General features: G+C 46.3%; 4 protein-coding genes across 6 annotated transcripts in view; 2 read left to right on the forward strand and 2 right to left on the reverse strand.

Annotated features, from left to right (window-relative positions):
• LOC131565408 (uncharacterized) overlaps positions 1 to 2,579 on the forward strand; it is an 18,594-nt gene extending 16,015 nt beyond the window's left edge. The window contains exons 14-15 of the mRNA XM_058816276.1: positions 1,588 to 1,764; positions 2,347 to 2,579. Coding sequence (XP_058672259.1) covers positions 1,588 to 1,764; positions 2,347 to 2,399 — 230 coding nt within the window. The 3' untranslated portion in view covers positions 2,400 to 2,579. The remainder of the gene's footprint in view (positions 1 to 1,587; positions 1,765 to 2,346) is intronic.
• A 12,187-nt stretch (positions 2,580 to 14,766) lies between these two features.
• On the reverse strand, positions 14,767 to 27,755 carry ROGDI (rogdi atypical leucine zipper). Its single transcript, XM_058816017.1, has 11 exons — positions 27,635 to 27,755; positions 25,120 to 25,191; positions 23,729 to 23,811; positions 22,396 to 22,450; positions 21,841 to 21,921; positions 19,432 to 19,527; positions 18,133 to 18,231; positions 17,545 to 17,658; positions 16,768 to 16,817; positions 16,136 to 16,262; positions 14,767 to 15,643 (listed from the first exon to the last, which is right to left on the reverse strand). The coding sequence occupies exons 1-11, from the start codon at positions 27,674 to 27,676 to the stop codon at positions 15,602 to 15,604; spliced, it is 861 nt and encodes a 286-aa protein (XP_058672000.1). The 5' UTR covers positions 27,677 to 27,755; the 3' UTR covers positions 14,767 to 15,601.
• Positions 27,756 to 28,774: 1,019 nt separating this feature from the next.
• GLYR1 (glyoxylate reductase 1 homolog) lies at positions 28,775 to 54,632 on the reverse strand. 3 transcript variants are annotated; one of them, XM_058816394.1, is made up of 16 exons: positions 54,577 to 54,632; positions 52,503 to 52,539; positions 51,472 to 51,551; positions 44,535 to 44,673; positions 43,720 to 43,962; positions 40,625 to 40,711; positions 39,684 to 39,740; positions 38,575 to 38,625; positions 38,354 to 38,427; positions 36,523 to 36,622; positions 35,182 to 35,292; positions 34,780 to 34,881; positions 33,636 to 33,798; positions 33,043 to 33,222; positions 32,366 to 32,490; positions 28,775 to 32,040 (listed from the first exon to the last, which is right to left on the reverse strand). In XM_058816394.1, exons 1-16 carry the CDS (start codon positions 54,612 to 54,614, stop codon positions 31,966 to 31,968), a joined length of 1,662 nt encoding a protein of 553 aa, XP_058672377.1. In that variant the 5' UTR covers positions 54,615 to 54,632; the 3' UTR covers positions 28,775 to 31,965. The 3 variants fall into 3 exon arrangements, with proteins under 3 accessions (XP_058672377.1, XP_058672378.1, XP_058672379.1); XM_058816395.1 differs by having other exon boundaries at positions 34,780 to 34,876; positions 35,180 to 35,292; XM_058816396.1 differs by lacking the exon at positions 43,720 to 43,962.
• A 1,823-nt stretch (positions 54,633 to 56,455) lies between these two features.
• MRPS34 (mitochondrial ribosomal protein S34) lies at positions 56,456 to 58,511 on the forward strand. The gene is made up of 3 exons (XM_058816397.1): positions 56,456 to 56,843; positions 56,945 to 56,987; positions 57,826 to 58,511. Exons 1-3 carry the CDS (start codon positions 56,526 to 56,528, stop codon positions 58,101 to 58,103), a joined length of 639 nt encoding a protein of 212 aa, XP_058672380.1. The 5' UTR covers positions 56,456 to 56,525; the 3' UTR covers positions 58,104 to 58,511.
• The last annotated feature ends 2,348 nt before the right edge of the window (positions 58,512 to 60,859 follow it).

The following is a 60,859-nucleotide window of genomic DNA, read 5'->3' on the forward strand; positions in this document are numbered from 1 at the left end:
ATTTCAGTTCTCAAGCAAATCTTTTAGCGCTTGTTCAGGGACTGGCCAACTATAGGGCACTAAACTGTCCCTCTAACCTTCAATTTTTACAAATTTGGATATCTTAGAATTCTTTGGAACACAATGGACACCACGCTTTTGCTGAAAGAGCTCTATGATACAAACCATTTTCCCAGTCCAAAAATCAACATCAAACTCCAGAATTGTAGCTTTCACAGGTTGAACGGGGAATGCCTGGCATGCACCGTAGCTTCTCCGTGCGGCTCACGTCTGCGTGCTCATTTCCCTGCTGGTGGAATTGTCGGTGTGCTCTTGTGTATGAGACAGTTTCACATCCTTCACCAGGACCCACTTAGGTCCAGCATCTGTGCAAATACAAGCATACCCTTTGCCCCAAGTGATTAGTGAAAATGGTCCTTCAGTTTGTCCTAACTCAAGGTTTCTGATCAAAACTGAAGGATTTTCCTTCAATTTTTCTGTGTGCTGTTTGAAAAGTGCCTAAAAATTGGAGGATTAGTTCCTGCAAATGAGCTATCAAAAACATAAAGACATATAAAGCTTTGCTCAACCTCATCTAGGGTGTTGCTTGGGCCACTCCCCGTTTTCTTGATGTAGAATGGTTTTAGAGTGTGTTGCGTCCTTTCAACAATTGCCTGACCTGTGTAGGAATAGGGAATTCCAAAATGTGGCGAACACCCCAGTCCATCCAAAATGTGGCCAATTTTTGAGCTGTGTATATGGGACCATTTGTCAGTTTTCATCTTGTGGGGGATCAGTTTGGCGAGCTCTGGGCCCAGTGACACTGACAAGGACAAAAGCAAAAGATGAGAGGCGCTCTCTCTTCCCGGGACCAAAGTCCCACAGCTTTAATGGAGAACAGCTCCAGGAGAGAAAGGGAGTGTCCAGGAAAGGAAAGAGGATGTCCAGGGGAGGAAACAGAGTGTCCTTCTCGTGGCAGGAGACTGTAAATGCTTGGAGAGGGGGGCAGTAGAAAGGAACTGCCATAGTTCAGCATAATAAATCACCACACTGTAGTTTTCTGCATAAATTGCTGCACTTGTTGAAAACAAAATCCCGAAATCTCCCCAAACACAACTGTGCAGTCCCAAATGACCACAATGTGGGAGAAAAACCACTCAACCCCCCTGTATACCCAAGCACCAGGTGTCACAGGGAGCACCAACCCCTGCAACTAGAAAGTCCACACACACAGGCTCACCGGGAAGGGAATATCTCTTTATGAGGGGACAGAGAGCTCACTCTTCTCAACACAACGCACACCATACACCACATCAGCATCCACCCACATCATCTTCCTCAAACATTGACACACTGAAAATACAACCACAATTACAACACATAGGAAAAACAGCAGCAATAAAACAGGATTTGCTCAATTCACCCCCAGAATTGCTAGCAGGTCCTTATTGACACAGCAAATCCTTTCTGCCATCAGCCAGACCCAAGCCCAAACTGCACAGGCGTATGTTGTGCACAGGACATCTCTGTGTGACTTGTGAACAGCCCTTCCCCTGCATACGCCTTACGGGTTACTTTATACAGAGTTAAACGTTCCTTTCTCCACAGTGCCAGCAGTCTTGTCTGTCCCCCACGAGGAGCAGCCGAGAGCGGAGGTGCCTCCAGGAAAGGAATGTCCTGGCAGCGCCCAGAGACGTCCAGAGCCCGGATGTTCTTGCTGGAGCAGGGAAGCGTTCCTGCCGCGGTCACCAAATGAGGTGTGGAATAGAACTCCCACAGTTAAAGGTAGGAGGTGGTGTGTTTATTACAGCCAGGCACACAAGGAGTTGTCTCCTAAAGACTTGTGTGAAGAATCACTGGCTCTCTCTCTCATCTCTACTCATCTAAAATATCTTACACATTCATATAATTCACAAAAAACGTAACACATATTCATTAGATAACACTGCCTACCCTCCTTTGAATTAAAATGTATTATAATTGAGTCCAAAGTTCCTGCACATTTTTGCAGTCTTTCGCTTCAAATGGGTTGGTGGGTTTTAAAGTGGGGAAGGGTCTCCTTCTAATGAAGGCCAAGACGTCTTCCTCAATTTGACCTCTTTGCCTATGACCTGTTGGCAGGCTTTCACACCCCTTGGCTATAGTTGTAGTTTCGGGGCCCAGGTGCAGGCTACAGTCCTCTTCTTTGTCACAAAGAAATCTGCATCCCATCCTGCTTCTTTAAACATAGTAAAGACAGGCAAGTGATATATTACCCTAGCCTTAACTACCTTACCTGCAAAAAATTAACTATTCCTTATTATTTCTACTCTTCTTGCTATACTCTTTCCCCCTAACTATATCTTGCTAAAATTTTAACTCTTCCAGTTCTTTTAAATCCTGGATTCATTGGCCTCATCTCACACGCCAGCCATGTGTGAGCCGATGCTATAACTGGGAAATTCCACTCCTGAGCAGGAGATCCCAGGCCTGGTTCTGAGCTGGAAGGGTGAGAAGGATGAGATGCACGTGGTTTTGCTCCAGGGGATGTCCTGAAAGTGCACTGCCTACCTGCCCCTGCTGCCGAGCACCACGCTCCACCTCCTTCTCCTGCTCAGTGGATTTTTAGGAATCCAGGGGTTGGTATGTATTGTTTGCTACTGCAACAAATAGAATAAATTTCCTTTGCAAACCCAATTTTGTCCTGGGTTATTTTGTGCATGGGTCTCCTCCTGAACCTGTGTCAAAGACCAGCAGGGACCTACAGGACACTCCTATACTCATGTCAGTAAATTCAGAGAAGTGCTTCAAGTATCAATAAGTCAAAAGGTATCAATGAGTAAATCAAATCAATTGGGGAAATATTTAGCCTGTGAGTTTCAGCAAAGTATTGAATATGTCTTAGATCCGGGCACAGGAGCAGAACAGCCTCCTGTAATCCAGGAGGAAGCAGCTGGTGACCTGCTGAGCCTCTCAGATGCAAACAGGTGTATGAGATTGGACGGAATCAATCCTAGGGGGATGAGGGAGCTGGTGGATGAGCTCCCCAAGCTGCTCTCCATCATTTACCATCAGTGCTGGCTCAGCAGGGAGATCCCAGAGCACTGGAGGTGCCAGTGTGAGCCCATCCCCAAGAAGGGCTGGAAGGAGGATCTGGGAAACTCCAGGCCTGTCTGCCTGACCTGGGTGCCCGGCAAGGTTATGGAACAGATCACCCTGAGTGCCATCACAGGGCACCCACAGGATGGCCGAGGGGTCAGAGCCAGCCAGCGTGGATTTAGGGTTGGCAGGTCCTGCCTGACCAACCTGATCTCCTTTTATGACCAGGTGACCCACCTGTGGATGCAGGAAAGGCTGTGGATGTTGTGTGCCTGGACTTCAGCAAAGCCTTTGACAGTGTCTCTGACAGCATTCCCTGGAAAAGCTGCAGCCCGTGGCTTGGACAGGTTCCTTCCTCACTGGGAGATTTAAGAGCTGGCTGGAGGCTGGGCCCAGAGAGTGGAGGGGATGGTGCTGCACCCAGCTGGTTCCAGGCACTGGTGGTGTCCCCCAGGGATCTGTGCTGGGCCCAGTCCTGTTTAATATCTTCACTGATGATCTGGCTGAGGGGATCGAGTCCCCCATTCACAAATTGCAGATGGCACCAAGCTGGGTGTGAGTGTGGATCTGCTGGAGGGCAGGACAAGAAGACACAGCCTTAAGCTACACCAGGGGAGGTTTAGGCTGGACAATAGGAAGTTCTTCAGAGAAAGTGTGAGTGGGCATTGGAATGGGCTGGCCAGGGGGGAGGTGGCAGAATCACTGTCCCTCTCCAGTGGCACTTAGTGGCATGGTCTGTGTGACAAAGTGATAGTGGAACCCTGGAAAAAGTTAAAGATAGAATCTAAAATGTTAGGCTTTGTGCTTTCCCAGATCAACTGCACCTGCGTAAGCAGTATGATAAATTATATAATTGTTAGATGTGATGATAGTTTAGTAAATAAATGTAATTATTATATAACCATAAGAAGAATAGTGAGAAACTATGTTGGAAATTCAGAGAGGGGCTAAATTTATGTATACAATAGAACAATATAAGTTTAATAATTAACATGAAAGTTATGTAATGATAGAGTATAAAACATGATCATTTCGGATGTATGGTCAGAGTCAGATTTGGGTTGAATATACCCCGATTCCCAGAGCTCTTAATAAAAAGCACCGCATATAATCGCTCCGTGATTATGTGTTTTTGAACGCCAACAAAGGCAGTATTAGGGCATTGGCTGGGCTTGATAATCCCAAAGGGTCTTTTCCAGCCTATTTGAATCTGTCATTCTGTGATTGGGACACTCTGGGGCCATTGTGACACTGCAGGGCCTTGTGGAACTGAGAGGACCATGGTGACACTGCGCAGCCCCACAGAACCAGGGGTCCACTGTGGTCCTGTAGGGCCAAATGGAGGCAGGGAGTGCACTGTGACACTCTGGGTCCTCATGGAACCACAGAGGCCATTGTGACACTGTAGGGCCTTGTGTAACCAAGGGGTTTCACCATTTTGACACTGCAAAACCAAGGAGACCATTGGGACACTGCAGGGCCCAGTGGAACCAAGGGGCCGGTTCTGACACTGCGGGACGTCATGGAACCAAGGGGACATTGTGACACCTCAGGATCCTGTGTAACCAAGGGGCCACAGTGACACGAGGGGGCCTCAAGGAATCTGGAAGAACGTTGTGACACTGTATGGCCTCATGGAAACAAGGAGTCCATTGTGTCACTGAGGAGACTTGTGGAACCACAGAGACCATGGTGACAGTGTGGGACCTCATGTCACCATGGGGCCATTGTGACACCATGGGGCCCCATGGAACCAAGGGACCACTGTGAAACTGCAGCACCAATGACAAGATTGTGACACTGTGAAGCCTCATGGAACCAAGGAAACCATTGTCACATTTTGGGGCCCCATGGAACCAAGGAGACCAGTATGACAGTGCAGGGCCTGGTGTGACCAAGAGGCCATTGTGACACTGAGGGGTCCCATGGAACCAAGGACATATTTGCAGATGACACCAAGCTGGATGTGAGTGTTGATCTGTGGGAGCATAGGAGGGCTCTGCACAGGGCCCTGGACAGGCTAGATCCAGGACCAAAATCCAACAAGATGAGGTTTAACAAATCCAAGTGCCAGGTCCTGCACTTTGGCCACAGTGCTACAGGCTGGGGATAGAGTGGCTGGACAGCAGCCAGGCAGAAAGGGACCTGCAGGGACTGATGGACAGCAGGCTGGACATGAGCCAGCAGGGTGCCCAGGTGGGCAAGCAGGCCAATGGCTCCTGGCCTGGATCAGGAATGGTGTGGCCAGCAGGAGCAGAGCTGCTGTACTCAACTCTGATCTGCCCCCAGCTCTGCACAGACATTGCTGCTACAGCTCCACAGAAGGCAACAAAAGGGCATCTCTGCAGAAAACTTTGCTGGGACATCCTTTAGTTCTATTAAAGCCACCAACAGTGCAGCTCCTTATTTACACGTAAGTGGCTCCAGGGAAGGCGGAGAAAAACAAAATGAGAAATGGCAAAACAATGGTTTTACTTTATGGACAATATTGAAAAACTATAACACAGGGGAAAAAAGAACAAAGCCAAAAGAACAATCAAAGATTATTTATATTACAAATTATTTATATTACAAATTAATTATATTACTTTGCCTGTTGTTGCCACAGCCCTGGCACTGCCACCCCCAGGACTGTGCCTGGCCCCGAGAGCACTCAGGCCCTGCAGCAACACCAGGGCCACCAGGGCAGTGGGGCAGGGCCATGGCAGCAGCACTGGCAACACCAAGTGCTGCTGCTGCTGGGCACAGCTCCTGTGCCAGCACTGATCTGCCCCCAGCTCTGCACACAGACATTGCTGCTGCAGCTCCAGAGGAGGAAACAAAAGGGCATCTCTGCAGAAAACTTTGCTTGGATGTCCCTTAGTTCCATTAAAGCCACCAAGAGGACAGCCCCTCATTGACATAGTCTGTGGGCACAGGGAAGGTGGAGAGAAACAATATGGGAAATAGCAAAATGACATTTATTTGTGGAAAACATGAAAAAAGTAAAATAAAAAAAGAAGAACCTCCAAAATGAAACCAACAACAAGTATAAAAGGTCACTTTTATTACAAGTGATTTACCGGAATTTTCCAGGACTTTCATGTTCCTCAAACCATCCAGTCACCAATTTCCATGCTGCAGCCTTGAGCTCCTGGTTCCTCAGGCTGTAGATGAGGGGGTTCAGGGTGGGAGGCAGCAGCGAGTACAGAATTGTCAGGGCCAGATAGAGGGGGGCTTCAGGTGGGCAAAGATAATAGTGCTGAGGAAAAGGGAAAGCACAGCCAGGTGAGGGAGGCAGGTAGAAAAGACTTTGTGCTGTCGCTGCTCAGAGGGGATCTTCAGCACAGCCCTGAAGATCTGCACGTAGGAGAAAACAATGAACACAAAACAACCAAAGCCTAAACAGGAACTCCCAAGAATGAGCCCCAGTTCCCTGAGTTCAAAGTGTGAGCAAGAGAGCTTGAGGATCTGTGGGATTTCACAGAAGAACTGGCCCATGACATTGCCATGGCACAGGGGCAGGGAAAATGTGTTGGCCAGGAGTAGCAAAGCATTGAGAAAGCCACTGGCCCAGGCAGCTGCTGCCATGTTGGCACAAGCTCTGCTGCCCAGGAGGGTCCCGTAGTGCAGGGGTTTGCAGATGGACACGTAGCGGTCATAGCACATGACAGTCAGGAGGAAAATACTCTGTTCCAGAGAAGAAGATAATCAGAAATAACTGTGCAGCACATCCAGTGTAGGAGATGGTCCTGGTGTCCCAGAGGGAATTGTGCATGGCTTTGGGGACAGTGGTGCAGATGGAGCCCAGGTCGCTGAGGGCCAGGTTGAGCAGGAAGAAGAACATGGGCGTGTGCAGGTGGTGGCCGCAGGCTACGGCGCTGATGATGAGGCCGTTGCCCAGGAGGGCAGCCAGGGAGATGCCCAGCAAGAGGCAGAAGTGCAGGAGCTGCAGCTGCCGCGTGTCTGCCAATGCCAGCAGGAGGAAGTGCCTGATGGAGCTGCTGTTGGACATTTGTTCTGTCTTGGCATGAGGATCTGTAAGAAAAGTAATCATGGAATAGGTGGGTTTGGAGAAGACTTTAAATATGCCAGCACAGCCTGGGGAAACTTTTCACCCACTGCCTGCCCAGGTCTCTGCTGCCTGGAGCTGTCCCTGCCAGCAGCTGCTTCCCTGTGCCCAGGGCTGGGCCCTGCCAGTGCTGCCAGAGCCCAGCCCAGCCCTGAAAGCTCACCTCTGCCCTGCAGACCCATCCCAGCTCAGACACTGCCCAGGGGCAGCTCCAGCTCTACAGGCTCTGATGGCAACATCAGAGCAACCCTGAGCAGTCTGGAAAAGCAACACTTATGGTGCCTGTGAGGGATCCTGTGCTGATTTCTGTCACTGAATGATTTATTCAGATCTGAGATAATTTATTCAGATCTGAGAGAATTTTTTTTAAATTTTCTATGCCTGAATTGAGACATGAATATCTATGCAGAATTTCCCATCAGGCCACCCAGAGCAGCAGATTAAAAAAGCAGGATTTCCTCTTTTCTGGAGCCCCTGCCTTGCTGTGTTCAATGTATAATCTACTTGGAAATGTTCTGCAGACACATGTCTTGCTGGGAGCAGTGCTGAAGAATGCAGCATCCTCGCCACACCATGATAACACTTCCAATCCTTACCAGCTGGCTCCTCCCACCCAGATCTTGTTCCCCAGGGCTGGGAGCAGCTGTCAGGGCTGGCTGATGAGCTGTCCCTGGAAGGCAGCAGAGTCCCTGCCCAAGCACAGCACCCTGGGCTGCAGGACCCTGCTCTGCAGGAGAGCCCTGGACACCCCTGGCTGCTCTGCACAAGAGACAGTAAGAGAATGTACTCACTGGCGGAAGTGGCGGAAGGAAAAAAGGACGTGGCGGAAGGACGTGGCGGAAGGACGGACGTGGCGGAAGGAAGGAAGGAAGGACGTGGCGGAAGGAAGGAAGGACGTGGCGGAAGTGGCGGAAGGAAGGAAGGGGCGGAAGGAAGTGGCAGAAGGAAGTGGCGGAAGGAAGTGGCGGGAGGGAGGGAGGGAGGGAGGGAGGGAGGGAGGGAGGGAGGGAGGGAGGGAGGAAGGAAGGAAGGAAGGAAGGAAGGAAGGAAGGAAGGAAGGAAGGAAGGAAGGAAGGAAGGAAGGAAGGAAGGAAGGAAGGAAGGAAGGAAGGAAGGAAGGAAGGAAGGAAGGAAGGAAGGAAGGAAGGAAGGAAGGAAGGAAGGAAGGAAGGAAGGAAGGAAGGAAGGGAGGAAGGAAGGAAGGAAGGAAGGAAGTGGTGAAAGGAAGGAAGTGGCGGAAGGAAGGGGCGGAAGTGGCGGAAGGAAGTGGCGGAAGGAAGTGGCGGAAGGAAGGAAGTGGCGGAAGTGGCGGAAGGAAGGATGGAAGTGGCAGAAGGAAGTGGCGGAAGGAAGGAAGGAAGTGGCGGAAGTGGCGGAAGTGGCGGAAGTGGCGGAAGGAAGGAAGGAAGGAAGGAAGGAAGGAAGGAAGGAAGGAAGGAAGGAAGTGGCGGAAGGAAGTGGCGGAAGGAAGTGGCGGAAGGAAGGAAGGAAGTGGCGGAAGGAAGTGGCAGAAGTGGCGGAAGGAAGTGGCGGAAGTGGCGGAAGTGGCGGAAGTGGCGGAAGGAAGGAAGGAAGGAAGGAAGTGGCGGAAGGAAGTGGCGGAAGGAAGTGGCGGAAGGAAGGAAGTGGCGGAAGTGGCGGAAGTGGCGGAAGTGGCGGAAGGAAGTGGCGGAAGGAAGTGGCGGAAGGAAGTGGCGGAAGGAAGGAAGTGGCGGAAGGAAGGAAGTGGCGGAAGGAAGGAAGGAAGGAAGGAAGGAAGGAAGGAAGGAAGGAAGGAAGGAAGGAAGGAAGGAAGGAAGGAAGGAAGTGGAGGAAGGAAGTGGTGGAAGGAAGGAAGGAAGGAAGTGGCGGAAGGAAGGACATTTTGGAAGGAAGTGGCGGAAGGAAGTGGCGGAATGAAGTGGTGAAAGGAAGGAAGGGAGGAAGGAAGGAAGTGGCGGAAGGAAGGAAGTGGCGGAAGGAAGTGGCGGAAGGAAGTGGCGGAAGGAAGGAAGGAAGTGGCGGAAGGAAGGAAGTGGCGGAAGGAAGGAAGTGGCGGAAGGAAGGAAGTGGCGGAAGTGGCGGAAGTGGCGGAAGTGGCGGAAGTGGCGGAAGGAAGGAAGGAAGGAAGGAAGGAGCGGAAAAAGAGAAGGAAGGAACTGGCGGAAGGAAGTGTATGAAGGAAGTGGCAGAAGTGGCGGAAGTGGCGGAAGTGGCGGAAGTGGCGGAAGTGGCGGAAGGAAGGAAGTGGCGGAAGGAAGTGGTGGAAGTAAGGAAGTGGCGGAAGGAAGGAAGTGGCGGAAGGAAGTGGCGGAAGGAAGTAAGGAAGTGGCGGAAGGAAGTGGCGGAAGTGGCGGAAGTGGCGGAAGTGGCGGAAGGAAGGAAGGAAGGAAGGAAGGAAGGAAGGAAGGAAGGAAGGAAGGAAATGGCGGAAGGAAGGAAGTGGCGGAAGGAAGTGGCGGAATGAAGTGGTGAAAGGAAGGAAGTGGCGGAAGGAAGTGGCGGAAGGAAGTGGCGGAAGGAAGTGGCGGAAGTGGCGGAAGTGGCGGAAGTGGCGGAAGTGGCGGAAGGAAGGAAGGAAGGAAGGAAGGAAGGAAGGAAGGAAGGAAGGAAGGAAGGAAGTGGCGGAAGGAAGGAAGTGGCGGAAGGAAGTGGCGGAAGTGGCGGAAGTGGCGGAAGTGGCGGAAGTGGCGGAAGGAAGGAAGGAAGGAAGGAAGGAAGGAAGGAAGGAAGGAGGAAGGAAGGAAGGAGCGGAAAAAGAGAAGGAAGGAACTGGCGGAAGGAAGTGTATGAAGGAAGTGGCAGAAGTGGTGAAAGGAAGGAAGGAAGGAAGTGGCGGAAGTGGCGGAAGGAAGGAAGTGGCGGAAGGAAGTGGTGGAAGTAAGGAAGTGGCGGAAGGAAGGAAGTGGCGGAAGGAAGTGGCGGAAGGAAGTAAGGAAGTGGCGGAAGTGGCGGAAGTGGCGGAAGTGGCGGAAGTGGCGGAAGGAAGGAAGGAAGGAAGGAAGGAAGGAAGGAAGGAAGGAAGGAAGGAAGGAAATGGCGGAAGGAAGGAAGGAAGTGGCGGAAGGAAGTGGCGGAATGAAGTGGTGAAAGGAAGGAAGTGGCGGAAGGAAGTGGCGGAAGTGGCGGAAGTGGCGGAAGTGGCGGAAGTGGCGGAAGGAAGGAAGGAAGGAAGGAAGGAAGGAAGGAAGGAAGGAAGGAAGGAAGGAAGGAAGTGGCGGAAGGAAGGAAGTGGCGGAAGGAAGTGGCGGAAGTGGCGGAAGTGGCGGAAGTGGCGGAAGTGGCGGAAGTGGCGGAAGGAAGGAAGGAAGGAAGGAAGGAAGGAAGGAAGGAAGGAAGTGGAGGAAGGAAGTGGTGGAAGGAAGGAAGGAAGTGGCGGAAGGAAGGACATTTTGGAAGGAAGTGGCGGAAGGAAGTGGCGGAATGAAGTGGTGAAAGGAAGGAAGGGAGGAAGGAAGGAAGTGGCGGAAGGAAGTGGCGGAAGGAAGTGGCGGAAGGAAGGAAGTGGCGGAAGGAAGTGGCGGAAGGAAGTGGCGGAAGTGGCGGAAGTGGCGGAAGTGGCGGAAGTGGCGGAAGGAAGGAAGGAAGGAAGGAAGGAAGGAAGGAGGAAGGAAGGAGCGGAAAAAGAGAAGGAAGGAACTGGCGGAAGGAAGTGTATGAAGGAAGTGGCAGAAGTGGCGGAAGTGGCGGAAGTGGCGGAAGTGGCGGAAGTGGCGGAAGGAAGGAAGTGGCGGAAGGAAGTGGTGGAAGTAAGGAAGTGGCGGAAGGAAGGAAGTGGCGGAAGGAAGTGGCGGAAGGAAGGAAGGAAGTGGCGGAAGGAAGTGGCGGAAGGAAGTGGCGGAAGGAAGTGGCGGAAGGAAGTGGCGGAAGGAAGTGGCGGAAGTGGCGGAAGTGGCGGAAGTGGCGGAAGGAAGGAAGGAAGGAAGGAAGGAAGGAAGGAAATGGCGGAAGGAAGGAAGTGGCGGAAGGAAGTGGCGGAATGAAGTGGTGAAAGGAAGGAAGTGGCGGAAGGAAGTGGCGGAAGGAAGTGGCGGAAGGAAGTGGCGGAAGTGGCGGAAGTGGCGGAAGGACGCAAAATCTGTGCCCATTGCAATACAAGGCAGTACTCAGGTTGCCCAGGCTGAGTACAGTGCAGGTCTGCCTGGAAGGAACTAGGTCCCCGAGCATGCTCAGGACTCTGCCCGGTGTTCCTACCGACCAACTGAGCTGGTTTTACTGCACGAATCGGAGGCACTCTCCACCCCACCAGCACAGATCCAGCCCTAGGAGCAGTAATAAGTACAGACTGCCTGTTCCTTGTCACCCCCTCTTCTCCCTGCTCCTCTCTGATTAGTTCACCAGGGCCTTTGTTGTCCCCACCCAGCACTGCTGTCTTTCCCCTTACATCTTTCTTGACATTCACTCGCCACAGGAGTGTCGCAGACATTTTTTCATAGAAATCCTTTCTTTGGGATTTGTTCATCTTCTGGGAAGCTGAGGCCCCAGAAGAAGAATGTAAACAATTGTTATCGGTTGGTGTGGAATGTAACAGGTGCAGCGGTGATTTGGCTTCTGTGAGTGTCTGGATTTGCTGACCATTCACACAAAGTTTGTCCTTGCTTTCTGCTGGACACAGAACTTTGTTATGCATTCTTTTCTATGCTATTCTTAGCTTAGCAGGCTCTGCAACTTCTCTCCTTACTCTTTGTAGTACAGTTATAATGTATTATATATCGTATATCAATAAATACAGCCTTCTGATCATCAACAAGATTCTCGTCCACTTCTCTCACCCCTGAAGACCTCATCAGGGCGCTGTAATATTCGGTGACCCCTCGTGTCAGAGCAAAAATTAATTTGGTAAGACCAGAGGAGCAAATTGCTGCACTGAGTAAAATCCTGTATGTGTAGCATTTGATGGTTGCTTTGAAGTGACCACAGAAGTGGATTCAAGCCAGGAGCTGAAGAACTGAAGATCCTGATTTGGACAGAGTTCACAGCCAAGGCTGACCACAAAGAGAACCTGAAAACCCTCCAGGAGATGTTCGGAAAGAGCAGCAGAACTGTGGAGCGGGCCAGAGCAAGCTGGACTCTTCCAAAAGGTACTGTTGGCTTTTCCCTTCCTGATGAATCAGCCCTTCGTAGCTTGTGGCTGCTTGTATGGAAGACACATGCCTTGGAGGAAGAGGTTCAGTTCTCTCCTTCAGAGGAGAATCTTATTGCCCTCTGGCAGAGATGGGGTGAAGAGGACAGATTTTTTTTGTTAAAAACAGATCTCTATGAGTTTTTTTGATGGGCAAAGCTTTTTGGGTTCTTTACTGATGTCCTATACGCTTTGGATGTTTTTGTGTGGGAATGCATGGACTCCATTTTCCAATTCGTCTGCAGTCAGGGGTGCATTTTTCCTCCTGTCTACCCAGCATTTAAAAAGCTCTTCCCAGTTTTGAAATGGAGAGCAGCTGTTTCTCCATGGATTTCTAACTGCTATGGGCAGGCCCTGTTTCCACCGTCCCCAGTGGGAGAAGACCCGGTGGGGGATGAGTTGGGGCTTCCCAGTCCCCCCTGCTTCGTGGCGGGGGGGGCTGAAACTTCGCCGCGAGAAGAAGGTTTTTTTACTCTTTCTCCGGAGCCTGCGCAGATGGACAGCTCTCTTCCTCCCACTTCTCCCCCGCAGGGGGGATGGGAGTGGACAGGCCTGCCACCGCCAGTCTCTCAGACCCCGCCCCGCTCAGAGATGGGGGTGGCACCAGCCCCTTCGGCCCCCCCGCTGCTTCCACCGGCCTTCCCGCCGCCTCAAGCCGAGACGGTCCCTGTTCAGGATGGTGTTGAAGACGGCGCCGAACCTGCGGGACCCTCAGAGCAGCCTGCGGCCGCTCCTACATCCAGCATGATTCCCTCCCCGGTTCCGGCCCCCCCGCCGCTCGCACTGGCTGCCCCAGCAGTTCTGCCGTTGTCGGAGACTCTGTCCTCCGTGTCGGCGTCAGAGACTGCCCTGGAACCGGCGGCTTGTTCGAGCTTGGACCATCCCGGACTGGCTGGCCCTGCAGCAGCCCCGGTGGCTGGCCTCCCCTTCCTGGAGCGGGGGGTGCCCACCAGCTGACTGTGGGGGCAGTGTGTCTGCCTGCGCTCAAGATCAGCATTCTCGGCGGGTTGGGGGGTGGTTTCTCGGGGATTGTCCCATGGAGGCTGCCATCTTGCGCCCTAGTGGCAGGGGGCAGGGGCATCCCAAGAGTTCTGCCTTTGGTCCCCAGCCTAGTGGGGATGGTGCCATGGGGCGGATGGAAGATACACCTGATGCGTTTGCATTGCAGGGGAAGAGGGCACAGATGGAGGAGACCATAGCTGATTTGCTGTGGGAAACAAACACCTCCAGACCCCAGATGGGATTTCTGGGGAAGGCTTCTATTTCCCTGCTGCTGGCATGCCTCAGTGGTTTTGGGGAAAGGAAGCATCTCACTACCCGTGCTGCCATTGTACTGGCAGCAGAGTGCAGGCCTGTGGGAATGCAGAGCCTGTTTCGTGGGTTTGGGCCAGGGCCATCACTTGGCCTCCTGATGTTTCTGGGGGTTGTGGTTTCTCCTACCGGTCCTGGCCCCCCCTTTGTGGGCCAGTTTTGGGGTTCCTGGTCCATCATGGGCCAGGGCCCCCAGGGCTTTTCCTTCTCTGGCACTGCTCTGCTCAGCTACTGCTCTTTTCCTTTTCTTAGCTTAGCAGCCTCTGCAACTTCTCTCCTTATTCTTTTTAGTATAGTTATAATGTATTATATATCATATATCAATAAATACAGCCTTCTGATCATCAACAAGATTCTCATCCACTTCTCTCACCCCTGAAGACCTCATCAGGGCGCTGTAATACAGCAGGTTGGCTGTATTGGCCTGCAGTATGCTTGGCATCCATGATAGTCTGCCTGCTACTCCTAAGGCTTTGTCTGGGGCTTTTTGTTAACCCCACCAGCTACATATTTGGAGCAACTCTCCCGGCCATTCTTTTACCGAACCCTCATTAGCAAAACCAGGTATCCTGAGCCCCAACTTTGCCACTGATTGGGATCTCATCCCTGAGAATTTTTACTTCTTTCATCACATTGCCTCTGCCCCTGCTAGCTCTTGAGTAGCAGATGTGGGAGAGGAATCCAGCTGCCCATGCTCTTTATCATCCTTCCTGTCAGAGCAGCTGTCCCTTTCACTGTTCCTCCAGGCTATTCAGAACCAAGTGAAATTTGGGAACATTTACACACACCTGTTCACAAAAAGGTGTATGAGAAGGTTGCAAAAGACTTCCAAGGGCAACAGAGCCATGTGGGTAGGTGGCAGCTTCCTGAGAAAATCCTGAACAGGGATCTGGAGACTTCCCACTCTGCCAGAATGTTCTGAATGACTCTATGAGCCAACCCACCCCAGTGTGAATACCTACAGCCTCTTCCAAACATGACTGTCAAGACATGTTTGGAAAACTACTTCAGGTAGTATTTCAAGTATCAGACAGCACTGGGCTGAGGCTATGCAAGCAGACTCAGCCTTTGAAGTGCTGCCCAGGTAATAGTGCCTCCACTACTAACCTCCCCAGTAAAACAAAATACAACCCAGCATGCATAACCAAGAACAGCCACTCACTTGTGAGAGAGAACTGAATCTCAAGATACTCATTCTTTCACAGCCCATATGGGCACTGCAGGTATGAGGATCTTTATTTCACAGTTAGCAATGGCTAAAGGTATGAGTTACACATTGTAGCATCCATATGAAGCAAATCATAGTAGCAACATGGTACTCACTTTGCATTTAATGACAAGATGAAAGACTGCACAAGGTACTCACTTTGCATTTAATGACAAGATGAAAGACTGCACCAGGGCAACTCCAAAGGCTGGTAGTGAAAACAAGATACTAAACCTGGAAAAGACCAATTGGCCCAACTAGGGCTTAGGGAAAAAATTAATTATCACATTGATGCTGGATGAGGGGGGGAGAGAATTCAAACAGCAGCAAGTAAGAGCATCCCCAAAGGGGAATCAGTAACATAGGGATGGGCAGAACAGGCAGGGGAAGGGTTAGTTATAAGCACAGCTGGACCAGATAAGACAAACATATTTCATTACAGGGAGCCACATGCCCTACCTTTTAAGAGGTGTGTTAAGTTAGTCTGTTTTCCCCTCTTTCCAGCCACCTCACAGTCAAGGAGTTAGTTACAACACAATGCACAGATCTAGTTAGTGAGGGTGGTCCAGAGCACCTATCCCTTTTAACAGACCTGTGTAACTTATCAGGGGTTTGGGAAGTGCCAGCCACACAATGCACAAGAGGGACCGATGGAAGCTCCTGGCAATCACACAGCACTACTTGGTGCCCTGCTTATGCAGCAATCCCAGACAAGGCTATTAAAGCTGTGTCTCTGGATACACTGACCCTGCCCAGTGCAGGGCATACGGCAGTGAACCCCAGCACTCCTCAGGCTGACCTGGACTCAGCTGGCATGAGAGAACAGAGAGAGACACTCGAAGTACTGTAAAGGCTTAGACCATTCCACAGAGAATTAATATGGCCTGTAATTCCAGTAACTGGAGAAAACGGAGATCTGGAAAGCAAGAACAAAAGCAAGTAAGTTCCTATACCCCTTGGACCACAAAAAAAGGAGCACATAATGTGTGAGGGAGGGCTTGGCTTCACGGCATTACACACTTCAGCATCGCACTACTGAAAAGCAGGTTTGCTGCTGCTGTCACTCAGGGAGCACAAAGTTACTTGCTCAAGGTGACAGTTGCAGAGCTGGAACTGAGCACTGATCTACTGAAATCTAGGTTGCCTGTTTTGTCTCATCCACCTCATGACTGAGAACACAGAAGTGTCTGCTTGCTCCTTTCCATCTAGTCACCAGGTCAGCAGACATCTGCTACACCACTATACTTATCCTATGGCTGCTTGCTAGGTAGCACCAGCCAGCTCCCTGGCTCCAGAACACTCACTCATCCCTTATTTTCAGCAAGCTGAACAGAACAACATCACATCAGATCTGAGGTCCTCTCAAAACCCAGAGTTAAAAACAAAGGCCCTTTTTCAAGGCCATTACCTTATCCTTCAGCTGCTGGCAAAGCTGCAGTGAAACTGTGAAGAAGACAAGGGCATCATTTAACCATGGGACAACACATTCCACTTTATGGACATGGCTGACTTCATATCGCTGGCTGCCAAACTCACTGGAGAGGGAGGAAAAGAGCACAGCTTCACACACAACAGCACAGAACACAACTGTCCTACATTCCCATCGGAGAGATTATGATGATCAGCACCTGGCAAAGTTACAGAATGCAAACACTCAAGTCCACCTCTGACCAGATTTACAGTTAAGCTAAAGGGTGAAGTTAGGAACTTCCCTTCATTCCAGACAAGGACAGAGGCAGGGAATGCAGATAGCAATGCCAATAACCAAACACTCATTTTTGTTGTAAACTCTCATCTCTAGATAAACTAGTGGTACTGTCTAGATGGGCTGAATCCTGGAAATTCACATATTCTGGCCTTTAGGACCAAGTCATTCCAAAGACACAAAAGAGCATTCACAGTTACAGCACGTGACTCAATCGAGGTTTTCCACTTCAGAGATGCTATAAGAGAAACTGCATGTAGGTGTTCGGATTTCACCCTCAAGACATACCAACACCTGTTATCCAGGTACACTACCCTTGTAGTGACTGTACTTACAACATGGCCCCAGGATTGTGCAAAACAGACCCTCCAGCAGGCTTGAAGTTCTAGAGAAGGAAAAGGTGATTAGGATTTTAATGTAGTAAACGAACCACTTAGAAGAAAGACAATTAACGCTCACACTTTCAGTAGCCTGACATCAAGAAACACCCATGCTCTATTAGCCTGGACCCTCCAACAATATGAAATCCCTTTAGTTAGAACCCTTCCTGCTCCTTCATGAAAGGAGTTCATTCCTTCATTGGCTGAGTTCAATGTAGCTCCAAATGTTATCACTACAGAAATAAGATTAGAAGATCCAGAAGAGAAACAAAATCTAGATTTTTAGGAAAATCTTCCTTATGGAAGGACTGCATTTCATAAAGCTTAAGAGTTTAAGGCTGTTTTTACAGGACATCAAGTTGACCCATGCAACAGGTGAAGCAGAAAACTATCTATCGAAATTCCATGAGGAAATCCAAGGTGCTACTCAGATGTAAACTGGATTAATATAACTATGCCACAAAATTATCAAACTGTATTTGAAGTATTTGCTAAAAAATGCCTTACTCCAGAGCACTGGTATGTTCTTCTGGACTAAGCAGCCATGCCCCAAAGTAGATTTAGAACCAGTGTTCTGTGTGCAGCAGACCTAAACACACTTAGTACCAGCTGAACTTATTTCTGCATTATCTTATGAATATAACATTGCACCAGGTAGCAGTGTGATCTCCTCCTCACAGTGGAACGTCAGGAGAGGAAACTAAACAAAGCTCATGAGATAGCAGGCATCACCTTGGTTGTGCTGGGCTGCATCACATGGAGCTGGTAGACAGTGAGGCACAGCTTGTTCAGATTAATATAGAAATTCACAAGGATGTCTGGAGGCAGCACAGGAGTGAACATTTTCTGGCAAGAAAATTAGTTTGTCAGTGAAAAGATCATAATTCTAATGCTGGGAAATCATTCCCTTTTCCCAAGCCACACTACAATTACCCCGTGTCAAAAGAAAAACATTAGGAGAGAAACAAAGACTGAGCAGCTGCAGAAAATGACTGTTGCTCTCACTGCTCTTGATCAAATGATATATGCATGAGTGACAAGAGAGGATGGAGCAGCGTTCACAAGGGCAAATCATCCCTGGGCAAGACTCTCGGGCAGAGAACAGAACTTATTCTCAAGAGAACCAGAGTCCTCATGCCCAAGTCATCTGCATTCCCACAGGAAGATAAAGAACAGTTAAAACCAATCAGGATTTGCACTTGCTTCAGTTCTGCCTCAGGAGACACTTCAGAAACCCACTTCCACCAAGATGCAGCCCAGTATCCAAACTGCTGCAATGCTGCCAGACCTGTATAGAGATCTAGACCATCACATACTTACTGTGAGACCACTGGAGGCAATTTCTGGTAGTGTCAGAGTGGCAGGAGTGGTCAGTCGATTTCGGGCTCTGGAGAGCTGCAACATCACAGCATCCATAAGCTACAAGGTAATGTACAGAACCACTGCTGAGTGTGATTCCTGGACAGCTCTGGGCAGAGTGCTGCAGAACCCTACAGCCTTCTGCAAGTCTTAAAACAACAACTGCCACTACCCCCCATCCTTCCAGGAATTCGGGAACTTATTGGGAAGGGCTGGCTCCCACATAAATGCAGTTTAACTTTCACCACCATCAGAGACTTATGAGACAGGTCAGGAGTGTTCAATACCAGCGAATGCTGAGGGAACAGCTATTCATGACAAGAATACCAAGCCAACATGAGATCAATTACTGATGCTACAAAGGCATCAACAAACTCATCATCAGCTCTTCAGAAGAACACGCATTAAGGTAAAAACAAGCTGTATTCTCGGTGTCCCCACTCCCACATCACAGGTCCAACTGCTGCATGGGCTCCCTCTGCTCATAACCAGCTATGAGTGAGGCAGTAAATAAAAAGAACCAGCTCATTGTGAGGCCAATCCTGCCAGAAACCACAGTTCAAAGGCTCTTCAGGCAGACTTCCTCTTCCAGAAAAAAAGGGGAAGCAACATGTCTGTTACAGACCTCATGACTGCTAAGATGAAGGCATTTTGTATAATGACTAATATCTCCCCTCACTTCCACTTGAGTTTTCTCATGTTTGATGATGTGATGAATTCTAATAAGCAAGCCAAAATTCTGTTGCCTTCAGAGAGCATTTTCAAGCAGAAGGTTGGGCTTCACTGCCATGCAGCAGCTGCTCTGTATTAGACCCCAGAAAATACTACTGGCAAGAGAGAAGTCACTTTGAGATTTTCAGTAAATCACAAGTACTGTCATCTTCTGTTTACTGATGGCTGCCTCACTGCTGCTCTTGCCTGCAGCACTGATCAACAGAGAGTAAGTTATGTAACAACATCATCCACAGAAGATCAAGGAATATCCTCCTACATTATCACTGGTATGTAACGGTGCACTGACTGCTCAGATTACTGTTCACCAGGATGTACAGCCCTGTTACTAATGCTAAACTAGTACAGATGCATATAAAATATGAGGTCACGTGGACACTTCTTGACATGGGTATGCATGGGTACAACTATTAAGTCTGTTTCCACTAAGAGACTCAGACAGTAATCTGCATTAACTGTGTTTAAAACAACAAATGGAGGGAAGAAAAATGCATGTTCCTACCCAAGCATCAGGAGCTTTCTCCTCACCTTGAGCACCTCCAAGCCTGTTTTGAACTGGTAGTTCGCATCTCTGTTCATAAGCAGATAAATGGCTTGGTTCACATGGTTTCTAGCGTCCTGGATCTGCAAAGGTACAAATACAGTCCTATGAAAGAAACACCCTGTAAGAACATGTACTCAGAAGTAAAGGTTTCCCCAGTTATCTCACTGACCTTAAGAATGGTGTCTTCTCAAATGTAATGCCATGTCTAAATGTCAGATACTGTCTAACACAAACCTACCACTGGTTCCCAGAAGCATTACTGGGTTCTCCACTCATGGACTGGAGATACAGAACAGTCTGACAGCTACAACCTGGATTGTCAGTACAAATATTGCTCCTGTCCTGAAGTGACATCAGGCATTCTCATCCTGGGAGTGCTCTGACTATGACTGCTTGGTAGGAATTCTCACTGGTAATGGCATACAGCAGTCAGTTCCAGCACCATGAACAATGATTTCATCCTATCAGAGCTAAAACAAATGACATCAATGAACAACAAGCACTGATTTCTAATACAGTGTCTCTGTCAATATCAGTATCAAAGAGTACTTTAAAGTGAAATTGTTGGGATTGAGAGTCATCTCCAGCATCAAGAAGCTGTGCCATTGTGTGGGACCGGACCAGACTCAGGACACAGCTGGCTCAAGTTCCTCTCAAGCAAGAGGAACACAGTCACAAAAGCAAGGTTGACAGGTGTATCCTTGCTTTCATGAGAGCAAGGACAAACCAGAGGAAGACAATGGCCCTGGGAGAAGCTGACTGCGTTCAATTTTAGGCAGCAGCATGAAAATGGAAAAACAAACCCAAGGAGTAAATTAGAGGGTGCAAATGGAACAGCTAAGCAGAGAAGCTTGTACAAGAAGTGTCTGCTGGGAGACAGGCTACACAGCTTGGGGTATTTGTAGTTTGATATATTTACAATGCCCTCCAGCAGTCACAGCTCCCAGCTCTACATCCTTGTAGAAGCCTCCCTGGCATAGACCTGACTCTGGTTCCTTCTAATGCAGAGCTCAGAGAATACAGAACAGCCCTGCTCTAAGAAAGCTCTTGCACTGGAGGCCACAGAGAGAAGAGTGAAAATGGTAAGTCCACTGTCAGACTGCAGAGAGACTGCAGCTACTTGGACATCTCCAAATATCAGTATCTCCAGCCTTGAAATCTCCTAGAGGCTTCTGAGCAAGCCAAACTGCTCCTGGCAGCACTACCCAACCAAACAATGCCAACCCTGCTGTTATGATGCTCCATTCATATTCCCCCTTGACTCTGCTTTCTTTTCTAATCAACTTCCTCAAAATTTATGTGCCTGCACTTGTGCTCCTCAAAAATGTGCCTGCACTACAACTTCTTACCCATGACTTCACTTTGTACAGAGAAATAAAACTCCAACTATCACCACTCAGTAAGGGAAGACACTCCTTTGAGATGCTAATTTTTAATTCAGACAGGCCAAAGATCACCATATAACCACTTTAAATGCTTCTGCACTCAGTCCTTTAGGCACTCACACTCATATCTGGACAACGTTAGAACACAAAATGCAAGTAAATAAAGGAAGTTGTCTTCCATAAAAGCTGATAGAAGTCTTCCAACCAGGCCGCAGAACAAAACAGCCACAAAAGAGGAGGCACTGCTGAGTGTTGTCACAAAAACTTTCTTGCTTTGTTGCAAGGCATAAACAACCACAGTCAAGTCTGGTATTAACATCCCAAGTACGCAATTTTCTAGATTTCTACAAATTTGATAGATAGAGCTTTCACTGCTAAAGCAGATGTTGGGAACTGCACTCAATGCCAAATGCACTCATCGCGTAGAAAAACCTGAGCTATGGCACGAGGAAATACCTTGAATCCATCTTCCTCCAACCTACTCAGCTGTGACAAATTGAGGCAAACCATGTCTTCAGATACTAGGTCAGGTCCTGAAATCAGGTATGTCCCAGAAAATGATGGGAAAGAGATTCTGGTTCTGGACAGCTGCATTATTTTAACTCCTTACCTGAGGGAACTCAGACATGCTGCTGAACACAATAATTTGTTCTCAGTGTAAACAAATGCATCTGTAAGAGAATGAGAACATGCTACTCCAAGCCCCTGAAGCTGCTCTTTGCCCTTCTAGCTTGTGGTAACATGGGACAGTCCTGCACAGGCACCTCAGGCACTCCTTTACAGGATCATGACTGCTATGCAGACAGCCTTCAGATCAACTGGTGTGTAGGGAATGAGCCCACCCAGGCACCCCAACTCAATTTAACTGATTTAATTACACCTGCTTTCTCCTTTAGCTTTTACCACTGTAGCTCATGTGGAATGGACATAACAATCTCAAAAGACTAAAGTTACTGCTCAGAGAGCACTGAGGCTGTGGATGGGTGGGCAACTAGAGCCAACAGGTACCTGCTGCAATTTCCACTGCTTGTCTTCCCGGAATGCAAAATGCAGGAGCTGATTGTTTCTGGGCATTTTCAGATTAACATCCTTGAAAAAAGAAACAAACACATGAGAGCAAGAAATGCCTGTATGCAAAAGATGAGGGCTGGCAGTCACATTCCTTTCTTCCAGACCATCCTAGCAAACTGCCTTCTGCAATCCTGGCACAGCCAGAACCTCAGTGCTTCCACAGGATGATATTAATACAAAGAATAGGTTGAAATGCACTGAGTGAATCAGGATCCTAGCAGGACACATGACCTCAGCCCAGAAGGTCCCCAGGCCAACTTGTTATTACACAACAAAGGTGGTGAAGGCAAGGAATCCCAGTGGAAGTTGACTACAGCACTCAGCACCACGTGGTGGTGGTAGAAGGGGATATCAATTAGGGAGAACTGACAAAGAACACTGATCACTGGTAACACAAAACCAGGGTGACCTCCCTCCCTGAGGTGATCAAAGGCTGATAAGGGTGACACCCACCCACTGCCATACAAAGCAAGAAGCATTGCAAGTACTCACAGCTTGACACAGTGCATCTCCCTGCAGCGTCATCACACCTTTCACCTGGTCTGTGCTGGAATGAGAGGAAACAGCTAGGCAACACATGTCACAAGAGGCACCTATCAATTGCCAGCCTAAAACCTCCCCTCCTCGTCCTATGTAGCCAGCACAGCTCCTCCTGCCCAGGGTCTGTACACTGCTCCTGCCCAGTAGCTGAACAACCACACACACACTTTCAAGTCCCCAGTTCTTGGCCTGTGGTGAACGCCAGTCATATTCTTTATGGGCCACCTCACCCTAACTGCTCTGCCTAAAACATTACCTTCATGTCTGATCCCATTCTTATTCCATTTATCACCTGTCAACAAATTGGCTGCTGTTACAAACAGCTCCAGCAGGCACAAGCACAAGACAATAAATTAATTACTGACATTGAAGAGTTAGATGATTCCTATAGGAGTTCAAAGCTACAACCCACACCCCATTCCAAGAGAAAAGACCTCAAATAAGTAAAACCCCACAACCTTCAAAAAATAAAAACCCCACACCCTAAACTCTTTAAAAGGTCCTGCAAGATGACGCACATGTATAACAGTCTGAGGAGAAGACTGAAGCATCTAGTTGGGCCCTACCTTACATTTTACTATATAAGAGACTCTTTTGATCAACACTACAAGATCCACCTTACAACAACAAATGAAAACTAAGTTAACTAAGATCTGAAGAAGACAATGTTCAAACTTAGTACAGAATTACTGCATGATTCCTTGCAATGATGTGACAGTCCTAATGACTAAGGTTAACTGCTTTGTGAAAAGCCTGTGAACTCCACCAATACTGAGACCACTGAGGATCAAAAAATGGATATCAATTTCAGAAGAACTGCACACCAATAGCACCTTCTGCACAAGCCTCAGTTTGCTTTGTGTGAAGGAGATTTACTATTGCTATTTTACGGAGATTAGGAGAAAGGTTAAGATTTCTCCACAGTCAGGGTCAGAAACTGAGCCAAGAGCAGAATTCAGGTCTTGTAACTGCAACTCCCTGTGTCATAATCACAAAAATGCCCTTTGGCAAACTGCCCACAGCACTGAGGCAACACACAGGCATGTGGTCAGGAATCAGTGACTACATTATAGGTGTCAGCACAAAATGGCACAAGGCTGGCTCAGGCAGCTCTGGAGCACAGCTACAGACTGTTACCTTCACCTGCCATGAAGTTTGTTTTCCTTAAGGCAAAATCTCCTATTAAAGAAAACCCAGGCCTTCTGCAAAGCCCTACATCAGAGATCCTCCAGGAGCTGCACCATTTGCTGCAGAGGGAAGTGACCTGCTGACCATCACCACTTACCCTGATGTGCTTAGTACAAAGTTCTCTTGCTTGACAGCTCCTCCTGAGCCAGTGGTGGGTAAGGCAAAGCGGTGGGAAGCCTCCTGCCCAAGAGAGGACACAGTGAATGCTGGAGCATCTGCCTGGGTCCAGCACACCATGAGCCAGGAACAAAGATAATGTGGACACCATCAAGTGGCTAAATATGTAGCAGTCAACTCTGCCAGCCTCCTGAAGCTCACCAAGCAGAGCACTTGGATTTCCTCGTACTGCAGGACTGATGAAGCCCAGAAGGAGGCTCAGCGCACACAACCCATGGCAAAAGGCATTTTCAAATCCCACACCCTGGATCTGGGCAGTGCCAGCAGGATCCCCAAGTTGCCCACAGAAGGAGCAGCACCTGACAGCTCAGCTCTGCATACCCTCAGGCACCATAGTGCTGCCCCTTATCACAGCTGGTCTTTACACATGAAGGAGGTGTAGAGAGAACACCAGCCCTCCCCAGCCCTTCATCTGCTTATACTGGCTGGTGACTGCCCTTTACACACTTCACCCTCAAAACTATAATAAATTCTTCAAAACAGGTACTATATATAAAGGTACTGCAGTCTATTGTCACCTGCCATTGACTCCAGTCCTGGGGTTTTGAGTCAGCACTATGGCACTCGCACCTGCTCTGGCACTTGCCCCTCACCTCCACAGTTTTGGCCCTGCTCTTCCATCACTCCATAACCTCTAAAAGCCTGAGAGTGTTAAGGGGCTGGGCCTCTTGAACACTGATCCAGCAGACACACTGTTATGTGTGCACTCACAGTGCACTCACCATGCACAGCGGTCCCTTTGGCCAGTTCCCCACTGGCTGCTTGGAAAGAGTCAGCCCCACAGCACATGCTCAGGCTGGAGAAAGGTGAGAAAAGGGCTGCCCATCTGCTACAGCTGAACACATCAGGCCTCTGAAAGGGGCAGGTACCAGCAGAGGAGTGGGCAGGTTGAGGAAAGGATGATTTTGAACAAGGAGAGCGCATACCAGTAATTACTGCACAAGTAGCAGATGTCACCTAAAGGCCACGTTGCTTGCTTCCACCAGCACACATCAGAGTTACAGCAGATTCAGATTCTCTATTCCAGAAAATATTTGTATCTCAGTCAAATGCCTGGCAGATAGTCTGGCTGGCTCCATGTATCTTTTCAAAGCAGCTCTCAGCAGAGGATAAAGAACAGAGAAATCTTGGGGGTATCAGATTTACTGTGAGTCCTCAAGAGCAGAGGGCAAGCAAGCACCAGGGAAAGAACTGAACATGCATGAATGACCTTTCTGTGCAGCCTCTACCAAGAACTTATTCCTGCATCAGAAACCTATCACCATTCCTTAGACAGAAGGTCAAACAAAACTCAGACAAAATTAACCTCACCTTCAAAATATCCTGCAGCTGTCTCAAAACAGCATGGACCTCTTCTTGTAAAAGCCATTTAAATTCTTCTTCCTATGTAATGGAAAAATAGAAGTGGAATCATTAGACACCAAACACTGCAAGCAAATCTCTCAGACATATGCCAAAATTATTTAAGTTTTAAGTGTACTGTTCTGCGCTGTTTAAATAAAGGAGAACAAAAGTTTTCTTCCTGATTTGTTGAAAAACCTCAGTCTCCACATCTCCACTTCTCCATCCCAGTCCAATGAAGTGTCCTCATTTTTGCCCTTTGTTTAAAAAGCAATTTGGTACACAAATCACTGTACCAAAAAACCTAGAATTGAATGCAACTTTCAGAGCAAAGTAAAAATACTACTGTGTCAAAAACTGCGGCATCTTTTTATGCTTTTGAGATGGACTCACCTGGCTGCCAGACACTACCCAGCCTCCCTCACTGCCCCTTCCTCAGAAGGAAATAAGATAATAGGCCAAGGTAAAGCTAGAGAGATCCATTACCAACTCCTGGTACAGACAAAACTGAATCAATTTGCAGACAAATTTGTTGCTAGTTAAGTGGTAAGAAACAAAGATATAAACTAAAATGAGCATCCCCACCCACATCCCCAGCATTTCCCAAGCAATAACAGTCTAAAACCAAAACAGTTAAAATGAAAAGGAGCGGGGGGGGGGGGGGGGGGGGGGGGGGGGAGGAGGGGAACACAGGCTGTGGACTCCCAATCATTGGGGCAAATTCAGTAATGAACAAGTTCAGATCTGATGACTCACTGCCTTGAGCCTCCATTGGCTGCTGCCACAGAGAAGCCTGTATAAAGCAGACCCTCAAAGCACATCTAGTGTTCCTGTTAAACCATGAGTCCCCATGCAGGTCATCAAAGAAGTGGGGAACAGAAGCAAGCATGGGATAAAGAAAAGATTGCCACTTGTCATCCTGTAAGAAAAGAGAAATTTTCCATGGGGAGAGTTCTGAGCAGCTTGTCCACAGAAAAACAGGCAAGCTATGGTCAACTCAGATTTTTAAGCTTGCAGTTTCTCTGCTAGATGGTTCCAGTTCACCATGAGGAACACAACCCCCCACTGAGGTGTCATCACGTTATGCAAGTTATCCCAACAACCAGTGGGACAAAATCAGGTTTGTTTCAGCAAACATTTATCCAAGGCAGGCACACACAACAAAGCCAGGCAGCATTCTCTGTTATCCTTCAAAGCAGTTTGAGTGCAGGACCATCGACTTTGATGCTTTAATCCTCTTTTGGGTTTCTGGGAATTATACTGATCATAGAATATTCTTAACTGGAAGGCAGCCACAAGGATCATGAAGTCCGTGTGTGGGCTCTACACAGGACAGCCCAAGAATTCCACCACGTGCCTGAAAGTGTTGTCAAAACTCTCCCTGAAATCCGTCAGTCAGGGTGCTATGACCACTGCCCTGGGGAGCCTCTTCCAGTGTCTGACCACCCTCTGGATGAAGAAACTTTTCCAAATATCCAGCCTAAACCTCCCCTGACAGAGCTCCATGCTGTTCCCTCAGATCCTGTCACTAATCACCAGAGAGAAGATGGATGTGCAACTCTCACTCTGTAATGTTTGGCGTCCTCCAGGTTCCCAAAGGAACAATGATCCCATGGGTGCAGCAGATACGTTTAGCACCTCCAACACCCACCACTATTATGCAGGTGTTTCTACTCAAAATGCCCATTGGTATGTTTCTTCCCTTTAGTCACAGCAAGAAATTGCCTTTCCCCTGCCCATTGGCTTTTGGAGTAAGCCAAGTTGGTGCACATCTGTGTGCTGCACAGCTGTGTTTTTGGGGAATGCTGGTCATACGCTTCTAAACCATATGACATTAGAAAAACCCGTTTTCCCATGTAGATTTCCATCCAGACCGACGTATCTCTAAACCCGATCTCCATACCGAAGATGTCATTGCTCCTCGGAGATCCTGTTCCGGGGAGGCCGCAGTGACGCCTGCTCTGCGCCGCCCCCGCGGCTACCAGTTCACTAGGGCGGTTCGGGCACCCACCATGCGAGGGGCGCTTCAGCGGGACACCAAGGTCAAAGGGCACATTCACGGTGTGCCGGGAGCAGGGCGACCCCGGCCCTGCCACCCCACCCAACCCCACCCGGCCCGTCGGAGGAGCAGCGTCGGTGGCAGAGAAGCATGGGCGCCGCTGCTGGGCGAGGCGGGGGGAGGCCGCGGCCTCCAAGCCACACGGCGACGGCGCTCGGGCACCGGCCCGAAAGCCTGACCCGACAGCATGCCGGAACTTCGGCAGCGCCTCCAGTTAAGGCAGCTGCACGAGGGCTGGGCCCGAGCAGCCCCTGCACAGGGCTCGGCCCGGACCCAGGCGCAGGTGACGGCCTTGCCGCCATCCCGCGGCTCCCCGCCCGAGCCCGGCCAGACAGAACGAATCTACGGCGGCCTAGCAGCGCTGTCATGCGCAGGGAGAAGCCCCTGTCGCTCGCCCCGGCCCCGCCGAGCGCCCGCCCGACTCACCAGCACCGCCCGCTCCCCCTGCGTCGCCATCGCCGCCGCCATCCCGACACCGCCAGCCCCGCCCCCAGCACCGCACGCGCACGGCCCAGCAACGCTTGATTGGGCAGCGCCGCTCTCCACCGCCCGCGAGGGCGGGGCCCCGCGCGTGACGACAGCAGGGCGGGACTTCGCCCGCACACGCCCCGAGCGCGTCCCCGCTGCCTGATAGGTCAGAGCGGCCCGTCCCCAGCCCAGAGCACATAGGCGACGATCAAAACGAACCGCGTGTAAGAATACTCCAGAAGTGATGAAACTTCCACTCATTTAAAATAAATACATTTATCCTGGCAGTGAGGTCTTTGTATAGAAGTCGGTGAGTTTCATTTCACAACGGTTGTACTGCGAGCGAGACGAGAGGTGAGGGCATAGCATCTTCACCACACCAGCCCCTGGGGAGGGGTAGGAACAGCCCCGGTTCCTGCTGTAAGCACAGCTCTCGACTTCCTAGCTGTTGCTTTTATTGACAGTGCTCAAAAAGAGAGCTTCCTCGGGCACCTGTAACTCACTGCACCTGAAACCCACTATTATCTACACTTCATTTCATCCTCACACCTCAGGGCAGGAACAGCTACTGCTGTCCAAGTGTCTGATTATCCACGAGCAGTATTCAGAGCTTGTAAACATTTCAGTTAAGGATCATATCTTAGAATACCAAATTAACTGCTGAGTTACTGTTCACAGAATCATGGGAACGCTGGGGTTGACAGGATCCTTAATGCTCATCTCATTCCACCCTCCTGTGATGGACAAGAATCTTCCACTGGATTCAAAAAAACCCCAAATGCCAGAAGGATTAATATCCCAGCCCAAAACTTAACAGAAGTTGTCATCAACACCAGAATATTAAAACCAAGGATCCTCCTCTCATCCCAGATGCATGTAGCCCTCTGCACACAGAGCATGGAATTTATCCAAACTTATCCTCTGTAATGCCTCACTGAGACTTTCAAGCTTGAGCAATGACTGAAGTGCTCTCAGGATTACTCAGTTTTCAGATGACTTGGTTTTCAGCAGCTCTGAGTTTCTTGTGTTCTGAGGAACACATACTTCCTTAATGCCCCAAGACAGCTCTGATAGGCTTCAGAAAATGCCACAAGAACATTCAGTTACCAAGAAAAGTTTTATTCTTTTTGCCAGTAGCTTTGTTATTTGCACAAAAAAAAAAAATCTTTGCCATTTAAACATTTTCACACATCCTATTCTGAATGACAAATGTTAATTAAAAACAAGGCAGGAAAATAAAAATTCACAACCTTAATGAACTATGTGATCTATCATTGAGGAAAAAGGAAACTGCTTTTCTTACAAGCTTTCACAAGTGTCACATTTTCTCTTTAAAAAGGAGGGAGTTAAAAAAAGCAAACTTCTAAAACAAATCTTCATAAAAAGAAACTTTACAGAATTGTCAACAATATTAGGACAACATTTAACTAGCCCGTTTTATTAGAGCATCTCTCAATCCATTGCTTCCCCCACTTCCCTCCCTCAAATCCCAGGCCTAGGAACAGACTCAAATCCACATTCAGAGGCTACAGACATAAATACAAGAATCTGAGTGAGACTGACAGCAATCTCAACTGGCATCTGGAACAGTCTGGATTCCCCCATTTCCATCCCTCCTCTTCAGAGCCACATCAGAGCTCTTTGGTCTCCTCCTGCTTCTCCTGGGCACACCTGTGACTGTACAGCTGTCCAGGCAGCACTGCAGCCACTCTACAGCTACCCACAATGGCTGAAAGCTGCAGTCAGACCCTTCCAGGATAAATTACAGTGTTAACTAGTCCACATCCGCCACTCCCACAGAAATAACCATCTCCATTCTTGGGAACTACAGTATTTCTAGAAACAAACCCTGCAGCAGTGAGCTGCCTTGGGACTGGTCCTTTGAATTCATTATGAAATACCTGTCACAGGACTTGAGAGCTCCTTTGGCATTCTCTCTGTATCCAGAGGCACCACAAACTAACAAAGATACTCCATTACCACTGCTCACACCATTCACGGTCACTCTGGCGCAAGACGGCAGGGACAGGGGGGGACGCCACTGAACTGGCTCTGCACACGGGACAGTACCTCCTTCTTCCTCCCAAAAGATTTTTTTCCTTCAGTCTCATTTCCTGCCTCCAAACCCACAACTTCCCTCAGATGCCCACAATGCACAATTCATATGAGAGATTTTTTTTTTACTATAATATGTTTAACAAAGGACTTCAGATGCTAACTGTGGAGTTCTGAGTGGAGAAGAACAGTGTGCCAAAGCAGGTCAATGGTTAGCTATGCTGGCAATTTTACATGCCTTTAACGTGAATACCTACATACAGAATGGCAGTGGCATTGCCAAAGGAACACAGGTATAGAACTACCATCGCCCACACACAGTGGCCAAGAGGCAGTGAGGTCTGACAGCCCTGTTGCCAGGTGTTCACTATAGGATATAAGTAATGCAGAATACAGCATTAGCCCACAAGGAACAGTCATCACAGGAAGTGAAATACTCAAAGTAACATTTACAGCATAAGGCATTAGATGTTGTGATTCAATGAGTATGTGACAAAATGAGTATGTGACACTTTCCTTCTTTCTTTCTTAACAAGGTGTCCCTGAACCATACACACATGCTGCACAAAGCAGGACTGGTAAGAAATCCTAACCCAGGGAAAATTTCCTTACACAGCCATTAAGTTCCAAGGAAAAAAAAATAAGATGGCAGGGGCAGATGTCAGGAACACAACCTAATTTGAATTTGTCTTCTTTCCTTTCAGAATCCCAGCTCAAGGGAGGAAGGAGATTGTACCACTTGAGAAGTGATTTTGGCCAAAGTTTCTCACTGGCATTTTTCTAACACTCAAATTTAAAATGCAAGAACACTCCCAAAAGGCTAATACTGAGAATTGGAAAAAAAAAAAAACCCAAACAAACCAAAAACCAAGCCACACCCCGAGCATTTTTTGTGACAGGCATCCTTTGGACTCTGGGTTGCTCTGCTATCTACACTGAGACCATCTCTGTTCTCTAGCCTTGGCATCTGCAGTTCATGTCACCCATCTCTAGACTAAAGCTCAGCAGTGGTCTTAGCCTCCCCAATCTCAGTTATTGGTCTTTCTAGAAGTTGGTATCTGGCCATAAGCAGAGTTCACAGATACAGGGAGAAGGCTCATGCTGTGCTATCTTGTACCCAAAGTAGTAACACTAAGAACATGTATGGAAAATCTGACATGTATAAAGATCACTAGGCAGTACACAAAAGTATCTCTGTGAGGTAGGTAATCATCACCCACCTTTATAGATGGGCAAACAGATGTGACAACCATGCAAAGGCCAGAGAGCGTGGAAAGGAGCTCAGGAATCTCAATCTCTTGGATCATTCTTCTCTCCCTTTTCAGACTCACCACTCTGCTTGTGACACTGCTGCAATCCAAGACACCTTTGTAATTATTGACTACAAGGGTTAAAAAAAAACCAAACAAGTACTAACATAACATAAGCTAAGGCCAGGAACAAGTAAAATCTCTAGCCCAGTTTTGTAGGCACTATGTTTGTCTCGCAGTTTTCTATGCAAAGGTGTTACTTTCCAATGATGTTTTGGATGGGCTATGATAAACCTTTCAGGAGTCTCATTGACATAAGTATTCTCCTATTTTCAGTACAGTTTGTATTCCCTAAGCTGTAGTTGTCTGTACAGGGGAAGACATGGATGCAATGTGTTATCTTTAACAGTACAGGAATTCCTCCATCAAGGTGGGGAAGTGGAAGTCTAAAAAGAAACTGAATCAAGACAGTGCTGCACTCAACTCCCCTTACCCCCTGGAACTGCCCTTCTCCTCCATGGGAGGTGCCTTGTTCTCTAACAGTGGCTAATTAGCAGGCATGCTCCTCACCTTACTTGGGACCAAGGACCCTGTCCCCTTGATACAGAGAGTCCAGCACTTGCATTATTTCACAGCAAAGAAGAAAAGGGATTGTTAGAAACAGCATCTTGGACTAGCAAACAGAGGAAAATTAAAGCAGCCAAGCAGCAGATTTCTGGCAGAGTTGCCTCAGAGCTTCTGAACAATTGCCGCTGTTTCATCTCACGACTGTCAGTGCATGGCATGGATTTTTCTAATTAGACTGCAACAATCCGAGCCCCCTCCTCCCCCCTCCTGCCACAGTGGAAGGCTCACCACAGCAGGTCTCAAAGTTTGTGTATAAAAGGAAATGGAAAGACAGAGATGGACTGGTCCAGAGTTAAAACCCAGTATCATAATAATATTAATCAATCATCATCGTATGAACAGTAAGAAGGGTGCAGCCTAATGGATGTAGGCCCTGTACACTGCGGACATGTCGTTGTCAGATTGGTCCAAGGCTTTTGCTCGTTTATAGACCTAAAGAGAAATCAGAAAAGGATCAGAGCCTGCTCTTGTGTGAAGAAAAACTCCTTTGCTGACCACTGCAACCAGAGAACCACACAGGACATCAAATAATCCAAGTGGAGATCAGAAAATGCCAGGTCTTTCTGTGTTTCCTGATGTAACATTCTAAGCGTCTCTACAATCAAAACAAATCCAATGCTACCCTAGTAAAAAAATATTTCAATCACTATTCCCTTGTCTTAGAGATGATGTAATTCTTTGATCTGTGTCTCCGATTGACAAATGGCACTGTTGAATAAATGCTAAAGAACACATCTAAACACTGAACAACTCTTACCTCGTTGGCAGCAGCTGCCATGGGAGTTGGGTGGTTGACAGAATCGCCCAGTGCAATAGCTAATCTAAGATCCTTCTGGATGTACTTCAGGTAGAAATCAGGTTTGAAGTTTCCTTGCAAAATATCTGCGGAGAGGAACCCATGCAAAATTAAGCATGACAAAAGTAAGCCAAGCCAATGCTGCAGGGGGCTGTAATTCAACACCAATCTCTCTTTCCATTGCTGATCACTACTTTTAACTCTCCTGTTTTTGCACTCTCCATCCTCATTTGGCCACAGTAGATTAATATCACTACTGCCCACAGACAAAGTGAGCTAAGATTTCTAAGCAGCTTGTTACCCTGCTGCAATGAAATCCTGACTTAAGGCCTAAGCAGTCCTAACTCAGATTCACAGAAGTCCCAGCTATGAAGGGGAAGGAATGGGAACTCAGTTCTTCATTTACAGAATGCTCAAAATAACCATTATCCCAGGTTGATGATGATGAGATTGTTATGTTCTACCTTCTGCCACTATCTGAAAAGCTGTATTTTAAGCATTAATTTCCAGAATGCTTAAAATAACCACTATCCCAGGCTGATGAAGATGGGGTTGTTATTTTCTACCTTCTGCCACGATCTGAAAAGCTGCTAGATTGTAAAAATGACCTGTAAGAAAATAATGTAAGAGAACTTTACTTTGGCACTTCTGGTCCAGGAAGATGCTGGCAAGTTGTCCCTGATTGAGGATATCCAGAAGGGTCTGCTGGGACTGGCCAGTCACTTGAGCCAAAGTCAGTCCTTCTGCTATTGTTGCCATGAAGCTGCCTTGGACCATGTTCACAATCAGCATCATCTTGGCGGCATTGCCTACTTCACCTGGGAGTGAGACACACCATTGGGATTCCTCCAGAAGAGAAGTAGCAGCCCTGCCTCCCTAGCCCACACAGCAGTGACACTGTTAGATTCCTGTCATCAAGCACTTGGCATCTCTCCCTTGACCTGAAAGACTTCAGAAAATATTTCCATTTTCCAAGCACTCAAAGGAATGGAGAAATAATAAGAAAATATTATTTAAAACCGAAAGTATCACAGATCCTCCAAAATAAGCTGGTATTCAAAAAAAAAAAACCTTAGCCTGCAGGCTCTGAAACTGGCCAAGTTCCAGAGCAGCAAGCCAATTTCCCACATTGCCCACAGAGAAAAGGTGACATATACATCTCAGACTCCTTGCTGAAATTCCCAGTCCTTGCACTAAGAAATTGCTATCAGGCCCTCCACATTTCAATTACCTAAGAAAAAAGAGGTCTTCCCCATGGCTTGGAAACAGCTGCTGCAGTCCTCATATAAACCCCTGTCACCAGCTGCCAGGATCACAAGCATTCCATCATTAGAGAGCTGCTGGTTTCCTGAGACTGGTGCTTCCAGAAAGCGACCACCTCGGGACACTATCACCTGGGAGAAGAACATCTCTGGTTAGCTGTGCATGAACAGCAGCAGGAACATAATTTAAGGCATACCTGCCACTAAGGACAGAAATTTAAAGCAGAACAAATAGCTCCAACAGGAGAGGAAAGCACTATTGTGATGTATCCTGCAAAGTGTGATTAAGACCAGAAGGGTCCATGCAAAACCCTTCAGCACCCATCACTACTGTGTATATTTTAAGCAGCTGAACTGACACGCTTTAGTCATGGCACCCTATACTGGCCAAGGGACCAATGTTGAAGGTGTATATGTCATATAAGAACCCCAGAAGACTGATCATTGTATTTTCCCCTCTTTCCCACAGAGGAAAGGCCTTTGGCAGATCTCTTCAGCCAGATGTTTACTAATACGGGTGATCTGCATTCTCCCAATTAATGTTACACACCAGCGCATCAACAACATGTTTACTTAGAACTTGACAAAACCAGTTCCCCTTCCTTGTAAAACCACACATGCTGCCTTAGGGCAGTGGGGAACAAGCAAGATGTCAAAAAAGAAATCACAGATACCACAGCAGAAGTAATCGGAACACTTCTACAGAAATCCTATAATAATATTTCTATAGAATGAAATGTGAAGGCATTAATTTTCCCCAACCAGAGCACTTAAACTAGGCACATTTCGCATTTCATCAGTCATTAATCTAGATAGGGTTTTACTCACGAGTTTGCTACAGAATACCAACCTGTCTACAAATATTTCTTAGGGGATCAAAATTTGGCTACCTGTTTGCAATGGTGTCAGGTAACAGCTCTGCCAATCTACAACTTCGCTGGTATCACCAGGGAACATGTTTGCTGGTTAAGACTTGACAAAGAAGACTTGTCTTGTTTGCCTGGAACTTGAGACTCTCCCAAGGACCTCTAAAAGTTTTATTACCAACAGAAACTGAAGAACTTCTGCTGAACGAACACCTGCTGCTGTTAAGAGGCTCAGTTCGGTGATTACCTGGGCCAGCTCTGTGACTGTATCTGCATCCACTGTGGACATATCCACATAACACTTCCCTGGGCGAATCCCCTGCAACACTCCACTTGGACCAAGCACCAGCTGTGGAGAACAGAAGAGCGGTAAAGCAATAGGGTGTCTGCAGAGAAACCCCACTTCTGCAGGAGTCCAGCTGAGTCTGGCACTACAGTGGCAGACCCCCAGAGGGTTATCAGAACCAGTCCTCAAAGACTTCATTTTTAAAATGCTTCATTTTTTTTAGGACATTTATTTTTACACAGCTGCACTGCTCAGGATGTACAATGACCCAGGCTACTGTGGTTAGCAGGAATCAGAACCAGCATTCAGTGACTGCCATCTCACAGTCTAACCAGCAGGGGTAAAATAAGAGCTAATCCTTACATCCTTTGCTGCTTTTGGATCTGATACACAGGCAAACGTGATGTCACAGGTGGAGACTACTTCAGCAGGGGTTCTTCCCAGCCGTGCACCCTCCTGGATGAACAAATCACACTGCAAAAGGCACAAGTCCAAAGGTAAGACAAATATTAAATACCAAGCAAACGGATTCTTTGCACTTTGCTGTAAAAATTCTACTGCAGGACACAACTCCAAAGGAGACAGGCATGTTAATTACACAACTTTGTCTTCTTCTGTTGGTTTGTCTACACACACATGTGTGTGTGCAGGGCTTTTTTGCAGCTTTTCTGAAGAAGGGGTGAAGAACTTTGAAAGAAAGACACAAAGAAATACAACTCTAAGGTGAAACAGTAAGAAATTTGTGGGTTTGGCAAGAAATTATTGGGGGAAAAAAAGGAAGATTTAGGGAAAAAAATTGGTTAAAGGTCATAGCAACATGTGTTACTGGATAGTAATAGGAATATGCACATCTGAGATGAGTGTGTTTCAGAGGGCTGCTGCTTCAAAATCTTAGCTCCTTCTTACCCTATCCCCTCATATCAGCCATGTTTTGCTCTTGAAAAAAATAAATCTTAGTCCCCTTTTAACAAAGTAACCACAGCGCCCTTCCTGCTCTGCTATTCCACAGCATCTTACAACTACCACATCTCCCCCAGCTACCTATATTCCTACTCCACTACAAAGAGTAACACTGTCTAGTATATAAATGCAATGCAATATAAGCTCCATTTTCACTTTGAATACTCCTATAAAGCCCTTCTCCATCCTGGTCTCATGACACAGCAGGTCTTTAACAGAACACTTGTTACCACATGACTAGCACAACAGATGTAGACTAACCTGCAGCTGAGCAGTGCATCTTACCATACCCTCAATCTTCTGGGATAACTCCCTGCACCTGGCCTTTTTGGCACAATACGTTGCATGGCAATTCACATCAGCAGTATTTTAATGGCTATTCACAGATGCACAATACACTGACCATGGCTATTCACATCAGTAGTTATTTTCAGAGGCATGTTACAACTCATTCTTCAACACATATATGGGTGTAATATACAAAAGTGTATTTTTTCTGACAACTCTCCTCTTACACAAAAAGACAGTGGGGTGAGACTGCTGACATAAGAGTGACCACACTAGAACAGACCACAGCTGCACCTAGTCATGCCCACCAACAAGCACATAGGAAACAGGACAAAACAAGGTGGCAAGCATATCCTTGTGTTTCTTTGGCATATCCTCCCAGACACCATTGACAGATGATTCCATGAGATACAGGGGGTAACTGAATGTTTAGCAGAGGCTTAAGCACATGCCTACCTTCTCAGCAGTCCGGTTCCAGACAGTGACAGTGTGACCCATCTTTAGCAAGTTGGAGACAATGCCACTTCCCATCAGACCAAGGCCCAGAAATCCTATTCTAAGGGTATAGATAAACATTAATGCAAGAGAGAGCAATCAGTGTTAGCTTCTCATGGTGCTGGAAATGACAAAGAGCAAACTGGAACATCATCAGCACAAAAAAATACCCAAACAAACATGTTCTACTGCCACCACAGCTACAATGGGCAAATACTGAGCTTTAAAAGCAAGCTGAAATTTATTTTGCTTACCAAGCAGCCCTAACAATTTCCTGAACAAAGTCTTTAGCCTATTTCAGAAGATCACCTAAGTACTAAAGGTTTGGATGATCTGGATTCTTTTTGTTAGCTTGGGGTAGATGGTTTATGTGTGGTTTTTTGCTTTCTAAAAATTGCTTTTTGTGTGCTTTCTGTTGACAGTCATTGCTTTACTGAAGTTAAAGGGCACACCTAGAAATGAGCAGGTGCTTCTCTAATTATTAATCTTCTGACTTTAAAACTAAGTCACACATACAATGTTTGCTTGTATAATTGAACGATACATTAGTATCCTAGTTTTGATAAAGTCTAGCTAAGACTACTGTGCTAAGCATCATGCCAGACCAAAGACCTAGTCCCTGTTCTACAGCTGCCATTTCAGGCAAAGGAAGAAAGGAAGTATTGAGCCAGTACAGGTCACCATCAGTCCCAGAGAACAGCCTTTCCTTCCTCCCACAAGCTGGAAAGAATTTTGCTCCCTCCATTCAAAAAAGAGAGACTATGCCACCAAGTCCCTATGATCACCTACAACAAAAATTCCTCTTGCAGATATTGCTGCAAGAACCATTTTACCCATCATGCAGTTTCTCATAAAACCCAGAGTTTTCAGAGATTCTGAAGCATTCAGTTATATCCAAGGTAACACCACAACAAAAGCTACCTGGCAAATCCAGTAGTTAATTCTGCAGAAATAGCCACACTACAGCAGCACCTGTCTTCTCCCAGCTAGCCATGCTGCCTTTTCTCTTTCTGCCCTTAGACAGGGCAGAGCAAATGACTACAGGCTCCTTATATGGCCCAAATAAGATCTACCTATTTTCAAGTCTCGAAACCAGCAGAGGTATTCCTTCCTTCACAACCCACCTCTGAGATGCACTTTCCTGAGAGACTGTTTTCCCTGAATAGCTTCATTGTTATTTTTGTTCCCCTGCAGTAGAAGTGAGAACTGGCATCCCACGAGAACTGCCCCAACAGCAAACAGCAAGAGTGGCCTGAACTCAATGTGAACAGAGCAGAAGTTACAGGAAGCTCAAGCTAGCCTTCTCTCACTCTATAAAAGAGAATGGGTGTGTTAGGAGAAACCAGAAAGCTCATGTGCCACACAGCAAAGTTTTTGTAATGGGAGAACACATCTCCCTCTTTCTTTTGTCTTCTGCATGCTCAGGAGAGCTATTAAATGACCCCAGTCAACTAATGGAGAGAGATCCCCTTTTATCCTCCTATCTCATGCAACACTTCGGAATACTGCTGCTAACATCCTGCAGTGGGACCTACTGAAAAAAACAACTGCAGAAACACTCCGAATTGCAGATGTATCCAGGACAGAATTTACTCTGAATTTTGTATTGCACAGCACCCTTTGAATTTAGGTGCCTCTCTCCACCTTCGTCCCCCAAACAGTTTCACACAAGGAAAGAAGCAATGTGCAGTTAAAGGGAAATGTTAGGTTTATTCATTCTCAGTGACAGGCTGGAGAATGGCTGCATGTGTGAGCTGGGAAGGAAATGGCTGAAGTGTATTGGAGATCTTACTTTTTGTCTGTAGGTGTGATGCTGCCATTGACTGCTGTGCTGTCTGCTGCCTGGATGGAGGTGGATCCTGTCTCCTGAGGGAGTGGGGTGGGGGGACAAGGGCAGGGGGGTGGGGAAAAGAGAGGGGAAAAATAATAATAAAAATAATTTAATGCACAACTCTGGAAGAACCGCAACGCCTCATAACAATAAACATCCATCAAAATGAAGATTTGCTTTACCTCTTCACAAACCTTCAGCTTTTTTGTGATGGCTTGATAGCAGACAGCTGGCTGTATGGAGAAGACAAAGCATTCAGGGGAAGGACAGTGCTGATTTACTCTGCCGAGCAAACAGACCATATCCTTATTCCACAGAAGCAGGGAGCTCACCCACCCACCACCACCTTCAAACCAGGACAACTCTGAGGCTTCCCTCAAGCGGAGAAAATAAAACCTAAAATATATTGCAAGATATTAAGATCGTTCTTTCCCACCCTGCCCCAGCAATTCACCCTGTCTTCTGACAAAGGCACTGCAAACTCCCTTCTGTAGTTCCCATAACAGGCTCTTCTGGAGGCACCAGAACCTAGGCCATCCCTACTCCTAACATGTAGCTCTCTGAAGCCTGCCATGAAGCCTCACATCTACACTCACTATCTCTCTGCAAGTTGTGGAACCAAAACCTTCTGGTTAATATGAGAAGGCATGTAGAAGGCTTTCTACAAATGCTAAGGCAAAGGCTGCTTCTCCCCATGCTGCTTACTGTGAGCTTGTATAGATAAAACTGTTAGCAGCTCTTAATCCTTCTGGCTCTGCCCAGATCCTCAGCGAGATATAAATCCTTTTATGCTTAATTTGATCTTTCCTTTTCCTCCTGATGTTCACTGCTGAATATAAAATCCTGCAAGACTTCTGACTCTCAGGAGATAAACAGGCTGTATTTTACACGGCGCTTTTCTGGTCTTGGAAGTTCTCTTGCAACATTCAGTGAACTGGCAAGCCTATCCAGATGGAGAATCTGACAGGACAACCATCAAAAACAATCAAACAACAGGATTTTTGAACACAAAAAAAGCTTTTCCTGTCCATCCTGTTCATTCTAGACAATTTATTACATCAGATCTGTCAAAAACTAGTGGTAGACAATCTTGAATTACTTAAAACTATTTACTGTACTTAATGCTAAATCACTCTAAATCTTCAGGCTTGGAATACTTCAAATAATCTAACTGCCACCCCCTAAAGAAGAGAATTCTGGAGCTCTTTATGCATACTCCTTGTATTCAGTTCCAGCAAAGGGCAGGACTCCAAGCTATCTAGCAACATGATCTTGTCTGCCAAATCCTTACCTTCTCTGTCTGGCTCAGCAGGAAGTGATGAAAGTGTGGATCACTGTCCTTCACAGGCTACAAAGAGAGAAAATACAGCCTCAGAAATAAATCAAGAGAGTCACTGAGTTACCACAGCACAGCAAAATTCCCTCGCTCCCCTAAGCTGCATGAGAGCAACAGCATAAGGCAGAAAACATAAAATGTATCAGCTGTAACAAGGAATCTGTTTCAATTAAGTAGTTTACATTTTGTTTCATTCTCAAAACCAAAGCCATTCAAACCAAATTCCTCATTTTTGGACATCTGTAGGAAAGAAGTATACAAGCAGTATTAACATGGGAGGAAGAAAATTCATCTTGCACTTCTTCCTCTCCCAAGCAAATGAAAACACTTATTTTCCAGGTTCTAAGTAATTCCATAAGGCAGCATTCTGAGAATTGAGTGAAGACTGTCACATGCCAAGCAAACCCATCCTAACACCAACAAGGACTGAAGGCCCAGATCCCTCATCTCCCCAGCGAGTATCACACGTACTAGCCTGGAATCACACTGCTCTTACTCTGCTTTACTGATCACTCATTTACTCAACAAAATCGAAAGGCTTTCAAAAGCTGCTTTGTGAAGGAAATCAAATGTAAGCACCCCATGTGATAGCATTCAGACAGGGAGAGACTATCCAGATCACCTCCACTCCTGGGAAGTCAGTCACAGAAATGCTTTTGAAACAAGAAGTGTAAACTTTAGTACAGCAAGTTTAGTTTGAATCTGCAAAGTAGTTCCACAGAGACAGAAAACTCATTTCCCAGCATACTTCTGAACTATCTGGGATATTGTTCAACTTTGTTATACTGCAATACGTTGGAACACAAGAATGTAAGAACAGGCTATTTTACAGCCAGACAAAAGGCTCTAGATTTGCTGCCACAAACTCAGAACATAGAGGTTGTAAAGCTTCTCACCTCGCTCACACTCGGCGGCCATTTAAATCCAGCCACTGTTCCAGTCATCACTCTCTTCACTGTACTTGACTCTGGAATTGTGAGGTCCTGAGGAGACAGAAGGAGGATCACAAAGACCTTAAAATCTGACTCAGGAGCAGGTCACAGCATGATGATCATTAGAACACACATAGAGAGCTCCGAAAGCACTACAAAAGCCTTCAATTTCACAGGTCTTTCCATGAGCATTCATATTTAAACACGGAGTATTAGCAATACAGGTGAGGTGAGAAAAAGTATCAACTGCCAGCTAAGGATTTCAACCAGATTTATGGTTTCTGGAGAGTCCATTCTTCATACCTAAGAGGAATCACTGCATTTGTGCACTTACGGAATGAGCAGAAAACAAACATGCTTGATCACGTACTTTCCTCTGGTGGATGCAAAACACTTAACAAATGAGTGAAGAACACCATTACAATGAGAGGTCCGAACCCTTTTAATCCTACCCTGTCACAATAGAATAGCCTACCTGTTATCAGGAGAACCTTCAAAGCATAAGATTGACAGCCACATCTGCTCAAGTTTGCAGAATCCATGAGACAAACTGGTATGTGGGCTGCCCCATCGGCTCCATAGGCCCCAGTTTGTAGTATCATGATAGTACTTAACATACTGAGGCTTTTGATGTTGAGCAGATTAAACTTAATCTTTTATATCCCCAAAACATATAGGTTAAAGTAAGTCTCTATGCTATAGGTCATCAATATATGCTATAGACATCTGTGTTTTTATGCTACATGAAGAGAACGCACAGGACTTCTACATAATACGTGCTGTCTTCCTCTGACATGAGGCTTCAGAAATGGAGTCACATTACCTCCCCCCCGAAATTACTTCCTGAAAATGCACAATATACCTTAGCATCCACACAGAAGCACAAGAGAAGAACACTGTTTGCAAAAACAGACAGAGTAAGAGTCCTGGAGGAGTAACCTAGAACGATGCAACTGTCCAAGGGTTAGCAGGACAATGCAGACATCAGTCTCCAACCTTGTATTGCCTAGGGAGTCTCCTGCATACTCCAGCTGGTGAAGTGTGGATAAAACCCGCTTTGATACCTATGAAGCTCTGCTGCTCCTTCAAATATATTCATATAAGCCTAAACGTAAGAGTATGTAAATGATCATGTATGGCCACACAGCCTTTCTAGACAGAGCACACCTCAGCAAAAACTGGATTCTTGATTTTTATGCATTCTTATTACTTGGAGGCCAGAATTTGGACTGGAACAGAGGAAAAAAACCCACAAATCCTAGGATCATATTAATTCAGGACAACAACATAAACGTTTTCTACTCTAGGGCTAAGAACTTGAGGAATTTATGAGAACCAGGCAAGAAGACAAGATTTTAAAATTATTTCATAGGTTGAAAACCAGTATTAAGGCAGTATTGTTATATTTTCATAGCAATTATTTTATATGCCACTTTCAAGAAGCTATAAGGCTTACTTTTCTACCTTATCCTGCTTCATTTCCTGGTTTGTGGCCAGGAAGTTATCACACAGCTGGCCACCACTGTGTGGCAACTTTAAAACCAGTCTGCTTGTCAGGTGCCAGTAAAATAATGTCAACTACCACAATTTGCTCACTCAAAGCACTCTGATGTCCTAAGGTAAATAACACAGTAAAACTTATGCATGCAATGTGTCAGCACAATCAGAATTCTCCCAGCCATTAGTTTTGATTAATTTTGGAATGAACCTAGCTCAAAGACACAGAATCATTTTGCAAGTGAAAAAAAAGGTCTTGTGGCTTATTTAAACAGAAATATGTGGAGACACAACACGCTTATAGGAAGACACTTAGAAAAGTGAAAACTATGTTGCCAATGAAGCATTTTCCTGCATCAGTCAAGACAAGTTCTGTAATTATTAGTTTTAATTCATAAATATGCATACATTTCTCCCCTCCTCCAACTTCCCTCAATAGAAGAAACTGATGGGATCTGTTACGCAGCCTAATTTCACACACATCGGTGCTAAAAAAGAGCCAATATTTTCTTTAACCGCTTAGGAGTTGGACTTGATGATCCTTGTGTGTCCCTTCCAAATCAGGATATGCTATGACTCTACTCTATGATGCCTTCACAGCTAGTATCTGAGATGATCAGCTTCATTTTACCACACCAAGATAGTCTGCTGTTCAGCCAGCGAAGGCCAATCTGTTCACAATTCCAGAGAGCAAGGACCACCATCTTGACTTGCATCCTGACTAAAAGAAAAGACTGTGAAGCACATCATGATCCCCTTGAAGCACAGATGAGCAAGCACGTTGCCATACGGTGTTTCAGTTGAGGTCTCCCAGTTGTCTTCAGGTTTAGTCACTGATGAAGGATATGACTTGTAATAATCCACCAAAATAAATATCCATTTGGAATAGGAAGATCTAGACCGCAACAGTGAGTTCCATAATAAAAAGGCTGGAACTCTATATGAGGGTAGACAAAGTGCTGCCACAACATAGAGAAATATCAGGGAAGTAGTAGGAATAAAATATTAAGGCTCCTTCAGAATGGATGATGGGAACATATCCTAAAGCACAGAAGCTGAAATGAAGACAATTCTTCTGGTGGATTCCCCAGGCTATGAATTTCTTCTTTAAGCCCTAGCCCTTAAAGATATCTCACTCTGTGAGTACTGAGGTTGAAGTTGAGCAACTACTTATCACCTGATCATATGAAGCAGATGAGATGGGAGAAGTCAGGAGCCAGATGAAGACCCATATCTCTTTGCTAATCCTTCCCACACAAATTGAACTCGAGGGATGACAAGACGAAAGAATGGAGTCTCCTGATACAGCTTTCAAAGCCCTCTCAAAGATACAAACAGAGCCACTCACAGCAACTAACTGCTAAAAATCACAGGAAGAATCAACAATATGCTTGCCAATTGGTATCAGGCAGCCAAATGGTCTAGAAGTAGCAACATGGAAAAGCTTAAAAAAAAGGGATACTGAACTGATTCTTCCTGCTGGCCTGTTAGTCAAGGTGCCAGTCAGACCTCAAGTCCAGCTGCCAAGTCCACGGGCACTGGCGGACATGCACAACACAAACCTTCTCATCCTTGGGTGGACGCCCCCGCTTTCGGGGGCTCTGATCCTGGGCTCTTTTCAAGGGTGATTTTGATCCTCTCTCTGACGAGACAGAAGAAACCCTCTTTTTTCCTTCCCCTGTGCCCTTCTTCACCTTTCCTTCAGACAAACTGGCTTTGCGTTTCTCTTCACCAGCAGATTGCTTGCCTCTTTCTTCACTGGAATTACGCCGATTCTTCTCTTCAGTGGAGTTATGGGAAGACGCCTGAGAGATTATAGAATAGAAGATGGTAAGGAAAGAAGAGAAGAGATGGAATGATTTTCATGCAAAACCAAGGATGTGAAGGACCCCGTGCTGATTACTATCAAGTAAAACAACAGCACAGTAACTTGAAAACTACGTATCTGTTAGACCTTTGGAGTTGGTGAATGAAGTTCCTGGTTAGTTCTCCTGCAAAAACACACCAGTTTAAGTAAGCATGTAACAGAACAGGCCACCTGAAGACTTGCCAGGACTGCTTGCACTTCCAATATACTAAAGACAAGATTAGTTGATACCAAATACTTAAGACTGTTTTATAAAATCATCACAAGTAGATCAATTAGCCTCTTCAGTTTCTTCATCATTTAATAATCCAATAATCACTTTTCCCCACCAAACAAGATTTAACAGGGAAGAATAGAGGATCGGAAATAAACCCCAAAAACCAAAGGAAGGAAAACCCAATTCTCCTCAACTTGCCAGAGACAACAAACTCCTTTCACATAACAAGGCATCTAATCATCATTCATGCCAAAACCTGTTTTAAAGCACACAGTGAAAAAGAAGCCACTCACCTGGTCCTTGCCTTTGGTTTTTCTAAGAAACTCCTCTACAGCATCCACAGCTTGCTGGAAGCGCTTACCCTTGTTAATCTTTATCATTTCCTCTTTGTGAGGGTGATAAGGCTTCAGCTGCTCCACTTTGATCCAAGCACTTGAAACAAAAAAAGAAGCTCGTTATATTTTCCAAACTGCAGCCCTCTAAATTCTCCTGCTTTGAGAAACACACAGCTACATTTTCTCCCCCAGCTCTACTGATGACAACGGCCCAAACTCACTACCTATCTAGAAAGCGAAGGGCTGCTATTACTGAATTCAGTGAGAATTTTCTTCTGGCACTTTTGTTACTTCTTAAGTTTTATGTCCTCTCATCCTAGCACTGTCCCCCTTTAAGCATTATTCTCTACTGACAAAACAGCTTTTGGATGTGATCACAAGACGCATTTAAAACAACGGCAGCCCAATGACTGCACTTGTTTCACCATGAGGAACACCCACAGACCCACACTTCCAGGTAAAGTAGGCAATACCACTAATCTACTCGAGAGTAAAGTTCACCTAACAATTCTCAGCTATCAATCCCTGGTTCAAATATATTGAGCATACAGGTTTCTAAAGAACTGTAAGGGAAAAACTCCAAAATTATGTATTCTCACTATAGAGATGACCACACAGAGTTAATACAAAAGCAACAGCTCATTGCTGAACTGATTTCTGATGTACCCAGGTATTCTGTATGAAAACAATAATTTTGTTTATGAGAAAAAATAACTATTTCCTTTGCCTCTGACTGGAGCAATCAGACTTTCTCTCGGCCCCTGGTATTCCTACGTTACATAAGACTATCCACATATACAGGTTTTAAATATTCCCCAGTGCAGTCTAGCTTCTGCAAGTAGATGAAGTGATTTAAAGGCTGCATTTTCAGACACTATATAGTTAAACTGAAAATGAAGACTAAAACAACAAAAAATAATTGCAATGCTTTGTTGAATCTTGATTGTTTCTCCTCTCTCCACAAAATAAACTCTAAAACTAAAAAATATTAAGACCTTTCTCCTCACTGGCAATAGCAATTGTTTGTAAATTGCTTGTAATCAGGAATCAACTTTAATAAAGTAGAATGAAACATTTTGGGTCTCACTTGCAGAGACAATACCTGCTAGAAGCTACTGGAAAATGCCAGCATCCTTTCCAAAGAAGCCAGTGCTCTGGCATGCAAAGCTGAATCCTTTCACTTTGTTTACATTGTTTTTTTAAGAACTGGCTTTATATAATAAGTCAAATCGTTGCATTCAGACTAGAATCTGAGTCCAGCAGATACTCAGGGTATCTCTCACAGCTGCCCAGGCATTACTGTGAAACACACCTTAAAATTATCTTACACTGTAAAGCCTGCCTGTATGACAAACAGTGACAAACATCCCTGTGTACCACAAAGCACCAGCTCACGAGAAGCCTTTCATTATATGTATAAAGGAAACCAAACTTTCGACCACAATATAAAAAAACATGTTAAATGTTGTTGCAGGACTGAATTTCTAAATAAAAATAAGTTATTTTCCCTCAAGGCATTCTCTTAGGTTTCTGCACATCCTATCACTCCTCACTGCACAGGTACATTAGTTTCCTTTCTCATTCTTTTTCCTTTGGTAGGGAGAAAGCCCGAAGTACAAAGCTTTTTCTGGTTCCTAGCTTCAAAGATGTATCTTGGCACTTGTGATCCACCAGGACAAAGAACTAGAAATCTCAGAGACAAACTAATAAGTGAAAAACAATCTTAAATGCTGCCTCAGTTAAAAATAAATTTTAAAAAAGCAGGGAAAAAATTAAATTGGTCTTTTCCTTTCCAGTTTTTTTTATGCATCACCTACTTGGAAAACCTTCCATAAGAGAGGAGTCTCTTTTGACACCAATGTCCACAAACCAATTGCGTGCAGTGTTTCAAGCACTTGAAAACTAAAGAACTTTTCACCAAACAAAACTATTTGTGTTTATACACAAGATCTCAATACCCTCAAGGCCAATGAAGCCCAGTATTTAGATCAGCCTCAAGGATACAACATATAAAATTAACTACTGTTTCTCTCCTGATTCAGCAATGAATCAATGCATGAAAAGAACATTAGTGATGACACTGAAGATGTCATATTTAAGATGACATTGCATTCATACTGCTGCAGTCACCCAGCAACTCTAAAGAATGGGCTACATGCAAAGTGAAAAGATGTAATAAAAATACCTATTAGCAATGGCTTTCTCTTTTAATTTCTTCACACTGTTCCTCATCGTCTCCAAAATACCACTCTTAGAAAACCACTGCCCATGTCAAATCCACATTATTAACATGAACAATAAGCAAAAGTTAGAATAAGCAGAGACAAGTATGAAAGTGACCTGCAGTTACATGGAAACAGTGGCACAGATAGATGCAGAGACACCAGATTGAAATCCATGGCACAGGCAAGGAGATCTTCAAACCTTCACCATTCCAGCCATTCTCTTCCTGTCTACAGATACCAACTCCTAATGATAAGCTGCAGAAATGAGATGGAAGAATATCCACCAATCTTCGTTTTTTGCAAACCATATAGCTAAGGATGGAAAACAGTAGCACTGTATCTCCAAATTTCTGTTTACTGCAGTCTGGGAAAAATTTTATTGCTTTAGACTATAGCACTTTAGATGCCCACACTAAATGCTAACACAACCAGTTCTAAAAATCAAAAGAAAATTTCTTAGTTATTTACAAGGCCAGTGTGTGTGAGCATACAACAAATCAAGACAGATTTCCTTTGTTAAAAGGGAACATCCCAACCCTCATAAATTAAGTAACTCAACTCAACTCTGCAACTTAGGACATAAACTCCTAGGAAAAAAATACAAAAATGACTATATCATACTAGAATAAAGGAAGGGATATTTAGAAGAAATCCAGAAGCAGGCCAATACTGAAGGAAATTTAAGTATTAGGTTTTTCAAATTTGTGCAAAAAAATACCTCCTCAGTACGAGACAGAAGAGTTTTGTCTGTAGTGATTTTCAGCTATGGTACTGTGCTTGCAGGGATGTTGATCAATGTTCCAGCTGGCTCTGCTACAGCAACACAGAGCTCTGCATGGGATAATCGGCCTCACTGAGAAGTACCAGGAACACAAGTTCACCCACGCCATCAGTTCAGCCCATCCCTCCAGACCCTCAGATTACTAAGGTGTATTTCCAACAGTTGGCAAATTTAAAGCAAGTGTTTTCTCATGTCAGGACCTGAAAGAACATTTCAGAAAGACTACATCCTGAATTTACTCTCTCCTTGAAAACCAGGGAAAACTGTGGCAAAAGAAAAAGGTAGGTGCTTTCATCCCAACAGGACATGGGGGATGGAAAGGTAATGAGCGCTGTGTTAAAATTACTGTGCCTGATGGAAAGGGCTGCAAATTATTACATTCGTCTTTGACTGCAAGCTTCCTCCATTTTTTCCCTTAATATATAAAATCAGGAAGTGCCCCTTGACCCCACCATATTTAGTTTCACACTGATGCTACAAAAGGCTGTAAGGAAGAATGGGCTGTCACAGCTTCCTGTTAAGACTGTGATATACATGACTTGCAAGTCCATTTGGCTATCAGGGAATACCAAAGGAGGAAGAAAGGTGAATGGCTGTGTTTGTACACACATCTCTGAGGGCTGCAGGACCATCACTAGTATTTCTATAGAATCACAGTGGAAAGACACCTTCAAAGCAATTATATCTTAAGTTTTAACAAACATCATAATGATTCTTAAGCAGGCTAAAAAATGTAAAACTGTTTTTAACTGCATGACACACACCAAGAAAGACTTGCAGGCCAGCCAGTCTATTAGTTTTAACTACTAAAAGCAATAAATGCACATACACAGCAAAATAAAAGTTCTTACTTGACTACTGAAATATCTACAAAGATTTCCTACAACAAAACTGTAGGAGATAAAAATAAACGGGGATTTTAAATACTATCTGAGAAGCACAGTTAGAAGCACAGATAGGAGGTCTAAGTTCCACTTCTAAACTAAATCAAAATTTTTGTTTAGATTCCTGTAATGATGCTGTTACATGCTTGTCAGGTCTATGGGCAGGAAACATCAACTGTTCTTGATTTTAGACAGAGAATCCTTTTAATGTGACTTGCTCTAAGAAGAGACACTCAGAAAAACAACTCCTAGGCAGACTAGAAAGAACACCTTATCAATTTGGAAAACAAGGTAATAAAAAGACATTACATGATTGTCTTAATTGCACACAATCACTTAGAACAGGACATGGGTATTTCATCACTATGAACATCAGGTGGCTTTCACTGTGGGAAAGCATATATGTACTTCACAGTTTAAACATAAGCAAAATCTGCTTCCATGGGTAGAGAATCCTTATCTTTCAGAAAACCCATTCCTTCAAAAGTAACAGAAGAAACTAACACCACCAACACAACACATGGAGTACAGTGCTCTGTAGAAAATTTATCAAAAGCCAGGATTTAGAGCAGTCAGAATGTACTCACGCTCTCACCTCTGTATGTTGGACCAAAAGTACTCACAGCTTTCCAGTTAATCTATTTCCTTAGTCACTGCATCATTGCAAAGGCCTAGTACACGGTAATATTCAATTTGCAGAAAAAGGAAAATGCATTTCCCCTGTGCTGTATCCTGAGCTAGCCATAATTTCACAAAAAACCAAAACTTATACACTACACCAAAACCACTGCCAAACTCATCAGTATGTTTTTATTTACCCTTCTGCTCTGCTCATGCACATCAATTTTTACTTCTAAACATCTTTCTCCTTAAACTTTAGTATGACAAACCAAAGCCACCTGAGTCAGTGGGGAACAATTTGCACCCAGCCTGGAACAGGCGCATTTCTGGCCACAGAAGGCATCTAAGAATCCTCAGAAGGAAGTAAGTCTAAAATAGGGTCTGACACTGCCTACCTCTTGACAGACTGGCTGGCAACAACCCTCAGAAGTTCACGGGAGGGACTGTATCCAGAAATCAGCTTCGCCTTTGCCTTCTATGCACTGGACAAGAGGTGAACAGCTGATGACCAGATCCTCTCCTGTTCAACCTCAAAGGGTAAGGCAGTAATACAAGAGCTGCAGCAATGGATCCATGGTAAAGAAATGCCATCATACAGTGTGAACACGGCCAAAGAAGTGAGGTGCTAAAAAAGAAGCTATATGCACTAGACCATCGGTATGGGTAAGTGCACTCCTCATCTCCCCTTGAACAGTGACAGCTCTGCACTCTGCTGCTCCTCAGGCTGTTCATAAGGTGGTGACATTCTCTCAGTTACCTTCCAAGTCCTGTTTATCCACACACCTGAAAAAAGTATTTGCCAAACCCACTAGTTTACTTGTACAAAAGAAGTACAAAAGATTTCCTCTTCATCTTCACATTTGAAGTGAAATAATTTCTATTTTTCCTGATTTGGCTGATTATGCTCAAACACAATCAAACATATGAGAACTTTCTCAGGCAACACACTGGTTAGAACAGCACAACTCTAACCAGCACATCCTTCTGACATTCCAAGTTAGGACAGAAGAGGCACACAAGCTTCTGTCTCTTGTCTCTATCAACATTATTTGAAAGAAAGGTGATAGTCTTTATTTCTATTCAATTTTCAGGTATCAATCAAAGCAAGTAAATTTCTAATTCTTGATTATCTAGCATGATATAATTAAATTTCACAAGCTGGAAATGTGGGGAAGGGGCTACACTGCAACAACCATATTACTTCACTGTGCCAGATGACCAAATCTGCCTGAGGCAGAGCTCTAGAATCTTGCAGGAAATCCCAATTATTTTGCAGCTCTGAACTCTTCATTTGCAATCATGTTATTAATCTCAGCTACAGTATCCAAGATATTTGACCATTTGTCTTAATACCAAAAAAATCTGTATTTGATTCAATGTGAAATACAAGAATTGAAAACAAATAATCAGGACAGAAATAATCCACTTCAACTCCGAATTTATTAGCTCAAATAATCATATTTAATAACACCACCAAAAAACCTTCTCTGGCCTCAAATCAACCTTCACCTGCCTCAAATTACTAGAGATCCAAACATTCCCATTACTATGTGGCATTCACTACTCCTCCATCAAATTTAGACCTCATTTCTTAATGGAAAAATATTTTAGTATTATGCAAAAATAATTTAGCAGTGAAAAATAATTTCCTTAAGAGACATTCACCAAATGGCCTCAGTTCTTGTCATCTTTCTTCCTAAAAGTAATGGGGTTTTTAGTCTTCCACAGATATTTGCAATTTTCTTCTTTATTCCGTGACTTAATAGCAGAAAATAAAGAGGAAAACTGAAAAGTTATCAAAATAATTTTCAGTTTCACAAAACATCCAAGTTCTCAGGGGCCTTTTTCATTGGGTTTTTTTACTTAGTTTGTAATCATTTAAATCTAAGACAACTATGATTTTGCTCACATTTGAAATCATTAAATTCTGCTTTGCAAAAAGGAACTCTAAAACAGTTTTGGCTCTCTTATACTGTGAAGTCTTACAAAAGCACGGCTAGAATGTTTTCAATCAGCATGTAGGACAGCATATTCTTTCACAAATGACAATTATATAGTTACTTTTATTCCTCTGGCAGCAGAAAAAAAATACTCTGAGCTGTACCTTTCTCATTACATGCTAAAACCTGACACAGTCATGTCACACCTAAAAGTGGTGAGCTATCACAGCAACTCAAATCCTAAAGCTAAGTTTTTATACCCTTCATACACCTCAGTGAGCAGATATAGCATGCAATAACAGCTGAATTTCTTTTATTGTGTGGTTCAAAGGGAATCCTTTACAATGCTACATTGCACTGTAATATTAGTAAATATTTCTTCCACAAAAGATCCACGTTGTGTGGTACAATATTTTCCCCAGATGAAAACAAGGAGGTACATACTGATCTTCTGTTCCAAAAAACTTCACGAAGAAGCACTTTTTTCCTCGAGGTTTCTTCAGATCTTTAGGTGGGTTAACAATCTAAAGGTGATTAGAAATCATAATTAAAAAGCATATAGTGACAAATTTTGTGATTTTACCACCCAGTCTTCAGCTATTATAGATTTTTTTAAAATCTGATTAGGAGGATAACTTGCATTAATAAAAATTTGTTCCACTTAGGTAATCTTAAGAATTTAAACTTTGTCTTTACTTGCAGAATAAATTGCTTATCAACTTTAAAATGCTGGTAAGGAGAAAAGCTATCATTCAGTTACAAGGTGACACCTGTAGAGGACCCTGGTGTTAACCTGACCCAATAACCAAATGTTTATAGTTGTCAGCCACATTGACCACTCTTTTACCTGACTCAAACTTACCTCAGCATGCTTAGCCCTCATACAACATATAAGATAAAAGGTCTTTCTGAGAAGTAGAAGGAATACAAACGGCATATAAAATTCCTTTTTAAAAATCTTTCATCTGAAAATACCCCAACCAAACCAGAAGTAGGATCAAACCACCCTAGATAATTCTCAAAAACGACAGCTCTAAAACAGTATCTTGAGAAGCCAGACTCCTTATTTCCATTATTTAAGACAGTACTCTTAGCCAACTTACTATAGAAGAAAAGAAACATGTCTTGCAGAAAGTGACAGGGATTAAACAACTAAATTTGGGAAACACAATCAGTTCCAGAGCTGGCTCTCTGTTGGCTTTTCATTCCACATGAACTACCAGCTCTTACTGACAGACTGAGATAACATATCAAATAAAGCCCTACACTAGTTCACACTTTAGATTTGTGGGGTAGATGTGTAAAAGAACAAACAAGAAAACCGGTATTAATCTAAACTGAAATGCTTTCAAGCAAAGCTTTCCTTACACAGAAGGAAAACACAAAAAAAAACCACACCAAAAAAAAAAAACAAAAAAAAAAAAACAAACCCTGAAAAACTAAAAAAAGCAACAATAAACACAAACAAACCTCACCTTCCCTGGCCATGGAGGGTAACGGCCGAGCTTCCCCCTAGAGAAAAAAAAGAAATTATTAGGCACTAGAACTAGAGAAAAAACTAACTATCCCAATGCCTGCTTTTTCATATTATGTCACGCTTTTCATAATAAGAGTTACAGTTTGTAGTCAAAACCTTCTGTTCAAGGCAGGACACACGGCTGACATCTGCACCTAACTCAGGTCTCTGGACAGTCTGTTTGACCTTGCTGGACTGCCAGAACTGAAGAGAAGAGTAGCAGTAACACAGTCTGCAAGATACAAGAGTAATAGGCACTGCAGCACCATAGGAGTGGAGATTTCTTCACATGGAGCTGAAAAAAACACTGAGGAATGCAATGAGACCAAAGTTCAGGTTAAGAACTTCTATCTACCTGTCTAGAGCAGCTGGTGAGCAGAGCAGCCACCAACTCCCAGCACAGAAAGCTAAGGTTCTGATTTGTGCAGAAAGGCATTAATAGCATGATCCCCTCAACAGGTGTTCCATTATCACTTTCTTCAAGCGCTCACCACCACACTAACTGAAGATATGAAGACCCATAGAAGAAAGGCAGAAAAGCTTACTTTCTAGACTTGCAAATGTTTCCATTATGAAAACTAGGCACTAGAAACAATCACAGAGGAGGAAGAGACATTAGTCTTAGCCCCCAGCTCACCAGCTTTCCTGGTGAGCTTTATCCTTATTTCACCCTTGTCACTGACTTGTGCTGCAGTACTCACAAAACCCCATTAGCAAGTGTCTTGCAAGAGACGGGCAAAGAACCTCTGGGGCCCAACAGCTCCTGACACAAAACTTCTCAGCAAGTGGCACTGTAGCATGCTGAGATGGCAGTGCTGCACAGAGGATTCAGAAGCCAGGGCAGGCAGCAACACTGCCAAGAGCTGTGACCACAACCATGTCTCATATTCAATGCTTCCATTACTGTACTGAGAAAAAAATTCAGCAAACCCTTTCTGCTGTTGCTGTCTCGTTGTTAAAAGTTCCCTGCGACAGCTCTAGGGACAGCACCTGGCTGTCATGTACAAAACTAAAGCAGGATAATCTGCATTCCAGCACCGAGAGTAACACTCCCCAAATTCTCATGTGAAATACATATGCTAAAATTAACTAATCCTTACTTACTTTGCTATATAAATTAGACAACTTCCCAGCACTGCAAATTTTTCAGATGAGAGCTGCAGTTGTCACAGTCTGAAGCACAGCCTTCTTTTTATCTGGGTTATCATTATAAATGCATGCATTTATTCACGTGTTGGAAATCAGCTACTTCTTTGAGCTCTGGCAGGACAGCCTAGCCCATCCAGCACAACGAAACCTATGCACTTAATCGGTGCTTACAGGGCGCGGTGGAATGCTCTCACTTCTCCCCATCAGGAAACACGAAATCACAGCTCTGACTATCTGAGGGTAAGATCGCAGTGACAAGGGGAAACGGCTTCTGGGGGTTTCCACAGGGACACCCCAACCTGCAAGGAAACGCTGGACTGTTGTGTTGCTTCATTAAAGCACTGCCAAGAAACGGTGCGTGGCTCTCCATAAACACTTTCTATCTCTAACCCTTCTCGCATCCCTCGGGAGGCGAGCCCGGGCTTACAAGGGAACCACGCAGCGCTCGTCCTTCCGTCCCGCTTCCTTCATCCTTCCATCTGACTCCATCCTTCTGTCATGCGCCGCCCCCGCCAGCCTCCCCAGTGCCGGCCCGGCTCCCAGCCCAGCCCGCCTCCCGCCCGCCCGGTGCCCTGGCTCCGGGCTGCCTCCCGCCGCTCCTCCCACACTGCCCAAGGGACGGCGGCGGCGATACCCGCAACCCGGCAGCAGCCCCACCACTGCACTGCCATGCCCTGCCGAGCCCCACCCTGCCCACAGCCGCTCTCCGAAGTCACCGCGGGCTGACAGCGCCCAGCGCGGCCCAGACCGACTCGGCTCCCGCCGCGTCGCTCCCAGGGCCGGCTACAGCCCCGCCAGTGTCTCCGCAGCCGCAGCCTGATTCCGCTAAAGGCGCCCAGTCCGCCATGCTCCGCGGCCGCCGCCCAGCCTGCGCCGCCACTCACCACACCAGATCTCCGAGCCTCAGACTCACGGTCGCCATCTTACCGACACGGACCGGCCGGGCCGCGCGGGGGCTGCCGGGAGCACGACCAGGGGGAGGGGGGCGGTGGCCGCGCCCATTGGGCGAGCGCATCACGTGGGCAGGCGGTCCGTCACGTGTACGGGAGGGCTGTCAGCGGCAGCCGCCCCCTCCCCCCCCCCCGCGACGCCGGGACGGCGGCGGCTCCCATGGGCGCGCGGGGCGGGGCAGAGCGCTGCCGCCCGTTCCGCCGGGCGCTCCCGGGGCTGCTTCCGGGGCTGCTTCCCCGCCGTGGGTGTGGAGGGGCCGTTGCGCGGGAGCTCGGTGTGGAGCGCATCGTCGGAAGTGTCGGAAGCAGCGCCGTGTGCCGAGCGCATCGTTGGAAGTGCAGGTGGCGGCCCGTGGGGCGGCGTCTCTTTGCTGGGCCGCTCTGGTGGTGGCTGCCGCCCCCGGCGGGGCCCGTGTTTGCGCCGGGGCAGCGAAGGGCGCTGCAGCACCCCCCAATAAACAGCGGTTCCCTTGATATAATTCCCCTTAAGAAGCAGAAACCGAAGGGCTCCGTTGCTGCCGCTGTTCGCTGCCCTCGGACTGTGTATGTATCCCCCGCTAGCCCCGCGGAGCCCCACCAGGAAGTGGCGGGTTTGGAACATGATTTGCGCTCGTTCTCCCAGGCAGGGGGAGACGCCGTATGTGGTTGGCTATTGCGGAGCTTCGTCGTTTACCTGATGACTTGCTGTGTGTGGTGGCGTCTTTAATTTCTGTCCGTCCAACAAAGCCAATTCTGTAATTTTTCAAGCATTCTTGTCACCTCTTCTGCCCTGTGGACTCACAGAAACTGATATGTGGGGGCCTTAAACAAAAACGAGCTTGATCCTTGTGCTACACGGCCCTTGGGTACAAGCTCGCAACCCTGTACCTTGTAATAAGTGGTTTAATTGCTCTGCTAGTTCCCCCAAATCACTTTAGTACCAGGAGTCTCCTCTCTTTTCTAACAGCTGAATTGAGATCAAGTATTTTTTTCTAAGCCAGTGTTTCTCAACTTAATCAGCTACCTCCTACTTACTCCTATGCCCCTATCTTTTTTCAAGAGATGCACCATATTAGTCTTAAGAGCATTGTCAGCCTTTTTAATGTGTGGTTTACTTTTTTAGTGTGCAGCATGCATGAACACACCACTTTCTCCTCACACATTGATCTTGGCTGCTGGAAAACCCCACTCAGTATCCTGAATGCCTTCAATATAAGACTTAGCAGCAGTGCTGGAATTGCTGTTCTTCCTTTAATTTAAGATACAGATTTCAATGAAAAAAAACCCTTCTGTCAGATTTAATTTACCAGTATTTAGCCAAAATCCAAGGGCTGATCTATGCAGTTTTTACTTAAAGTCTACTCATTAAAAGTGTAGTCTCACTGTGCTGGCATTCCATGACTGGAGCAGCTCAGAGGAACTTGTCTCATTCCAGTACAGAGTTCCACGACCCAGCTGCTGCTCGTGGCCCAGCCTCTGATTGAAGACCTAGGCTAGACCTGTTGCTTTAATCTTCCTGAAACCTGGTTTACTCAGATTTTGAACGTTCCCTGACATAGCTGAATCTGCTTAGATTTTTCTAAACCAGACACTGTTCAGATGAATCTCAACCAAGCCCGGCTCCCCCGAGAGCCGCCTAGCACACAGTCCCGTCAGGCCGCGCCTGGCCTTCCGGCACCGGCAGGTCCGCAGCACAGCGAAGGGCCGCGGCACGCCGTGCGCTCTGCGGGCAGCAGCCTGAGAGCGCCCGCTGCGGGCGGCCGGGCCGCGCGGAACGCTGCGGTTGACCCTGGCGACGGGCGGGGCGACTTCCGCGGGGCCTGGCGCGGCTTCCGGGAGAGGCGGGAGCAGCGGAGCCAGGCGCGGCTCTCGGTTCTGCCTGCTCCGCGCCCTCGGCCGCCGCCATGGCCCGCAAGAAGCTGCACCGGCCTATCGCCGCCATGGCCAGGAAGATCCGCGAGTACCGGGCGCTGAAGGATCGGCCGCGGGACTCTCAGCGCTTCGCCGTGGACTACGAGACCATGCGGCGGCCGCTGACGCAGAAACGGCTGCCCGTGCGGGCCTGGGAGGACGTGCGGAACGAGAACCGCCTGTTGGCGCTGCTCTGCCGCCTGCCGCGCTTCGGCGTGGGCCGCACCGTCACCCGCAAGTCCTGGCTGTGGGCGCACCGCGAGCCCTGCTACTGGGTCATCACCAAGGTGAAGGCGGACTACACGGCCGAGGTACCTGCCCCGTCCCGCCCGCCGCCCCGCCGCGCCCTGCGGAGCTCCCGCCCTCCACCCCGCCGCGACCCACCCTCAACAGGTTCCTCTTTTCTTTGCAGAACATGGACCATGGAAGAGCCTGGGGCTACCTGACCTTCAAAGGTAAAACCAGCTCGTTTTCCTACACATGGGGGCCGAGCTAGAGAGCACCGGGTGCGTGAGGGTGGCGGAGAAACCGCAGGCTCCCTGACTGGAAAATTTGTTTTTCTCACATCTTCTTATGGGAAAAGAAGTTCCTTGCGTTTCAAAGGCTGGGGATCTAGCCCCTTCACAATGTCTTTCCAAGGAATGCTGTGGGAGAGCCAGTGCAGTATGACCTTGGGGAACAGCAGCACTAAAGGCATATTAGATGAGCTGACAGACTGTTCTGAGACTTTCAAAGCAAGACACAGTATGAGCATGAGGGCATTCCAATTTAAATTGTCTCTAAAAAGGAAAAAGTGCAATGGCAATGAAGTTGTGTTACTGGAATTTTAACTTAATGATTGGAGTTGTATGAGTGAATTTTCCTTTTTAGAGCTGCTTTATATTAAGTATATAATTTTCCCTTACTGGAATTACTGAAATAGTACTCATTCGAAGGTTTTAAGTTGTTGGCCACTTCTAACACTTAGTTTTCCAGGAAGCTTTCATCAGTGTAGGGAGAAATTACTCTTGTTCCTTAACCATGGAAATGGAACTTGAGAGAGACAAAGCAAAACTTTAAATTAAGAGAGGGAATGACCCACTCAGCTGGAACCTGTTTCTATTTCTATTTCAATTCTCAAGGACAGAAGTGAGATCCTGTAGTATAGCAGGGAATAACTTGTCCAGCCCTTTGAAAACTCTGTGGACTCTTGCCTTTTGTAGCATATTTGGTGCCAAAGAGTCAACACTTGCTGTGTCTGGAGGCAGTTTTATGTGATGGTGTTACCCACTGGTGTTCATCATCTTTTCCCAGGCAAAACTGAAGAGGAAGTGAGGGAGATTGACAAAGCAATGTACCATGACTGGCGCATAGTGCCCAAACACGAGGAGGAAGCCTTCAAGAAATTCATCCCAGTGCCTGAGGTGACTGTTCGGTTCCTGCCATACCCACCACTGCTCCGAGCCATGATCCTTGCACAGTGGCAGAAGGAGGGAAAGCCAATCATGGAAGAGCCAGTTATTGATCTGGAGGAGGGCCTGGCCTCTCCCCAAGAGTGGGCAAAGAAAAAAGCTACTGGGACACCAGTATAGAGACTTCTTCAGTGTCCTAAGCATCCCACGTGCTCTGACTACCTGTTAGAAGCTCAGTGCACAAAGGGTCTTATAGACCCCCTCTGTGCCCATTGTCCTAGGATGTTTCCAGCTTTTTCCTCAGCCCTGTACAGTAACCTCATCTGAAAGGGAAGATGCAGATATACTCAGACTCTTCTTCCATAACTTTGGTTACAGTGAGCAGAGGAGTCTTCTTGGTTCCCTGGATAGTCTCTAAATACACAGTTTCAGCTGCAGCTTCAGCCAGCTGCAGTTCTTTGGAGTATAACGTTTTTTATATAACTTGGATCCTGCATGAATCACAGAAAAATGACTGTAAATATCACAGTATTTCACAGAGCTGTGAAAAAATGTATCTTCAAACATTTTTTTGAAATAAATGTTAATTCTGCAGCACAATTCTAAGAAAACCCATGGGTTTTTTTCAATGCCAAGACATTGTGACAGCCAAATGGAGAGCCATTAGCTCAGGCACAGCATCTGGTTCTCTGCAGAATGATCTGTTACTAGCATATGAAGGCAGTGAACAAGTGAGGAACGTGACTTCAATACTAAGATATTCCAAAGCTATCCGTCTCTTACTCCAAAAGATGGCTGTCAAGAGATAGAGGAAATTATTTTCGTTCTGGTGATGCAAAGGAGGTGGGATTGGCTTTTACCATTTGAAGCCAATTGTAAATTACCCCTGTTCCAGGGCAGCATGTTGCGAACGTTAAAACATGCAGCTCCTGAGCACAGTTCATGGTATTTCATCTTCTCTTGCAGTGGCTGCAGATGCTGCTGCTGTGTCAATGGCTGTTGGAGGCTCTGGTCTGGGTGTGGGTGGAGGGAGCACAAGAGCCGTTCAGCCCTATATATCAATTCCCTGCAGAAGCAACTGTTTAGTTCCTGTGTCTGCAGATAGTCAGGAGGTTGTGTTCCATTTACTGCACCATCATGAAATCACAAATAGCCTGAAGGGATTTAGTGAGGGAGGGCACCAACTGGACTCTGCTCCACCCAGTGTGTGTAGCCTGGATGAAGCTGGGAACATGTGGCCCCAGCCAGCAGGAAATGGCTGCAGGAGCGCACAGATTGACATTCACTACCTGTATTTCCATAGGGTTCCTCACGAGACGTTCCTCACCACAGGCTTCGCACCATGATTGAAGGGTTAAGATGCTATGGGATATGAAGGAAGGCTTATCTTGTGAGTTAAAAGCTAGTTCTGTGACAAGGAACAGAACTGAGCCTGCCTTGTTGTGGCAGGAGCACTGCAGAGCATGTGCCAAATCTACTTCTCTGGCTTCAGAAGGAATGGGAGAATCCAGGAGAGGGAGAATCAGGAGTAATGTTAAAGGCACAGTTTGAGGCTGTGAGCCTTCCCATGGCAGTTGCTGTGGCTGGAAGGTAAGTTTGTCTGATTCCTATAGTGTCCACTGCTGGACACTGAGCTGAGCTGTTGCCTTCCTGTCTGCACCATGATTGAGGTACTACTGAACACAAACCAAGAACAAGAGAGATTAAAGGGAGGTGTAGTTGTGAGTCAGATGGGATGAGTAGAACAGTCTAGTCCTCTGTTCTGCACAGCTTCCATCTAAATGTAGCACCAGCAGAGGAAGTGTCTCCCTGAGGAGGCACACACAATGACCACAGAGGGCAGACCCAAGTGCTGGTCAGAGCAGCCCCAGAAAGGCAAGAAATGACCCATGATCAAAGTATAACAGGGAGCCAAGCCAGCAGCAAAAGCAGATGGAGCTGATAAGGCACAGACTCACCCAGCGGCTTGGGTGAGGTGGGATCTCTGAAGATGATGTAGGCAAAATCCAGCCCCCTGGGTCCAAGGAGTCAATCCAGGAGTGGCTGGAGACTGACACAGTTACATGTTGAAGATCTCAGGTTGTGCTTCAGTGAGGCTCCTGGGCCATAGGAGGAAAGGGCCCCTGTAGAGGTGGGGGTCTAGGTGGCACCACAACAGTTTGGACCTGCTGGTGAGCTCAGGGTCATGAAATGGATGTCTTCTCACAGAACCCTGGACAGTCTGGGAGCCTTACCCTGATAGTGAAGGTCCCTTCTGGGAGGATGCACAGCCTGTTTGCCATGTGTTGGATTCCATGCCCAGAACAATGTGAGTTCTGATGAGCCTCCCAAACTTGTACATTTCCTCACAGATTTTTTACCAGCGTGGGGGGATTGTTTGAAGGGTGTTGGCCCTGATCTGCTTACTTAGCCACCAGACATGACTGTACTTCACCCAGGGCCCTGCTCAAACTGCTTCTGGCTTTTTTGAAGGGTGCAGGCTCAGGAATTTAGGATGGATCACAGCACACATTTCCAAACCTCATTTTTGAGGTGCCTCCATTAACTGCAGAGGCATTGCCAGTTGTACTACACCCTGGCCTGTGGCACACCACAGTGCATGTGTTGGTCACAGAGGTGACTTGCCTTAGGGCTCCCTGCTTGGGGCTCCTCCTTGATGCTCCTTGATGCTCCTCTCCAGTCTTAAGGACATGGTTCATTGCCATGTGTAGCCCTTGAATCATGCCATTCTACAAAATAACTATGAAGGTGTCCAAATGCTGCTGGGACTGAAAGGCTCCCTGCAGTGGAATGACGCTGATTTCACCAGTGCCTGTGGGACTGTGAAGTGCCACCCTGTACTGTGTTGAAAACTGACCTGATGTGTTATCCCTGGCAGTTCACCTGAAAGGGCCACCCTGACTAAAGTTCCAGCAAGCCAGCAGGTGAATGCTTCC

Source organism: Ammospiza caudacuta, chromosome 17 (assembly GCF_027887145.1).
Source record: "Ammospiza caudacuta isolate bAmmCau1 chromosome 17, bAmmCau1.pri, whole genome shotgun sequence".
NCBI lineage: Eukaryota > Metazoa > Chordata > Aves > Passeriformes > Passerellidae > Ammospiza > Ammospiza caudacuta.

Coding starts and splice junctions, on each gene's coding strand:
- GLYR1 (XM_058816394.1), bottom strand. CDS start 54,614: ATGGCGACCGTGAGTCTGAGGCTCGGAGATCTGGTGTG. Junction 51,552..52,502: donor ACCCTCCATGGCCAGGGAAG/GTGAGGTTTGTT, acceptor AATCACCTTTAG/ATTGTTAACCCACCTAAAGA. Junction 38,428..38,574: donor AGCTGAAGGTTTGTGAAGAG/GTAAAGCAAATC, acceptor CCACTCCCTCAG/GAGACAGGATCCACCTCCAT.
- MRPS34 (XM_058816397.1), top strand. CDS start 56,526: ATGGCCCGCAAGAAGCTGCACCGGCCTATCGCCGCCATGGCCAGGAAG. Junction 56,844..56,944: donor AGGCGGACTACACGGCCGAG/GTACCTGCCCCG, acceptor TTTTCTTTGCAG/AACATGGACCATGGAAGAGC. Junction 56,988..57,825: donor GGGCTACCTGACCTTCAAAG/GTAAAACCAGCT, acceptor ATCTTTTCCCAG/GCAAAACTGAAGAGGAAGTG.
- ROGDI (XM_058816017.1), bottom strand. CDS start 27,676: ATGGCGGCGGCGATGGCGACGCAGGGGGAGCGGGCGGTGCTG. Junction 25,192..27,634: donor AGGGGGAGCGGGCGGTGCTG/GTGAGTCGGGCG, acceptor TCCATTACATAG/GAAGAAGAATTTAAATGGCT. Junction 16,818..17,544: donor TGCAGCCCAGCACAACCAAG/GTGATGCCTGCT, acceptor TTCCTTCTCTAG/AACTTCAAGCCTGCTGGAGG.